The sequence below is a fragment of the Nyctereutes procyonoides genome, unplaced genomic scaffold (assembly GCF_905146905.1).
Source record: "Nyctereutes procyonoides isolate TBG_1078 unplaced genomic scaffold, NYPRO_anot_genome, whole genome shotgun sequence".
NCBI classification, from domain to species: Eukaryota; Metazoa; Chordata; class Mammalia; order Carnivora; family Canidae; genus Nyctereutes; species Nyctereutes procyonoides.
Window position 1 is genome coordinate 8,776,306 of NW_026575122.1, and position 72,089 is coordinate 8,848,394.

Sequence of the window (72,089 nt, forward strand, 5' to 3'; positions counted from 1 at the left end):
GAAGGAGAAGCAGCCTTCATGGCACTTGTGCTTACAATCGGAAGCCTTGAAAGATTTAAAGATTACTGCCAATGAAAACGAAGACTTATCACTTGACTGCAAGAAGGTGTTAATTTGCTTCTGGAGCGAGCCATTTTTTAAAAAAAGATTTTAGAGTTTTATTTGAGACAGGAGCACATGGGGGCTGAGGAGCAGAGGGAGAGGGAGAAACAGACCACCCCCACCACCCTTATCCCCCCTCCACTGCCCTCCCACAGGGACCCCAATGTGGGACTCCATCCCAGGACCCTGGGGTCATGATTAAGCCGGAGGCAGATGCTTAACCTACTGAGCTACCCAGGCACCCCGAAACTAGCCATTTAACTTCTAGAAGAGTGAATTATAACCCCGCACATTGGAAGTTTTTCAAAGCATGGATTGCTGGGCTCGACCTCAGACCAATTAAGTTAGAATCTCTGGGGAGGCGGATGAGGCCTAGGTATCTACATATTTTAAAAATTTTCAATGATTTTAGCTTTCTTTAACTTTTTAAAGTTACTTTTAAAGGATGAAAGCATCACAAACTGTTCATCGTAAATAAAATTACGTAAAAAAATTCTGACTTCTACTCCCTCTCTATATAGAGTGAATATGAAGAGATATAAGAGAATATTGTATAAAGAATATAAAGAGAATATTTGTTTACTTACCATCTTTTTCATAAATCATAATGTATAGCCAATAAATTGTCCCCAGATAAGCATCCTTTCATAAATACCATATAGGTCAAGAGAACGAACACTATCAGAGGCTCCAGCCCCTGCTCATGTTGCTTCCCACCCTTACCCTCTCTTGCTTCCATAAAAGTATAAAAAGTTTTCCAGGTAATTTTAATGAGCCATATCATTGTCTAATTGCCCAGGTAATTTTAATGAGCCATATCATTGTCTAATTGCCCACCTTTCCACTTTGTTTTCTTCATGTTTTTTTTTTAATGATGAGAAAATATTTTAGGTATGAGGATTTGATCTCTCTGATCAAATGATATTAATACCAATAACAAATAACTGGAGTGTTCTATGTGTGCTCACATGTTACCTGTGAATGTCCTATCGTGACAGCAAACTTTCAAGCCATTACTCATTCAAGGAATGTAGGCTTCTTTTCTTTTCCTTTCTTTTCTTTCCTTTCCTTTTCTTTTTTTTTAAGATTTTATTTATTCATTCATGAGACACACACACACACACACACACACACACACACACACACAGAGGCAGAGGGAGAAGCAGGCTTCCTGGGAGGGGAGAGGTCCAATATGGGACTCGACCCCAGGACCCCAGGATCACGCCCTGAGATGAAGGCAGGCCCTCAACCACTGAGCCACCCAGGTGGTTTATTTTTCTAAAACGAAATTAAACTTCTTTCTTGAGCTCCATAGCACCAGATGGTAGAAAATACCTTTCTGTTCAGTTTCGACAGTGACCATGAGCGATAGATGGCAGCTGCTCCCCATTGCAAAATGAGGGTCCACCACGTCAAGGGAATACGTGGCCACACTGTGAAGCCTGAGCTTGCTGAGGCAAAGGACGGTGATTGTGCATATGGGACCACTTGTGGGGACATAGGCCCAAATGAGAGAGCCACCCTGTTGGCCATTTTAAATGCTGCCCAAGGAACAGCCTGAAGAGAGAAGGTGACCTCAAGAGAACAGAGGGCTGCTAGATCCCAAGGGGCCGAGGGGACATCAACAGGCAGCCAGAGAGACAACAGTGGTGATTTGAAATGACTGCAAAATGCCCACCAGATGGTTAGCTTTAATACCTGTGCTGAGCCCGGAGAGCTTATAGACCAATTCATGACGATACAGTGGAGGGGCAAGAACATTTGCGCTGCCACTACTTTTCCGTCCCCACTACCCCTCAACTCTGGAATAGCCAGAGACAGACTCAGAGTGGGGGCAGTGGGTATGCAGGTGAGAGACAGACGGTCTATTCAGGAAAACAAAACAAAACAAAAAACCAATCTGGGATGGATTTCCTCTCCTCCTTACAGTAAGCTTTGGCCATGCTTTTTGAGGGACGGCTAATTTCTGGAAAGGGAAAATACTTTAAACTTAAAAAGCATTTGAAAATTTTGACTATGTTTGGATCAAACATTTTGGTTAGTTTATGTGCAAATTATGTGTGTGTATGTGGAGACATTTAAAAAAAAATCTAAGTATGACTAGAAAAATCACGTCTCTGTGTTTATCCAAAGGAGTTGAGAAGTGCTCCTAGGCCACAAAGCAGGCTTGAATCGGCAGTGGGAGAATGATGAAAATTATTTTCTTTTCCTTTTTTTCTTTCTTTTTCTTTTATTTTTTTGTTAGAGAAGGGGAGAGAGAGAAAGTGAGTGAGTGGGGGGCAGGCATGGGGAAGGGGCAGAGGGAGAGAGCGAGAGAGAATCTCAAGCAGACTCCCCACTGAGTGTGGAGCCAGATGTGGGGCTCGATCTCATGGTCCTGAGATCATGACCTGGGCCGAAATCGAGAGGCTGACATTTAACCGACTGAACCATCTAAGGACCCCGATGAAAACTGTTTTCTGATTATATCTGATGAGCATTCTCATCTACTGTGTTGGTTTTATCAATATACTGATTGATTATCCCAATAATTCAACGCGTGTGTTCCTAATTTTACCATGACAGCCTCGCCCTGTCAAGCTGCCTGGGCTGGGAGAGGGCCTCTGAGAAGTTCAGGAAGGTGCTGGGGGAATAGAAAACATTGACTAATCTTTCGAATTGTCATTCAGGTCACCGTTATCTCATTGAGCCACCAAAAGAAACTGATGGGAGTAAATGCTAGTCTTAGGGAAACTGAGGCTAGAAAGGGAAGGCTGCTGGTCACAAGGACCACAGCTAGAATACGGGGGAGGACTGGGAGCCAGGCCTCTGCAAATAGCCCACCCTTTAGCCTCTGCCAGTCCCTCCCACGGCTGCAGGGGGGGCAATGTGCTGCTCTTCCAATAAAGAGACCTTTGTCGCAATGAGGGGCAATCAAGCAAATTTACCAACTCACTCAACTCTCATCTATCTCTGAAACATTTCTTCACTAAAAGTTGCTTTAGAGGGACTCTGGGGGGCTCAGTGGTTGAGCACCTGCCTTTGGCCCAGGGTGTGATCCTGGGGTCCAGGGATCGAGTCCCACATCGGGCTCCCTGCATGGGGCCTGCTTCTCCCTCTGCCTGTGTCTCTGCCTCTCTCTCTCTGTATCTCTCATGAATAAATAAATAAAATCTTAAAAAAAAAAAAGATTCCTTCAGAAACAGCCAGTTCTATCTGCTTGTTATAACCTGGCTTCTGCTTTTAAATTTAAGATGCACTTTTAATGTTTAGAACCAGTTCAGTTATTTTTCTGGATATGTGAAAACTATACTGTTACAATAAAACAACTCTGTCACGGTTTCCTTTCAAGAAGTTCACATTTACTACCTAGAAAATAATTCTGTGCTTATGGAAGTGAGCGTTTAGAATTTTTGGAACACAAAGAGAAATGCTTGTAGAAGAATGCTTGAAGTCTCAAGAAGTTTTAGCCGAAATCCACAGGTACTTGTGCACCATGGTCGGAATTGGAATTGTTCTTCGCCTTCTTCCATGTGGCAGGATTTTGAAAAAAGAGAGGTCTGAGTTCCAGTGCTAAAGTAACAGTTAATTTTTTTTTTTGGCATTTTACCACTTGGAAGCTTATTCTTTCCTTCTCTCTCTGTTTCAATTCCTTGATCTTTTTTTTTTTGCATTGTTAAATGTAGTATTTTAGGATTATACACCATACGCTCATCTCTTACCGCCCCCTGATAGCACAGACGTCTTTTCCAGTGGGGCAAACAATCCCTGTCACCTTGCCACCTTCTGATTCTGTTTGCCCTGGAAGCAATAAGAATGAGCTTAAATGAGATCCAGAGGTCATCAACCCTGCCTTTGTGCCAGGACATGCAAACTCCCCAAGCCAATTACTAACCTGTTTTTAAAACACCCTCCAATCAGGAAGAATCCATGACTTCTTTTTGTGAGCTGTTGCACTGTGCAAGAGCACACTGTAAACGTGCTCTTTATCTGTGTGTCCTCTTATCTCACCGTTCTATTTTTTCCTCATTTGAGTTAACCCTTTCTTACCTTTTTATGAACCTCTAGGCCTTCTCAGAAGAGGTGGGAGACAAATGTCACCCTGTACACAGGCAAGACGGTAAGGTGAGTCGTAGTCCCTGGGAACCTTGGTGCCCGAATCTCCAGCTACGCTGGATGCACAGGAAGGTTCTAGCATTCCTCATTTTATAAGGTATTTATCTGGCTGCTGCTAAGCAAACATCCTCAATCCTTTTGAACTCCCGGAGACTGCCGTTTCAGAGTCTGTTTCCAAACAGGACGCTAGAGGGCTCCCAGGGGTTAAAAATGAGTGGAAAGTGCTCAGAATGAAAACTGCTTCTGTAAGGCGTTGGCTTTTTTTTTTTTCTTCCAGAATTTAAAAATTAGAGTTTATATTGCAAACTATTAAAAAAAAAAACAAACCTGAGGCGTCTTAAAACTGGGTGACCAGCAGCCAGTTTACAAGGAACCGTTTTGCTTTGCAATCAGTAGTTTTCAAGGGAGCTTTTAAAGCTGAGCTGAAATATTTGAAATGTGGAACACTCTTGACCATGAAATATGTTCTACTTACATGCCTCAGCCTCTAAAAGTTCTTTGCATTACAGTCAGGGATTACATTCTTCCTGGAGCCAAGCGTGGGGCCAGCTGTGCAAGTAAGGTTGCTTCTGAGCTCTTCTCCTTTTTTAATAATTAAGTGAAAAAAATAGAGCTAGAGATCCCTTTATTTTCTTTCAGCTGACTTTTGTGGGAAGAGGAGGAATGAAAAGCAGTTAGATTTGTGTTTTGTGTTTATGTGTGTGTGTGTGTGTGACTGCATAAACGTAACTTCTAAGATATACGGACACTTACAGCTTTCTATTAGAATGATTCTTACTGTAGGATGATGAAATACGATGAAGGAAAAAAAAAAAAAAACAACTGTGCTATCAGATTAAGAGAATAGGTTTCTGGATTTGAATGCTAATACTTGGTGCTTCTGCCCAATGCGTAATGCAGGACTTTCACGAATACGCATGGGATGGCCACAGATTATCTTTTTTTTTTTTAAAGCATCTATTAGTTCTCTTAAATCATCCCCAAACTTCAGAAAGTTTGCCAGATTGCCAGATTTTAATTCTTTTCTCTCCGCATCAAATTCAACGAGTGGCCACAAGTCATCAAACATCCTTGGCTTTTCATGGTTCGTCCTCACTAAATCTAAACTGCAAGTGGAATCTGGACATCTGTGTCGTTTCGCTTTTTCCGAACTTCGTTCTTTTTACAACAAACCGTTTCATGATGGGGAGATCTGCGAGGAAAGGGTTACTTTTTCCTCTAGAAGAGGAACCGAACCAGTTTGAGACCGTGACTCAGGTCTGTTCCCATTCATTTGCAGAAGCCGGCGTCGCGTGCGCCCGGGGAGGCGGCCGGAGCGGACGAGGCTGCGCCCTGCGCCCTGCGCGCTGCACCCTGCGCCCTGCGCGCTGCACGCGCTGCACCCCGCGCCCTGCACCCCGCGCCCTGCACCCGGCGGCGGGGCCCCGGGGCGCAGGCCACGCTCCGCGCAGCATGCGGGCGCCGCGCAGCGATGACCGGCCCGCGCTCGCCGGGGCGGCTCCTGACCCGGCTGCTGGGCGCGCGCTGCGGCCCGCGGCTCCCTAAGCTGTGCGGCGGCCGGCGGCCCGGGGCGCGCAGGACCCTGCTGCTGGGCACGGCCTGCGCCCTCTACCTGGGCTTCCTGGTGAGCCAGGTGGGGCGCGCGGCCCCGCGGCCCCGGGACGCGGCGGGGAGGGCGCAGCCCCGGGGCGGCCGCGCGGCCGGAGCGCCCTTGGCCGAGGGCCCCTGGGCCGGCCCCGTCGGCGCCCCCGAGCCCCGGGGCGCGGGCTCCGCGCTGCCGCTCAACGTGGTGTACATCACCCTGCGCTCCCGGCGCAGCAAGCCCGCGCACATCCGCGGCACCGTGAGGCCCAAGCGCAGGAAGAAGCCCGCGCTGGCGTCGCCGGGCCCGGGCCGCGACGTCTCGGCCGCCCCGTCCCCCGGGCCGCGGCGCGCGGCCGCCCACGCGCCCCCCGGGGGTCGGACGCGGGGCTCGGGGGCGCCGGCCGGGGGCCGGGAGAGCGGCATCCGGATCTACAGCGAGAGCGCCCCCTCGTGGCTGAGCAGAGACGACATCCTGAGGATGCGCGCGCTGGCGGACGGCGCGCTGGCCCGGGCCCCGGGGGGCCGCGCGCACCTGCTGCTGCTGGGAGCCGGCGCCCCGGGCTCCGCGCGCCGCTGCGGCCCCCGCGCCTGCGGGCTGCTCCGGCGGCCCCTGGACCTCAGCGAGGTCTTCGCCTTCCACCTGGACAGGATCCTGGGCCTCAACAGGACCCTGCCGGCCGTGGGCAGGAAATCCGAGCTCATCCAAGGTACCAGCCTCCCGGGGCCCGGGGCGGGCGGGCCCGACGTGCAGCGGTTGGGGATTCGGGTGGCCCTCGCTCCCTCTCCGGAGCTGCTTCCTCCAACTCCCCCCCCCAACCCCCACGCCTCGCACCCGCACGGCAGCCCGTCCCTCCCGACGCGGGGCGCCCCGCATCTTCCCGGCTCGGGGCGGGGGGGGGGTTGCTCCCGGGAGGGGCTGTCCTGGGGTGCAAGGGGGGCCCCCCGCCGCGCGGCCCAGGGGCTTGTCACATCTAATTGAAGCCAGTGGCAATTAGCATGATGAGAGGAAGCGGGGTGGAGGCCAAGGGCTTGCTGACAGGTGTGTTATTAGGTCACTATGCGAGAACGTAGGACTCCATTCCTTAGGAGTTTTTTAAAAGTAAAGGGGAAAGCGGTTATCCTTCTGCAGCAGATGCAATCTTTATTTACCTATCTATCTATCATCTATCAATCAATCAATCAATTTATCTATCATCTATCTATCGACAGAGAGACGCAGGCAGAAGGAGAAGCAGGCTCCATGCAGGGAGCCCCACGCGGGACTCGATCCCGGGCCTACAGGATCAGGCCCTGGGCTGAAGGCGGCGCTGAACCGCTGGGCCACCCGGGCTGCCCCAAGATGGAATCTTTAAAAGGCCCAGAGCCTGGGCACCTGGGCGGCTCAGCGGTTAAGCATCTGCCTTTGGCTCAGGTCATGACCCCGGGGTTCTGGGATGGAGGCCCACGTCGAGCTCCCTGCATGGAGCCTGCTTCTTCCTCTGCCTGTGTCTCTGCCCACCCCCCTCTCTCATGAATAAACGAGTAAATCTTAAAAAAAAAAAAAAAGGCCCAGAGCCAGACCACGTTAGAGTTGGCCCTTTGATTCTCTTAACTTGGATTTAACCCTCTTACTTTACAAAGAAAATGAAGCAAAGATAGGCAATTTGTTCAGTGCGTATAGTAACCAGCTATACGGTCTCCTTGAGCCTGTGAGTCTTATTTATTGAGCCTGATTTCTAAGACACTGTCACGTGACAAACATTTTGGCGGGTTCTGGGCTGTGTGGCCAGTCACTTTAGTTGCAGGCAAGGGGCCTGGTCTATGGCCATGCTCGTGCCACAAAAAGGATGTTTTCTGAACCTTAAGGCTGTTGCAGGCTTTGCAGACAAGTAGGGTGGGCCAGCGACTTGTGTTTGGAAGCACAATAATCCCAGAAGTTGCCAGTGTGTGAATCTGGGCTGGCCCAACAGGCTAAAAAGGACCACGAGGGGATTAAAAGCTCAAAGAGGTTTTGGTTTTTTTTGTTTTTTTTTTTTTTAACTTTTAGTCATCATAAAATTTAGCATTGTACGGAGTCTGGAATGGAATGAATTAAAATTATTGGGCGTGGCCAAGATCTAAACTGCATTTCCAATTGCTTTAGGATTATAATTTAGTCTTAAAATGGATACTTCTTGAAGTACCTGCGATTTACTTAGAAAGGCTTGGCATTCCTTACTCATCCTGGCTCGTGTCTAAGAGCTTCAGATTCACAGGTATGTTCTGATGTCTCAGGTTCATAAAACAGCCCGCTATGATTAGGGAGATGTGCGATAACCTCTCAAATATTTAAAAAAAAGGTTGGTAAAAGCTCATTTTTCTTGGATGCTTAGTATTTGCTAGGCACTATAGTAATCGATTCATATAGTTGATACATGTCCTGACCCTCTGCTTCTCACAATGGTGCCATCAGGTAGGTACCGTTATTATTTCCTTTTGGTACGTGTGAAAACTGAGTCTTATTTAGCTAAACTAATTGACCTCAGTTTCCACAGCTAGTAAATGGCTAAGTTGGGTTCCAAACGTAGACTCAGAAAACTGCAGAACTTGAGGTCTTAATCCCTGGCCTTGGGTGGCCCTATAAGTCCTCATCCAAAGTAGACCACCATGGAGTAAAAGAAGGTATTGGTGAGCATTCAGAGAACAGGCAAAGCAGAGCACAGCATGGGGTCACTCTTGTTGTCCTGTACTGCCATTCACTGTCATGTCAGAAAGGCCCCTCTCATAGTATCTCTGAATGCCTCAGTTTCCCCAGCTGTAAAAGGACAATAATACCTACCTCATGAAGTTGTCGTTAGTTAATATGTGAAAAACGCATGGAGTGAGGGTTTGTCAGATGGTAGGTCTTCAATAAATATTGACTACTCTTGTTACCACATAATGCACAGGAGGGACCAAGTTTATGGAATTACCTATGTGGCCTCTAAGCCTCACGTATCATTTCTTTACGTGACACAACCAGGTCTAAAACCCTGATCTCTTGATTGCTCAGTTAAAGTTTTTAGTATCAGGATTCCGTGTATATATTTAGTCCTGTGCTCTGAATATCCAGAATCTTTGTAAAAATATTTTTGTTTGGTTATTTTAGAGACAATGAGAGAGAGAGAGAGAGAGAGAGAGAGAGAGAAAGGTGGGGTGAGGGGCAGAGGGAGAGAGGGAATCTCAGGCAGAGTCCCTGCTGAGTGTGATGATCCCACAACCCTGAGGTCTTGACCTGAGCTGAAATCAAGAGGCGATGTGGACGCTTATCTGACTGAGCCACCCAGGTGCCCCCAGGATATCCGGCACTTATGGGGATGGAGAGGGCAGTTGCATTCGATATGATGGAGGGGTTGGTTTACAATCCCAGTACATCCTGGTGTTCTCTCATTTCAGATGTAAGTGGTGATGGAAAGAACCCAACAAGGTGCTATCAACATGACTCTCAGTGTGATGACTTAAATGCCCAAGATTACATCTCAAACAATACTAGATCTTTCCTTGTTTTTTCCTTTAACACCTTCTCCTGTGTGCTTATTTAGAGACGTAAAATCAAGCCAATTTCCTTGGAGGTCTATGACCTGATTTGAATGTAGGTATGAGTCCTCTACACAATATAATTCTACTCACGTAGGCTATTACGTGGAAATAAAGTACATAAATAGATCAGTTCTGGTCTTGGTAGGAGATATATAGACAGCCTTAGGTTCTCAGTGTCTATCTCCATCCACCTATTTCTAGGCTTTTCCTGACACGTCTTTCCTCTTTTGATTTCCACAGAAGAGCGTATTTTCCTCTAGGGTCCTCTTCTCTTGGTCTAAGCTTAGATTTATTTCAGGTTCCCTGCTTACCTAAGGAAGTGATAGATCTCATCTAGTTGCCCAGGACCTATTTCTGGTTCGTTTGATGTCATCTCTTTGAATTACAGTGGCTCATTTAATCATCTTTTCATTTCCTCCAGTCTCTAGGTTTGTGAAGGCAGAGGTAGCTCCTGTCTTGTTTATCATTTCTAGATCTGAGTGGTGAGTCTCGGACATAGTAGGTGTTCAAGAAATATTTTTGAATGAATGCAGGAATACATTCGTGGCCCATTCCGCTGACTCTTCACGGTACATCTGTATTTGCTTCCACTTCCAATAGTACTTGTCAGGAGACAAGTGCTACCATCTTTAGTCCTAAAGTTCAGGCTGAGATTTCTCCTGGACGATCTTATAAAGAGCTCACTGTAGAGGTAATGAAAAGTTTTTGGCAGCCCCTGTGTTATGCAAATAACGAGGTTTATAGAACTTATTCTTGTGAGGACCATCAGTATGGTCTGCTGGCCTCACACTGCAATGTAATTTGATAATGAGTTTTCTGTAGGAGGAACTGTTGGATTATTTTAGGTATATATTTCTCTGGCGATTTGGCTTGGTCTAAGGATAGATTTTTTTTTTTTAATATCTGGGAGAGTGCGTAGCCAGAAAATCCTGTAAGTAATCCTGCTGTGTTTCTGTTCTCTGACTTTTGATTAATGTTTGTGAAAATAAATTCATGCCCAGCACCAAGAACACAGCGAGTCTGTATTATGAATCAAATACAGATATTACGCTTATCTCAGTAAATCTTTCCAAAACACCTGTGCAGCAGAAACTTTTTTTTTTTAACCTTAATTTGAAGATGGGAAAAAAGGAATGAGAAAATTGTGCTAGGTCATACAATGAGTTAGTAGTCATCGAGAAAGAGCTTCCTTGTCTTCTGACTTCCTTGGCTTTCCTGTTTCCGTCAACCTACTTCCTTCAACAAATCCTTGAAGGGGCCTTACGGTAGGACTTTTTCCCCCCTTACCACAGTGTATTGGCATATCTGGTTATTTAATGCAGTGGAATAGATGGCTTGTGCAGTGATGCACAAGGACGAGAGCCTCTTTATTGTCAAGGAGGCAGCAACCTTAACCATGGCAAAAGTCATGTTGAGGTTATGATATACTAGGCACCGTTTTAAGTACCGCGCATGAATTATCTCATTAACTCCTCATAAAAATTTTACAAGATGGGTCCTCTGTGAGAGACGGTCTGTAGATGTGGAAGTGGAGGCCCAGAGTAATTACCTACTTAGCTCAAAGTCACGTACATTGCCTGTATGTAAAAAGGGTATGTGAGATGGGGGGGGGAGATGTGAGAGTATTAAGTGCTATCACTAGCTGATCCCCCTGCCTGCCCCCGCCTCTCAGATGGATCTCTCTGTTGATTCAGCCCAAAGACAAAAGGTCTCCGTTACAAAGCTCGTCTTCAGGTTTTGTTTGTTTTTTAATTAGTAAAACTGTTGTGGATGCTCCTATCAGCACGGAGCCGCTAGCTCAGCTTAGCTTGGGACAGGTTCTTGGTTGTGTAACTTGATGAATTCGCTGCGATTCTCTTTGAGTGCAAAAAGTGTGTATGTGAAATCAGTGGACTCACTGACCTGGAGCTGTATACTAGACCTTTCTCCGACAGGTGCTTTTCCAAAGAGAATGGAGAAAATGAGAAGGGCGTCCTTGGGGAAAGGCAAGGGTGTAATTAGGTAGGGAGCGCCAGTGGTATACCATACTACAAAATCTAGCAATTATCACTGGAACACAGCCTCATCCTGTGCATATCCATGTGGGAAATGCAAAAGTGAATGGAAATATAGCATCAAAGGGCTTTTTAGAAAAAAAAATCAGGTTTTGCAACAATGGCATCTTCTTCAGCTGCGACTTTATAGTGGATCTAGTGTTAGACATCACCCAGTTGCGGCACTGCATTTGGTATTATGTGTCTATGCATCACTTCCTCATTCTATAAGGAAGATATTATCTCTACTTCAAATATGAGAGTCAGCAAGATTATGAAATTTGCCCAGGGCCACAGAGCTAGTGAGCAGTGGAGCTCGAGTTTGTAACCATCCTGTCGGATACTAAAGCTTCCTCAAGTTGATTCTCTTAACCTACATCAGCTCTCAGATATAACTTGGTATAAGTATGGGATAGTGGCAAAAATGGCAAAAATGGGCAAATTTTAGCATAGTGATTTCTGATTTGCCACTACTGTTTCTACCTAATTCCTTTTTCAATTCCACAATTTAACATTGATAATGTTTTTATACAAAGGAAGTGTGACATATCATCCTAAACACTGCTGCAAGGTTTCCATTGTCTTTTTTTTTTTTTAATGCAAGCCAGTGCTTACCAGATTTTCTTGTTTTGCTGTAAATGTTCATATATATGCAGACACGACTGAACATATTGGTGTGTTTTCTGCCAAACGATCCTTGCAAAAGTCGTAAGTCATTTCAGAGATCACCAGCTACTACATGGCGCCGATACGTTTGATTTTTTTTTAACAAAATATTTTTAAATGTTTATCTAAGATTGGAAAAGCAGGCTACATTCATGTAAAAGTCAAGAGCATAAGAAAGCTCAGCACCCCTCTGTGATCTTCAATTTAGCAGCTTTGCCAAAGCTTCCCTAGCAGTCTGCACAGTAATGTGAATGAATCCCAAGGGACACCATTTTGGTAGCATTTAAGCATTGTACTATTTTTCATGCCCAGCATGGAAGATGCATTATGTATGCTTTATTTTTAGGATGCTGCTTTATTGCCACAGAGCTGTCATACCGAATTAAGGTAGCCTAGTTCCAGGAATTCTGTATGTCAAGACTACTTAGATGACAAACTGCAGGCACCCCACCAGCTTCCATTTAAATTCATTGTGGATCCCAAGTCGCTCACTGTTTTCCAACTTGCATTGCCTCATCTTATTATAAAGTAGGAGAAATACAGTGTGTATTTTCCACTCTCTTTTTGAGTCCTCGTGGGTAGCACTCTTATTTGTTGGGTGATGAGGCAGCTGCCAGGGCAGGCATTTCAAGTGATTTTAGGCTCTCAGTTCAGGACAGAGCATTTTGTAGAGAGCAATGAGGAGAATGTAGATACCCCCACAGTGTGGAAACACATTGACTCAAAATCCTAAAAGTCTTGGACATACCTGCAAACTTTCTTAAAAGATTTCTTTGGGAGTCTAGGAATCACATTTTGTTGTGAAAAATCAGGATTGAAAGCACATTGTGTTATCAGAAAAGCCCTGAGGATGTTACTTTAGCAATCAGATGGAGCTGGTCTGCTCAATACTTTCTTTCATTGGTGAACAAAAGTTTGCTGAACATCTGCCCCAAGCAGCACTCTGCTTGAGTATCCTCTTGTTTGCTCACTACATACCTTCGTAGACAGGTAGGGGTACCCGGTAACCTTCTCTGCCTTGCCTCTGCAACTTGTCCCTTGACCCCCCATGTGGGGAGGGTAGAAAGCACAATCAGTGTTATCACAGCGTGAAGATGTACGTGCCTCGGTTCCATGCAATCTGCTTCCTTCTCCAGTATCACATTCATCTTTTCTCCTTCTAAGAAATATGTTATTGAGCTTTGCTCTGTGCCAGCTGCTCTTTTAGTCATTGGGGGCCACGTCAGTGAACTAAAAAGTCGAGAATCCCTGCCTCTGTCCAGCTGGCACCAGTGGGCCATGTGAGAGTTTGGTGGCCCAAAGGGAGTCTTCTTCCGCCACTGATTTCAGGATCTGCTCAGAACCTTCTTGGGCTCAAGGTTATGATCTTTCCATTAGGACTGAATATGTTATTGTCTTTGGACTGGCCTAAGGAGCATGCAGGTGCAGAAGGACTGGCTTGGATTTTGGATTTTGGTTAATGGGCAAGTATTGCAGTCCTATTAGGTTGTAATTAACGTTTGCTTTCTAGGCCCTGTTTTAAACATGTGGAAGACGCTGTATACTCTCTAATCCAAACAGCCTTGTAGTTAAGGGCGTGGGTTGCCACATTAGTTTTCTAGGGCTGCCATCACAAAATACCATAGGCCTAAACAGCATGTGTTTATCTTCTCACAGTTCCGGAGGCTGGAAATCTAGGTGTCCACAGGTTTGCTTTCTGCTGAGACCTCTCTCCTTGGCTTGCAAATGGCCACCTTCTCCCTTTGTCCTCACAAGGCCTTTCTTCTGTGCCTGCCTGTTCCTTATGTCCCTCTGTATTCAAATCCCTTCTTAGAACAGCACCAGTCATTTGGGATTAGGGCCCACCATAAGGGCCTCATTTTAACCTAACTACCTCTTTAAAGGCCCTGTCTCCAAATACAATCCCATTCTGAGGTACTGAGGGCTTCAACGCATACATTTGGGAGGAACATTATTCAGTTCACTGCAACTGACGATCTGGACTTCCCGAGTTTGAATCCTGATTCTACCACTTGTGAATCGAGTGGGTTTGTGAGCTCAGAAAAATAAACTTGATAGTCACTGGGCACCTTATTTCTTAATGAGTTTCCTAGCGATGACAACAATAAAAATGATGATGTTAACAGTATTTGCCCCATGAAGTTGTGAAAACTAAGTGAGTGATGTGAAAAAATATTTATAAAAGAGCCTAACACAATGTAACACTCAGTAAATGTTGCCTCTTTTTATCCAATTTTCAAGCTGATTCAGCTCTTTGTGATGTGTTTGCCTCCTTTTTCTGAACGTGTTTATCTAGATTAACATTTACTTGAAGTAAACAGGCACCTAGAGTGGTCACTGGAAGAAAGTCCTTGGAGTTGATAGTGGCTTATGCCATTATCTCTCATCTGTGGAACACTACGCACTCTACATCTATTATCTCACAAAATTTCACAATGGCCCCATACATGAGGTATTGTTAGACAGACTTTCTGTGGAAGCAATGAAGCTCAGAAGATTATACGTGTCCTCCAAAGGGCCACAGGTCTTGTGTAGCGGGGTTGGAAGAAGCCCAGCGCCTTGTTCTTCATCACTGTGCTATCCTGTCCCCCATGAGCTGTTCACCTCATGTGTTAGCCTCCAGGGGTTGTGGCCTGGGGCTTTCCCAGTTAATCATACATCCGGATTGTAACCTGCTTTCTCCACTGCCTTGCAGTCTGATTCCTGACGTTAGCCATGACACCTCCACTATTCTGCTTCTCATGACAGTGATCTGGGGTCAGGAGGAGAGAGGCAGGTGGGTGTTTCCAGCACCCTCATTTTCATTATTATTCCAGTGACTCACAGGATTAGGGAGACCTGGGAATGGACTGTTGTTGAGCGCAAGCTGACTGGAACCAGGTCGTGGAAACCTCTGCATATCCTCACCTTTGTTTCTCAACTTTCTCTCTGATCTTTCTTAGCTCAGTTGAGAGTGAGGACAGTCCAATCACAGCTTACTGTAAGGATGTCCCACTAATCAAACTTTGATTCAGAGCCCATTGACTGACAGTTCTTTGGAACTTCAGGGCTCTAGATGAAAATTGAGGCATTCTGAAAAATTCATTTATTCTCCAACATTTTTTTTTAGATTTGTTTGTTTATTTATTTGACAGAGAGAGAGAGCACAAGCAGAGGGAGCAGCAGAGGGAGAGGGAAAATCTCTGCTGAGCAGGGAGCCTGAAGTGGGGCTTGATCCCAGGACCCCAAGATCATGACCTGAGCTGAAGGCAGATGCTTAGCCGACTGAGCCACCATGGTGCCCCCATTCTCCAACATTTTTGAGTGCTTGCTTTGGTGCAGACATCATGTCAGGACTTAGAGGTCCAAAGATGATTAAGAAATAGTCTCTGTTCTCACAGAACTCTCAGCTTGAAGGGTAGGAGACAGCTAAGCAACTGCACCATATAAAAAAGGTATGAGGAAGACCTCAATGGAGATATTTTGAGGAGGCCTTGCAGGCATAGAGAGGGAAAATTTAGCCCAAAATGGGTGCGTGGTGGGGGGGGGTGTGGGGAGACATTGTAAAAACTTCTCGAAGAGCTAATGTCAGAACTGGATCTGAAGTCACTGTGGGTGGAGTGAGAGATGGAGTGGGTGTCGGAAGGGGAGAGAGAATAGATGTGTGAAAAACTTGTGAAGGCAGAGGTACTTAGGAAATCTCAGAGCTCTGAAGGACATGAGGATTTGGGAGGGTTGTGAGCGAGGATGAAGTGAGATAAAGCTCTGGTGCTCAAGAGTGCCTGGGTTTGATGTCATGTAAGGACATGGATTTTATCTTGCAGATAATGGGGAGTCATTGAAGGGTTTGAAGAAGAGAAACGATAAAATGAGTTTTGCATTGTAGGAGGGTCACCCTGGGCAGGAATTCATGGCTCCTTTATCTACATTAATGAATACTAAATTGCCCAGGACTGTGGTCATCCTGATGTGACCAGGACCTTGTTCACAAAATACGATTGTTCGTGGAGCCTGGCACAGTGACCATATCATCAGCACCCTAGGAAGTCACATTTGATTTCTGTTTTTTTTTTTAATGGAATATCAAGACAGGAATTTTCTGGGAGTTTTCATTTCTAGAGAGGAAGTCCAGGGCAGAGCTAGAAAGCAGAAGTTCCTGTCCATTAGTCAAAGGTTCAGAAAAGAGAAGGACACTTTGTTTTTAAAGTAGAATTGGTGATTTAGATTGTTTAAATAGCTTGTGACGGAGGAAGTCACAAGATACTCTCCTTTCCTGCTTCACACTTAGCTAACTCTTGAGGAAATATGGAGATTATTGTAACCCAGTCCAACCTAGAGAAAACAAGTGAAAAACAATTAAGGAGGTAAAGAAATACTTTCTTTGTGGTTTGAAGAAATGTATAAATCACCCAGCAATCTATTTCTGAGACAGGACTCGATTGGCTGTAGAGAATCTCGACCTATGAAATCTGTAGAATTCTATCTCTCTTTTGCCTCTCCTTTTTTAAATCATAAAGACCTCACATAGGTGTGTGTTTTTTTTTTTCCAGTATTTGACAAGTGCCACATTTTCAGTATTTCACTGCTTTCTGACTCAACCCTGAGATGATTTGGAAGGTACTTTTCTCATACCTCGGGGAACTCAGTGCCTTAGTCAAGGTGCCTGAGGGATTGGCCCATGTTCCTTGGGGACTAGTGATAAGTCAGGGGTAGAGTCAAAACATTTGTGATTTCTTTTTCTACCTCCCGCCCCCAATATTCTTCGCTCCTTTTCAGTGAAGTTTCTTCCCCTTATTGACTGCGACATTTCAGCATATAGCTATTCTAGGGCACGGTATTTCTTCATTTCTTAACTTTGCAGTGAAAGCTCAATCTTTGTGTCAGCCCTTCACTTGTTCCCTTCAAACACTTGTTCAACTGGAAGATATTTTTGTCTGATCATCATTAGGTGGGCAGATTTTTCTATTCCTACTAAGCCTCCAACTCTCTGAGGCTGGGGCCTTGCCTGGGAGGGGGGTCTTGTAAAGCTTCCATCTTTGCTGTGCCTCACTGAGCTCTTTCTGTCCGAAACCCGGGAACTAAGAGGTCCACTGGAAGACAGTTGTAAAAACTTGCATTCTGAATAAGTGAATCAACAGTATTTAGAATCCTCAGCACAAGGTAAATCTCATCACATCCTTCAAATTTTCTCCTCCCTTGAGGCTGTCCTGGAATCTTGCATCCATTCTTGTTTTCCCTTCACCCACCTCCACTGGCTTGTTCATATTTACCAACTCCAAGCCAAGAGATGGTGCTTGCTTTTTCACCTCAATCTAATACTTTTAATGGCCCAAACCCTACTGGGAGAGGCACTTGAGAAAAATAGAGCAGGCAATACTTAAGGGATCATTGGCAACGAGACACCTGCTACACTCTCATTGGAGTCACATCAACACCGACAATTGCCTTTAGCAATTAGAGATCCAAGACACTAAGGTTTTCCTACAACGCGCTGCTGATAGTTGTGGAACCCAACAGAATCCATTTCTTATAACGAAGACGAGTTTCAAGGTTTGATTGGCCTTTTTTTAAAGAGATTTTGTAGAATTGTTTTTAATGAAGGGCTCTGAATGGACACCCCCACCCCCACCCCCCAATCCTTTCCTGTCTGGTTCACAAGGAGTCTCAGAATAGTCCTGGAAGGTGGCCCGTATGATAGAAAGGACTTCGGATTTCAGAACTCAGAACGTTTTTAACTTATTTTTGTTCAGTGACAAACGCAGACAGATGCTCATGGCTCCATCCAGCATTCTTAGCATTCACCTGTAGTTGAACAACACTGGGTAGCCGGTGTTCAAAGTGAAGGACATTTAATAAATCCAGGCAAAGGAGATTGTGTATAGGACTCGTTCTTAGTGAATTTTCATGTTCATCTTCTCAAAAGATGTCTTCTTTGTGCTTTCAAATAAAGAATGGGCTTGGGAGAACATAAAAAATCAGAGGAAATATTCAGATTTTGGGAAAAACAGTTTTACTGGCGACTCTCATTTTTTAAGGCAGCTGTATAACCTTTAATTCACACAAACACCCACATATCTTTTAAAACCTGCTTTCTCACCACTCTGACAGTTAGAATTTTATCTCTTCACTGTTAAGATTTCTCTAGAGAGTACAATACTGCATCATTTTGACAAACTTGAATGCAAAGAGATGAATGCTCCTCATCTCTGAAACACTTCAGGGTAAGTTGCTTTAACCAGTTTCCTGTTTTCAGAGGCTATTTTTCTGTCATCCCTTCAGATCTATCAAAGTTCACTTAATTCTTTTAACAGCCATATTTTATAAAAAGTGGAATTCTCTTCTCACTAGTACTTGTAGCTCTGAGGTCTGGAGCCGTACTGACTACTGCTATTATCTCAAGGGCCAGATGCACTGAGATGAAAGAAGAAGACCAGTGTGTACAAAGGACCCGTCCCAGCCACACTCTACCTGAGAACTTCTACTCACCCCACTTTCTTCTTGCTTTCTGGAAATCCCCCTTGCCTGAGGTGCACAGATTGCCAGCAGGGCGGGATGGAACATCTTTATGTTATAGTCAGCATTGAAGCTATTTTGCTGAGGGGACATGGATAGATGTGGAGAAAAACCCAGAATATTAATTGAAAACCAATTATTCCTAGCAGCTGAAAGCTCCCTTCTTTGGCAGTTTGAGAACAGCTTTTTAAATAATAGTGTAGAAAATGTATCATTCAGAAAATTCAATTCACTAAAGTAGAGAAATGGTAAATGAAATACAGTACCCTCTTAGACTAGATCAGGGGTTGATACACTACAGTCTGCAGGCCAGAGATGGCCCCTTGCCTGTTTTTGAATGGCTTATGAGTTACAAATGCTTTCCCCAATTTTTTAAAAGGTTAAAAAACCTCAGAATAATAACATTTCTATGGCTTGAAAATGAAATAAAATGCAAATTTCAGTGCCTATAATAAAGTTTTATTGGAACACAGTCACATCTACCTGTTGTTTTTGAGTGCTTTTGTGCTATAGCAGAGCTAAATACTTGCTGGGTCAATAGTTGTGATAGACCAGACGGCTCTCAAAGCCTAAAATATTTACTACCCACCTTTGACAAAATGTGCTGACGAGTAGGCTAGATTACTGTATGACAGTTAAACTGATGCCACTTAAATATAAATATTTAATTATAAGAGAAATGTTTGTGGTAAAATATTTAGTAAAACAATCATGACAAATTGTATATATGAGATAGTCTCAAATAGTTTATTTTCCTTTACGCTGGTGGAAATGTAAATGCCAAGAAAATAAATATAAATTGACATTCATTTATTAATTTAGTCAGGTTCAGTTTCTAGAACAATGCTTGGCACATAGTAGATGCTCGATAAACAAATGAAGGCAGTCAAAAACTGATAAATTGTGTGATTGAATAATAATATATAATAATAGTTATAGCAAACGCTTTCTGGAATATGCATACATGTTAGGACTTCAAATGCATGAGCCCATTTAATCCTAAAAGCCAGTTAGGGAAGGTACCTTCTCGCCCCCATTTTACAGAAGCTGAAAGCAAGGCTTAGAGAGGGTGTTTAACTTGTCTAATGTTACAAAGCTACGAAGTAACGTGACCAGAGTTCAAAAGAGCCTAAGCTCTCACCATAAGCTCTACTTCTTAAATTTCTAAAAACAATGGACATTTTTAGGTGAGAAAGAAAGGGATGGGAAATTCCAGAAGTCAGTATATAAGTCACAGAACCAATTACTAGAATAGGAGCTTATAGATGATTTTTGTTTTCTTAGCTTTACACGCTAATGTTTTTCCACATTTCCTAAAATGAGTAGATTTGGTTTTAATTGCCTTAAAAATAAGAAAAGAATGTTTCTAAAGGAGAGGAAAAACAGCCCAAAAGGTTAACTGTTTCAGTTGTTTCTGTAGATCATTTCCCTGCTTCTCTGCAGACCTCATGTCGGTCTGTCTCCTGTACTGATTTGTGTTGTTGAGTTTCAGGATTAGGTTTCAACTCCCTCTGAATTTTCCTACCTATGAGGATCTCAAGTGCTGTCTGCATATAACTTTAGTCCAGAGACACCAATGGGTAGAACTCCTCAGTGTTTGTCTTTACAAGTCTGAAGTACCATGTCTTTGCAAGTTATGTTGGGTCTTCTACCCACTGTATTACATTGGTCTCTACATGTAGTCTCCCACTCAAGATGGACTGCTTTTACCTGGACTTTACTATCATTATTTGTTACACTGGCATTGTATTTGGAGTCCACTCATTAAAAATTATATTTATCTTATTCTAAGAAGACAATTAGATTTCAGCAGCCCCAAAACCGTTTAGAAAAGTCAAAGGAAATTAAAAAGGGAGATAGTGTTAAAAACGAAGTTCTTTAGTTTAGATCTGTGGTCTCTCTCTCTCTCTCTCTCTCTCTCTCTCTCTCTCCCTCTCTCTCTCTCTCTCTTTGCTTAATTGTGTGTTGGTGACTGTGGCATACTTTTCAGAATCTAAAGGACTTTTTACATGCCCAGGCCTAAATTACAAGGCTAAAAGGAGCTGGATTTTTCTTTTGAATAAAACTGGAAAGCAGATGATCCAAAGGATCGAGTGAATGCTACTAATATTATTGAGGTCACTGTAACAGAGAATTCAAGAAGACAACTCTTTCTCATAGTAAAGCCCAGACATAGGTAAGAGCTCTACAAAAGGCAAACCAGCAAGATGGTGAAATAAATGTCTTTGACCAAAGGAATACAGTCATAGATTGAGAACCTCTTAGGTTATTTAAAAGTGCTTTTAAAAATTCCTGTGATGTGTCTTAGACATTCCAGTCATAATTTCAGAGGCTTCTGTTGTCCAGGCCTGTTAAGAATGAGTTAAGTAGGCTTTTCCAGATCGTTGTGACTTTTTTCCCCCCACAAGCATCATTTTGATTTTTAACTTCCAAGTGAAGCCGCCTAACATCATCTCTCAGTGACTTTATTTGGCAGAAATGGGGACTGGAAAAGGATGTCACTAGTTTTAAGCTTGAAGTATCATTTAATGGAACCTTAGTGATCATTCCTGTTTGTAATGACTTCACTTGGACTCATCATTCTTTATCTAATCTAGCAGTGAAATTTCTAAACTATCAGGGGTGAGACAAAAACAATTAGAGTGACAGATTTAAAAAAAATCATCTATGTGCACGCAGTTGTAGAAATGACATTTGTTCAAATGTACTTTGTGTGTGAGATTATGTGTGAATAAATGATCCATCACTAAGAGTGCTCCTGTTTCCATCAGAGAAGAAAAAAAGTTTCCATCTTGCTTCTTTTTTCTTTCTTTGGGGATTACAGTGACTAGTGTAAGCCGTGCAATTTCACTTTTAAATTTGTGACTTCTAAAAGTTCCTTTTCTGTGGCCTCAGAAAATCAGACAGTTGTTATTACAAATAGAGAGCAGCTCCACTTAGTTATTGAATACACAATTATAAATGCCTGGACTCTTTCCCTTTTCGTGGTGGCTGCTTTTAGATGGGGAATAAAACCACATTAACCAGAGGACATTGCTATTGGTGATTAGTGGCTTATTCCTGTGCTACATCAATAAAAGGTCTTGTTTCGAAAATCTTTCACTGTCTAACAGGGACTGTGAAATATCATGTAATCAAACTCTTGCATTTGGTAGGTGACAGGGTGAAGCTGTGAGGGACTGCCTAAAGACTCACACTGACTCATGCTAAACGTGCTAACGCGTGTTTGTTTTTTGGATTCTATAGATGGCCGCCCGTGCCCTCTCATTCTCTGGGACTCATCTTTATCTCCAGCAAGTAACGAGACCCACTCTTCTGTTAAGCTCACCTGGGGAACTTACCAACAGTCGTTGAAACAGAAGTGCTGGCAAAATGGTCGAGTACCCAAACCTGAATGGGGTTGTACTGAAATACATCACCATGAGTGGTCCAAGCTGGCACTCTTCGATTTTTTGTTACAGGTAGGTTTCTGAAATCAGATAAGTGGTTCTCTAAGACTGACACTGAGTTATGTAAGTCTAACACTAAGGAATTTTCTATACTTTGAATTTTGATGAAGCCAGAGTTTAAGTTCTATAATGCTATATTTGGCAAGTATAATACTACGTTGCAAAGTTTTATATTCTTTTGGGAAATATTCAGAAACACCCCTCAGCTCTTTTGTTAGTTTCTGAAGGAGTTCTCCTTCAGTACTTCAGTCTTGCAATTGTCATACTCATTGTAGATCCAATTTATTGAGGAAGCCCATCAACAACTCAAGGTGACTGGTCTTCCCCCATTTGTGGAGTAAACTGATGTTTCCTGAGGTTAAGGACCTCATCCACATTCTGATAACCTCTAAAAGCTGGAGCTGGGGTTCCCTGGGATCTGTTGATGGTAAAAATTTGACTTCCTTTCACACTGTATTTCCATCATTCCACATTGTGTTTCGTTGGTCACTACGCTTACAGCCACCATTTCTCTTGCTTTCTTTATAGTATTTTTTTCAAATATTTCATTAAGATTGGACATTGGAGAATAATAGAATAATAAATATTGACCATCTACATAATTGACACAGAATGTTACAGATTTTTTATAACCCGCTATCTCCTCTTGGCAAGGATCTCACAACTCTCTTCATTCCTTCATTCTGATTACTGCTTTTCTCTTCCTTCATCTTAGAAAAACCAGTTGACTGCTGTTGTTGCGTTGCTAATTAGTATTTTGTGAAAATGTAAGAGTGTCTTAGGACATTTGCAAAACTTCTTTCGGTGACTTGTGTGTGTGTGTGTGTGTGTGTGTGTGTGACATTGTGGGAAGGAACTAGAGACAGGTAAAAATGTAAGAAGGAAAACAGGTTAGTACAACAGCACAGACTTTCAAGGGATTAGGAACTTTCAAGGAGAGGATGATTTATAGTGTCAGTGTTGTAAAGCTACCAGTGAGAACTGAGCTAGAGAGCAGGCCATTTGGCAAAATTGCAGTCAAGAGTCACAAAAAAACTGCGGTAGAGTCCAACTACGAGGCTCAGACTGGTCTTAAGCATTGTATATGTATTAGCTCATTATTCCTTTTATTTAATATACTAACTGTGAGATAGTCATCTTCTCCCCATTTTATAGGTAAGTAAAAGGGAAAGTGAAGCATAAAGAGGTTATTATTGAGAACTGTGGAAAGTCTGAGAGCTTACCTTTCTGTAAACTAACAACTTAACCAGCCACATGTTCATAGATGTTAGCAGAGGACAAAAGACTCCTGGGCCAGAGGCCAACAGATGACTTCAATTCTCATGGTATAGCAAGTGGCATGAGCTTCATGTCCCTTTGCCCCTCAAGTCCCATTGTGATGATACAGAATGGCCCTGGTGACTGCTACCCGTAGTGGTTTGTTTCATTACAGAAGAATTCTAAGCTTAGGAAGCTCCTAATCTTATGAGAGGTTGCTAGCAAACCTGCCCAACATTTCCCCAGAAGCAGACATTATCTTTATCATCTTGGTCAGGAGATAAATCAGATCTGCTTGCCACATCAGTTGGAAACACTCTTTGTATCTTCCAAGGCTGTTTGCTATACTAATATCCTTGGAGAGACAGTGCAGAGCAAAATCTGATGTAAGACGTGTGGAAATGCCATGGAGAATTGTTTCTTAACAGTTACCTAACTTGTTTGATATTACATAACTAGTAAGTTCCTAAACTAGTTTTCAGCAGGTTTGGCTAATACTCGATTCCATATTTTTAATCATTATTGTATGGAAACTACCAGATTATCCTTAAGTGAATGAAGGGTGTTGGTGTAATAAAATGTATTAGCAATAAAGTGAGGAATGAGTGAAGATTTCTAGGGCTAAGTAGGTGAAGGCCGTGTGTTTGGAGTCTCAACAGTATAGAAGTTGAAGTTTCTGAGGGTGATGAGTAGAGGCAGGAGGGTGAAGAGATGATCCATGAACATGGCAGTGAAGTCTCTGAAAAAAGAATGACCCTAAGGCTTATAGCTGAGGAACATAAGAGCTACCCTACACGGAATTGAGGGCAAAACCTTTTACAAGTTATCTCTGGTGACATTTATGTTAATTCTGGAAACGTCAAGTAAATTGCTACCTACCTTCTGTCTTTGTCATTCTCCTCTCTATTGAGGGAAATCACAACTATCATTTAATCAATGGTGATGTGTTTATGCAGCATCTACTGAACATTATACTGTAGAAAACTAACACAGGGGTAGCAAAGTAGTAAAGATGGTTAACCCCCTTGCCCTAACCCAAGTTTAGTTTTATAAAAAATCACTTAGGAAAGTACAGTGTATGAAACAAAGAGAGATACATGTAAGAAGGGCTGGATGAAATAATATAAAAGTTCTTACTGGTATGAGGTTAAGGAGGGGAGAATAGTTTGCCATGAAACAGTAAAGAAGGAAGAGTTTGAGTAAGATCACAGGCTGTAAATGATAAAGAGGGTGAGCACAAATGTGAGGAAGGATATGGGGTTGGCAATTTTCATATGATATTTAGGGCATCCTAAATATACCATTTGTCTGAAACAGAGTCTTTTAGGGGAATAGTGATGGCTCCTGCCTATAAGTGATATGATAGATCATGGAGGAAGAGAGCTTTTTTCACAAGAGGTGTGTTCACATTGCAACTTCTGTTCATTACCTTGGCTAAGAATGAATTCCAGCTGAACCACAGTTCCCTGAGTATATCAGCAGCTTTAATCATTGTACCCATTGTCTATGACTTTGAGGATGAATGTAGACACATCTCTATTATAAGTTTTCAATGAAGATAAATATTTTAAGTCCTTAAACTAATACTATTAATAATCTAACAATCATATAACATTTGCTGTGCGCTTGGCACTGTTCTAAGCACTCTGTACTGAGCCCTAAGATATTAACTTATTTAATCCTCATAATGGTCCTATGAAGAAGTTTTTATTATTATTCATATTTTAGGTATGAGGAAATTAAGGCAAAGAGAAATTAAATAATTTGGCTAGAGTCACAACTGGTATCCAGTAGGATCTGGAGCTCAACTGAGGAGTTCTGGTTTGAGAGACAAACTTCTAAGCAATGCTTCCTCCTAATCATTTGATAAGTAGTGGCACCATCATTTTCCAATTTCCCAAGCCAAAAATATGGGGATCATTTATATGCCCCATGGTATTTACCCTCACATCCATACAATGACCCAGCCCATCTTCTTTCAGGAATGGCTTATGCTCCTGTTTTAGTTCAGGCTTTGTAATTTATTACCTGGATGACTCCTTTGAGTCCACTCAAGCTGTTTAAGCCAAGATCACCTTTGGCTTGAGATATTGAGAATCAGGCTGCTGTTATCTCTGCAGGAACTGATTCTGTTGGCAGGTCAGTTCTATTTGTAATCTGCCTTCTTGCTCTTTGTGCCTGGGGAAGGTTGTGGGGGTGTCTTTCACATTCTTGGTAATCCATGAGGATGTGTGTTGCAGAGATCACATCCTCTTTTTATTGGAGATTGGAGTTCCCAATTTTGGCTCTGGCTAAAGCATTGAATCTAAAACTCAGAAGTTAATTCGATTGTCAAGAGTTAATTTGATTGGCATCTACAAAAGTATTTCAAATTATATATATGAGGATGGCATCTATGAGAATAGAGTTTTTTTATTCATTCAACACTTACTTGCTTCCCACAGTGCAACAGACAAAACGCTAATTTCCTCCAGATGCTGCAGCATTTTACAATTTTACCAGTAAGGTATTATAATGTTTCCCTCTTTCTTGCCGATCTTGGGAAGTGGAGAACTAATTAATATTTTTGCTGATTTTATGGAGGGTAGCAAAGTCTTTTATATTTCCAGTTTTTTCATTATGAATGTGATTGAAGATATCATATTTTCAAATATTATCTATAGTCCATTTTTTTGTGAGTTGCATGTTTATATCATTGTCCTTTTTATTGTATTCCATAGCTTTTCCTTTTTGATTTATAAAAACATTTTGTATATCATGAAAATTAACCATTATCAATCCTATATATCTCAAATAGTTTTTTTACTTTGTTGATTTTCATTTGACTTTGTTCATAGTAGATGTCACTCAGAGAAATTGTATGTTTTTTGTAAGATTATATCTTAATTGATCTTTTTACTTCCTGTATTTAGCATCATACAATGTTTATAGAGAGATGCTTATTAAAAATGTTCGCTGAACAAATAATCGAATAAGTGAAAATGCGTAGGCCATTTTTCAGGAGTGCCATAATAGTTTTCTCTTATACAATAATCCTTCTCATCAGTTACACTGAAATGTTTACTTTAAAGTCAAATATATTCCTTATTTAAATGGTGATTGGGAATGTGTTGGGAGTGTATTGGGTGGGTTTTGTCAACAATCTTAGAAAAGTTCTGCCTGAAGTAAACTAAAATCATTTGTTCTATGATGCTACAGCAAGGCAAGAGAATACAGAACCCAGTTGTTAATTTTCTGTACACAATATTCTTTTTGTTTTACCCAATTAACAAATCTACATTCATAAAGGCTATGCCATTTTACTGTAAAATGTGATAGAGGCACAAGTAACCTTTTATTCTTGAAGCGTGGGGGTATGAACTGTAGAGACAAAAATTCACCTTCCTTAGGATGACAAAGAATAGTATTCTAGAGAGCATTTTAGTTTATAAGATTTGGGAAATTTCTATCAAAAGGTCATATAAAATAACAGGAAAAGATTTAGGATGTAGAAAACTTAGTTTTTGAGCTCAGAGATAATCTGTTAGGAACTGATATCCTGGAGCCAGCCTGCTAAATTTCAATCCTGATTTCCAATACTATTTTTTAACATTGATAAGTTACTTAACCTCTCTCTACCTTGGTTTCCTCAGGAATAATAATATTGTTTATAGAGAGAGCTATTGAGAGAATTCAGTACATTTACACACATGAAGAATTTAGAATAATGCCTGGTACATAATAGGTTCAGGGAATATTATATATTAAGAAATTGACCATCCAGAAATAATAGTAGAGGTTAATATCAATATAAGAATTAAAGTATTTTATCATTTTTATTCATGAAATTGCCAGTCATTCCCAGATCGTTACATTTTTCTACTCTTATGTACTTATATTAGAGATCTTGGCCTATTAAGTTTTAATTATTTTTGACTACTCTGTCTTTTTTAATAAGCTGTGAATTTCTCAAGGGCAAGTCCCTGTCTTATCCAACTCTGTAACCTTTCAATTAGTAGTAGAGTATCTGAGAGTGTCACACTCAGGGTGTTATTTTTTTTTTGATTAAAGAAAACTACCTAGTTATATTAAAATATTAAATCAAAAGTGCCAAATTAAAAATGTTAAAAGTGAAAGAAATAAAATTGTAATCGCACCAAAGAAATTAAGTTTTGTAAAATAAGAGAATTAGAAGTTTAGAAAATGAAAAATCAAATGAATAGAAAATATTTAATATTTTTACTATTTACTGGAGTTCTTATACTTACATTTTCTAAGTATAACTTTATTTCATGGGCAATTAAGGAGTGTTTAGATAGAGGAGGACTAACAGAGATGTGTTTTTGGAGCTGTTTGCTTCCACCTTCAACAAAATAAGTAACATATATTTCTTTCCACGTGGACTGGACAGACTTTTGGGCCCCTTTCTGTCCCAGACACTTGGCAGGTTTAGGGCTGGTGAGAAGATGGATGAGATCCTGTCCCTGACCTCAAGAGTTATGGCAGTCTAAAAACAGAGACAATCATAACAGAATGTATCAAGTGTCATAACTGAGTTAAGATTAATTAACATCCTTTGAAACAAATAAGGTGCTATTAGTTTTTAGAGATGTGTAGAGAATGTGGACAGAGAATGTGACATTTAATGTAGAGACTGAAGACCTTGCAGGAATCAGGTGAGTACAGGAGACAGGGTTTCGGAGAGAGGGATTCTAACAAAGGGCTAAAGATGTAAAAAAAAAGTTCCGAATAGGAAAAACTATGCTTATGGAAACTTCCTGTTCCATTAGGTAGTTTCCTCCTCAGTGACTGTAATAAACTTATTTTCATAAATTCAACAAACAACAATAATATGAATTGGTATGTCTTTTATCAACTCTTTTAGCTCTTATCTGGCTTCTAATGATTAAGTTCTGGAATATAATACATTATATTAATAAGTGTAATCTTTGACCTATTCTCTTTTATTCTTTATCTATGCATCATTTTTTTCAATTAATGATGTGATAATAGTAAAAGTAAACATTCTGATCACCTATCATCTAAACAAGAGAAAATATAACTTTTCACTAAAAGAATATTTGTTTCTGCAGGAATATCCAAATGCTAGGCAAAGAAAGATTCCAACTATGGCCTCCATGATAGATTATGAAGGTCTTACAAGCATTCCCCTCCTTTTATCCCTACTACTCAGTGATCAAGGATTTTGTCTCCAACTTTCTGAGATCACTCACAGACAGACACTCTGACAGCAAAAGGCATAGCAATCCTGGGTCTTGGACCCTGGGATTTCTAATAGTTTGGGTCAGTTTTGCTGTTTTGCAGAAGTAGCACTGTCAATCTAAATAGCTTGTAGCCTAAATAGCTTGTAGCATTAAGTCCAAACAAGAACATAATAGAGTTTTTTTTGGTTTATTTGCTCGCAAACAATGAGAAAAGATATCAGTCTTATATAAGATATAAGACTGTCTTGTCTTCAAGTAGCAAAGAAAGTGATTAGCTTTGGCAATATCGGTTGCTGAGCTGACAGGAATTTGGGGAACAAAGATGGCCAAGGATCACAGGGTTTTGAAAATACTACTGCTTCATAAAAAGAAATCTTCACAATTCCTTTTTATGTTGAGAATCACAGGGGTTCACTTGATGGCTGAGAGTCACTTACTAAGGTAAAGGACATGGGAATGTGATACTCTGGGCATCAAAAATGACCAACTCTAAACTCTGAAGGTACAGATGTGCTAAGAACTGAAATATATTGTGGTTTCTACAGAATTTTAATTGTTTAAAGCTAAGTGTGCCCTTTGTTATAAATGAAATTCAAATGTCTGACTTTGACATAGTTTCTACTATATACATGTCCATACTTTGTCACTAGGAGAAAATATTTTCAGTATTATTGATGCTGTGATGCAGGGGATTATCTTATATTTAAAGAGGCCTCAAAAAGACTTACCAAATTATTTTGTGACTTTATAGTTTTATTCTTCTAAGCACTGCTTACCATACATGAGCAAATTGGCCAGAAAAGCTGGTATTTCCTGGGCACCTATGTTTAGATATATAGGGACAGGGGAGGTGATGTAAAAGAAGCATACAGATTTGCTTCTGTATCAAACAATGTAGAGATTTTTGCAGAGAAAAGGAGATAGATGAAATGGTTAACCTATGCCAAGAAAATTTATTAAGGAAGGATTTGGGCTATCTTACCAGTAGAAGGAAGTTTGACTTACATATTTTTTTAAAAATATTTTATTTATTTTTTCATGAGAGACAGACAGAGAGAGAGAGAGAGAGAGGCAGAGACACAGGCAGAGGGAGAAGCAGGCCCCACGCAGGGAGCCCAACATGGGATTTGATCCTGGGACTTCAGGATCACGCCCTGGGCCAAAGGCAGGTGCTAAACTGCTGAGCCACCCAGGGATCCCCGACTTACATATTTTTATTCAGTTATTTTATTATACAACTTCAATTCATGACTTTATTTTTAAATAAAGCATCACAATTGTAGAGGGCACAAAGAATATTTTTATGCATATATAGCTAAACAATACTTCACTTTAAATAGCCAATGGTCATGTCAGTCTTTCTTTCTTTCTTTCTTTCTTTCTTTCTTTCTTTCTTTCTTTCTTTTTTTTCATGTCAGCCTTTCAAACTTGATATCTAGAAGCAAATTTGTCACCTCATGCCCTGACAGTTTGCTCTCTTGACTTACCTGTTTCTATTCATAATATTACTATTTTTAAAGTCAGTCAGGTCAGAAATTTTTGAGTCAACTTTGAATCTTCCTTTGCTTTGTGCATCATTTTTAAGAAGCACTAAACTTTGACAGTTCCTCAAAATCATTCCAATTACATGTTCCTTTTCATCCCTATTAATGATATCCGAATCAAACTCTTATCACTATAGGTCTGATCTCCTTATCTCTATCTTTCCCACCTGCAATTTATGTGTAATCCATTGCTGAGTTTACTTTTTGTACTTTCCTTTAAATTGTTTTAGTTGCTTCTTACAAAAATAAAAAATAAAACTCTGAAGATTTCCGTATGATTGGAAAATCAATTTTATTTTTTTTTGTTTTTATTTATTTTTAAAAAATTTTACTTATTCACTTGAGAGAGAGAGAGCACCAGTGTAGAAAGAGGTAGAGAGAGAGGGAGAAGTAGACGCCCCGCTGATCAGGGAGCTCAGTGTGGGGCTGGATCCCAGGACCCTGAGACCATGACCTGAGCAGAAGGCAGATGCTTATCCATCTGAGCCACCCAGGCGCCCCTAAAAAATAAATTTTAAATGTCTTATTGAATTAAAAATTTTTATATGAAAAAACTTAAACATATACAAAAGTAAATGAACCCTTGGGTACCTGTCATCCAGTTTCAACAATTGATAATCAACTCATGACCAGGCTTGTTTTATCTCTATCCCAATCTACTCCCCATACTCACATTAATTTGGAGCAAATCCCAGACATCATATTCTTTCATCCGTAAATATTTAAGTATCACTAGAAAATAAAACTTAAGCATAGGACTATTAAAACATTCAAAAGAAAAATTAGCAATAATTCCAGTAACTTATCCAGTAAATTGTCTAATTTTTAATTGACTTATAAATGTTCTATTTGTATGTTTGTTTGCTTATGTATTTATTATTTAGGTTTGTTTACTTGAACCAGGATTCAAATAAATCCTACACTTTATCATCAGTTGATATGTCTTTTAATTTATAGACTCCTCCACCCCCAACTCTTCCTTTTTTTTCCCCCCTTACCAGTTTACTTATTGACGAAAACATTTGCCTATCACATGAAATGCTTATCATGGTACCTGGCTGCCTTGGTCTGAATATTTGTGTCTCACCAAAATTCATACATTGAATCTTAGCTTCCAACGTGATGGTATTGGAAGTGGGGCAGGGGGGCTTTAGGAAGTGAGTAGGTCATGAGGGCAGAGCACTCATGAGTGGGATTAGTGCCCTTGTAAAAGAGGCCCAACAGAGTTCCCTAGTCTCTTCTACCAAGTGAGGACAGAGTGAGATGTTGTAGTTTGCATTAGGAAAGAGGGCTTTTACCAAAACCAGACTGTGTTGGCACCCTGATCTCACATTTCCAGCCTCCAGAAGTGCAAGAAATAAATGTTGTTTATGAATTACCCTGTCTGTGGTATTTTGTTGTAGCAGCACAAGTGGAGTAAGGCACTGGCAGATAGAAAGTACTCAATGGATCAGCACAGAGATTATCTAGAATCGCCCCGTTTATAAGACTTTGAATGTATATCTATACACATAGCTGTGATTTCCTGAATCTCCAAATACTGCAAGTCCTCAGTAGTAGGACTCATGTCTGTTTTTTTCTGTGAATTTTCTGCAGCAAAGAGCTGCTCATTATAGCTTCTGATGCTCTAGGAAACCATGAGATCATATAAGGTTGTTTCCATGGACTTGCCATTCAGGTCAAGTTGGGGTAAAGGACTATCATATTTGCTTAGATGATGGACTTCAGAGAATACATTCTTACATGTTTGTTAGTTGCAGGGTTCTCAGCCTACAGAATCTGGGAAGCTAGTTGGGATTAGATTCTGAAAGTCTGTTTCCTGTTCCTCAATGTCTCTCTATTCTCTTTGTTGAGACATAGAAAAAAAAAAAAAGCAACAATCTAAAGAACAAAGACTAACAACAAATACCATGTTTCCACCTTCTAGGATTATTCTGTCAACTTTTTTTTTGTATATTTGCTTTTATGATTTACTCTAGAAATATAAACATATTAAAAATAAGTTAAAGTCCCATTTGACCATCTCTTCAAGTCCCCTTCCTGTACTTTCTCTAAATAGATGATCACTGTCATGAGATTAGGCTGCATTCTTTCAGTCAATTTAAAAGTAACTTTATATGCATAATAAGTGGATATTTGTGTGTTTTTAAGAATCTTACATACTTTAAGTGCAGTTGACCACATGCTATTCCTGTCCTTTTACCAATTAGAGAGAAGCAGGGTTGAGGCAGGCTGTGGTTTTATGATGCCAGAAAAAGGGATGTTGTGGGAGGTGGATATTAGGGAGATTATATTCCTGAGACCATAGGTCTGCAAGGCAGAAGCCAAGAAATTTTCCTTAGATTGAAACAGCATCGTAATGTAACAAATCCCTTAGGGCACTTATTTACTGCTTCTGGCCACTTTGGCATCATATGAAAGGCTTTGCTTGGCCTCATAGGTGTATTATTTAGATGGTTTATTCTATAACCCTTTGTTCTTTTTCCTGTTGTCATAGCATAGTACTTTTTATTTTACTTTATGAACAAAAATCCAGAATTACAAAGAGTACAGGACATTGCTCATGAGATTCAATCAAATTGAACAAACCTGAATTGAGGAATTTCTATGTTCTGTCTAGACAATTCCTAATCAACCTGTGAGGCTCAGTCATCATTTGAGATTTTGTGACTTGGCTCTGAATCTGACACAATGTCATTTCTATGCCTGGGAACTATTGTGCTCTTCTTTCTCGGTGTGATTCCTTTCCAAATGTCCTCTTGGCTAAGCCACATAGCCAGTTCCCCTTTGACTATTCATGGAATAACATCCCATTCACACATGCTGGCTCCTTCGGAATCCTCTCTTCCAAAGAGACTCTGATGTAGGGAGTCCGTGAAACCTGCAGAAAACCGACCTGCTAGACTGTACCTGCCCCCTCAGCAGTTAAGCATTCTCAAAATCTCAGGCAGATTAGGAAACCAAGAGTAGAATTATATTGGCCAGCACTTCAAAAGGCAAATAGTTTCACTTTTTATGGCCTTTAAGTGGAATGTACGTCTGCTGCTAAAAATTTTCTACAGGAATATGACAGGGTTGAGAAAGTAAACACAAAGGCACTGGCCCATGAGTCCCTGTTTTGGGCTTTGACATCATCGCTCTAGTAGAGGCCTGGCTTTTGGAGACTACATTGTCTCACTTCACAGCATGGAAGCTATTTATTTGGTTTTTCAGGGAGGCAACTTTGAAGAAAAACAGTTGTCTAGCCATACTGACCCCGGTTTATCACAGAGGCATGGCTTATTGGCCTTTACCACAAGAATGTGTTTTGCTGGATCCTGGTGCGCTTCTCGTTAAGACTTCCCTGTGTCTCAAAGCATATCCCTCTTGTTCAGGAGCATATGAACTCCTCAGATGTTGGCTTTCAACGTAAAAGCTTTTAGAATTTTATGTATTCTTTCCATCCACCGTCTAGCATTTATTCTCAGAGATTTCTGGCATTGATTATAGTAAAGCCTAATTTGCATAAAATGTGGACTCAGAAATTGGCTTACATAGTCTTTGCTCTTTTATCAGTCTGAGTCAAAGGGGAAAATGTCTGGTCAAATAAGTTATATTCGTAAAGTTCATATTGCTGAGCGACAAACAACTCAACATTCCTGGGTCAATTTTAATTTAATTATTAGTCAAAAGCATGTTATGTTATTTAACGATATACTGCTTTTGCTTATTTCAACACTTGCCCTGGAATTTATAGACTGTGCTGAAATGGAGTAGTGCATAGTAACTATGTCTCAATCCTAAATCGTGTTGTATACATAGCTGGACTGGAGAGATCAGGGATTTGAGGAAGCCTGTGTGATTCCATAACAACCTTTTGATATTCAAAGATTGTTTAATGCATCGTTTGAGCTAGCTGTGGGATTGGCTTCCCCACTAATCCTATGCCATTGAACCACAGACAATTTAAAACCAAACTTAACTGCTGTGTTCTGGGGAAATAGGAGGTTTAAGCATCATGCCTGGATAAATCCACCAGGAAGCAAATAAAAAACCATGGAAAACTTAATACAATAGTATATTCATGGGAACACCTGAGAGGCCAGACAGATACCCATGGGCCTCAATATAGATATTTTTTGGTATAATTATTTTTAAAAGATGTATTTTTAAAAACTTGCCTGATCCAGTAGACTCAGAGAGGGTTGAGAGCTGGTTCATAAAGATTCTTTTGGTTCCACGCTCTTGCCAGCCGTATTCAAGTTGTTATTTAATGGACATAGATAACTAAGAGATAAATGGAGTTTCAAAAATTTGTTACTGATAGGATTGTTTGGGACAATGGCTTTTTTTGTGGCCATTTCAGGGGGTCCATGAGGTCAATACTATTTCCATAATAATGTTAAGATGGTTTTTGCTTTTTTCACTACATTGATGTTTGCAGTAATGGGTGAACCTGGTGGTGCCTTAGCATGAATCAGAGCTGGCGCTGAATTATACCAACAGCTGTCCTACTCTTCATTGCCACTGTGCTCACAAGAAAAAAATACATGAAAAAAAAATGCCTGATTCACTTAAGAATGTCCTTGACGAGGCAGTGAAACTATTAACTTTCTTAAATCCTCTATGTAAACATGCACCTTTTAAAAATTCTATTTGAGGGGCACCTGGGTGGCATCCAACTCTTTTTTTTTTAAATTTTTATTGATTTATGATAGTCAGAGAGAGAGAGAGAGAGAGAGAGAGAGAGAGGCAGAGACATAGGCAGAGGGAGAAGCAGGCTCCATGCACCGGGAGCCCGATGTGGGATTCGATCCCGGGTCTCCAGGATCGCGCCCTGGGCCAAAGGCAGGCGCCAAACTGCTGCACCACCCAGGGATCCCTAAGCATCCAACTCTTGATTTTGGCTCAGTCATGATCTCAGAGTCATGAGATCAAACTCTTCACTGGGTTCTCAGCTTGGCATGGAGCCTGCTTGAGATTCTCTCTCCCTCTCCTTCTGCCCCTCCAGCTCATGCTCTCTCTCTCTCTCTCAAATAAATACATCTTTAAAAGAAAAATATTTTAAAAAATAAAAATTCTGTGTGATAACCCAGGAAGAATGCCTAGAGCACTTCTAATGCCTCCCACAGAGCAGTGGTTGTCTAGAAAAAAACTTTATGCAGTTGTTTGGATTGTGAGATGAACTAGCTGCTTTTTTCATTAAACATCATTTTTACTTGGAAGAACAATTTCATTTCTCTTATTATTTTGTTAGAAAGTATAGCAATTTCTTTAAAAATATGTTAACATGTAACGGATATGTCTGCTATTTTTAAATAAATTAATACATAAATCATTTTTTCAGGTTTCATTTCTATATGGTAAATAGCCCACATAAAGTAATCCTTTTTGGTGTCTTCAATAACTGTATGTGTCAAAGGTTCTTAAAAAAACTTTGAGAAGCATGGCCTGGAGTAGTTTTTCTGAAAAAAACTTTCCTTTGGATGGTAGCTCATAACTTCAAAGGTATTACATTTCTGTGATTCTAAGATTCTGTGATTTTGATTTTAAGATTTTGAGTTTTTTACAAGAAAATGGGTAGAAGAAAACATGGAGGTCTGGCCTAATGAGAGGTCTTTTCATAGTTAGCTATCTGCATTAGATAGGTTTGAAGAGGTGAGATGAGTGAAGCCAGCGTTCATTCTTTCATTTTTTCAACAATTTTTGAGTATGTGCACTATGCAGAGTATGGTGTTTTTGATCAATGTGAAAGCGACACAGTGAATCACACTTAGAAGTGCCAGATTGTAATCTCCACAAAAGGAAAAAGCTTGTCTTTTCTACCTTGGGAGACAGTGTGGTGAGTGAGGCAGACGTTGGTGGAGATTCATGTCATAACACTAGTTTAGTCTCCTTGGGCAAGTTACTTACCATCTCTGAGCTTTTTTCTTATTTGTAATGTGGGAAAAAAATGTGTGTCCTTTTGGCTTATCTTGATAATTGGAAAGTCTGTGATGTAAAGTGCTTAGCAGTATCCCGGGACTTCTGTATCCAAGCTGAATAAAGGACTTTATAGCTATTTGCTAACCCAGAGAGCATAAAAATAAATCTGTCTTCAAATGGGGATTTCTGTAAGTACGTGTAGCAATAATCTTCGAGAAAGATTTAATTTTGTAAGGCAGATTTTTTTTTTTAGTTGTTTCCCAGTTCTATTGAAGGATACTTGACAAACACAACTGTATATACTTAAGGTGTATAATGTGTTGATTTGATGTTTGTATACAGTGTGAAATTCCATGATCAAGGTAATTTACACATTTATCACCTCACATAGGTACTTTTCGTGTATGCGCGAGAGAATGCTTACCGATCTCAGGAAATTTCAAGTATACAATAGAGCATAATTAATTATAATATGATCCTCAGAACTTACCCATCTTGCAACTGCAAGTTTCTTTCTTTCTGCAAGTTTCTGGCCAGCATCTCTTCATTTCCCCACTTCCCAGCCCCTGGCAATCACCATTCTACTCTCAAGCAGTATTTATTTTCAATAAGCAGAGAGTGAATTGGCTTTTTATAAAGAGGACCAATTTCCATCAAAAGATATGAGTTCAAATAGCTTTTGGATATGTTGTATTAGATTGTGTTCATCATTATTAAAGAAAAAAAATGTTCAGTGACGCTTGTTAAAGACAAAGGAGACCTTATTCAGGATGATCCTTTTAGGTACGGGGACAACTGTAATGGGACTTTTTGGTGAGGAGATTGGGCTCCACCCTGAGTACAGTATGGGCAAGTGTGAATGTACAGCCAAGGAGCAGGAGAGGAGTCAGTGGATGGCAAATTATGAAGAGGAAGCACCAGGGGTAAGAAAAGTTCTGGTTTAACTGGCCTAACCAGATTCTTGCTGAAGATAGACCAGGGCCATCAGACATTGCCCTGGGGGGACTGGTGGAAGATGAGGAGCCCAATTAGATATCGAGAGTGATCAGATATCAATGGTGGGGGACTCCGATTAAACTGATTTACAGGTTCTTACTAAAACTGGATTGTATATGGAAGTGCACAGATAGGTCTAGGAGAAAGGTGCAGGAGCCTGACTAAAGTTACGTCAAGCAAAGAATCATTGTTACTGTAATCAGAATTGTGTTTTCGCATCATCATTTAGATTATCTTGCTTTTGTCAACTTCCTAATCATAAAATACAACATTATAGGAGAAGATAAAATTGATAAAAATTTTATGAGAACGCTAAAAGTTAATACAGTCAAGTCAAACAAAGAAAGTTTTCAGTGACGGTGTTCCCTCAGATGTAAGTATGTGTAATCTTAAGCTTGCTTACAACTTGATTTAATGTTAAATTGTTGAAAATGGTGTTTCATTTCCTCAAAAGAAGGCACTTTTTAAACATTTTACTTACATTACTCTTGTTTTAATTTTCTTTGTTTAACATAAACCCATTCCATAAAGCGAAACTTTATGAAATGTAAAAATCATTGTTTTTCTTAGTCTGAGTGTTCTTTATAAATCTTTAGAGGAAAGTGGGTGTGCCTTTGGCTGAGGCTATTTCCATGCAGCTCTGCTTGTGCAAATTACAGATGTGAATTTTCTTTCTCTAAAAATAGATTATCACTTGCCTGGTGACTCTCTCCAGAGTCTTTATGTGGCGGAATGATGCTTGACTTCTGGTTCTTATCCAGAGGTACAATATGTGGATTCCCAACATTGCATGCATTAGAAATAGATTCAAATGCATTGTCGCATTAAAAATGCTCTTACTAAAAAATAAATAAATAAATAAATATGCTCTTACTTATACATAAAGAAATATTGTTCTATCTTTACTTATGACTCAGTAACATGGAAGAAACTAGAGATTCTACATTGAATTGGTTCATATTGAGAAGGATTTTTAAATGGAATTCTCCAGGTTAGGTAGTGTAGAGCAGTGACTGCTGTTTACAGAGGCAGAGGCAAAAACGAGTCTATGGCATTGTTAGATGCATATATTGTGAACTATTTTTACTTTCTCATCGTTCATCAAATGTTCTGCTGGTCACATTTATATGCATAGGATTTTAACAGGCACCTGTTGCCATGGCAGCACAGAACAAATATGAAATCTATTATCTTTTTTTTTTTTTTTTTAAATCTATTATCTTATGAGGTGAGAGTTCCCGAGTGATGCAGGTGCAGGCTGGTGAGAACACTTTTGCTTTTGCTTGTGTAGCGTTCCCACAGTGAGACACTAAGTCTGTATTAAAAAGTACCGTGGGGACTGCAAGATTCGTTTGAGGTTGGTCTTCTCTACAGTCTGGTCTAGCTTCACAATGTTCAGTAGACTACAGGGATCCACCTAATTTCACTGGTAACGTGGCAGCCATATACTGGTTCATATCAAGACAAATTCACACACAAGGATTTTCCAATGTGAGTCATTAGCTAATAAATGCGTCTATATGTTTTTGTGTTTCTTTGTACCTGGGGTTGGGCTGATAATGGTAATGATACCCACTGTCTTTTTGCCTTTTTGAAATAAGATAATTGTTGAAAATGAGACTTTTTTCCCTCCACACATTTTCTTAAGACAAATGAGATGTCCAATGAGATAAATGAAAGTCAAAGAAATCTTGTAGAAAACTGCTAATTATAGAAAAGGATACCCTATTGCTATTTCTGTCCCATCTGATTGTAATGTCTTTCTCAAGTGCCTATTACCCGTAAGGTATTATGGCAGACTCTCTGTGGGATAGAACAGTTTTTGGTCCATGGTTAGTGGGACTAAACCCAAATAAAGGAGCCAACTGAGAGAAAATGACAAGCACAGGCAGTTCCATTTTTTTTTTTTTGTTCCCTTCCCATTTTTTCCCCTCTATCCAGTAGAGGCTACTTTAAAAAGACCCATGTCTTCCTATGTCACCATTATTGTATTTGATTCTTCCTAACTCTCGAAAGTTCTTTTTATAATACACACTATCGAGTGCCTAGTAGGTACCGGGTATTGGATGAGTTACTATGGTAAATTGTTAAAGTCTACTTTATTACACATTTTATTGCATTATTTAAGTTTTCTCTCTAAAAAAAGACAGTTTTCTTTGTAAAGGTACAATTTTTAAGTGATTAAAAACAAATAACTTGAAAAGAGATGGTGGGATCTTAAATATTGACTCAGCAACCAGAAACACACACGTACATACACACATACACTCACTGAGTCCCTTAAAGAAATGTACAGAAACTGCGGTAGAAAAATTTACAGGGTCACATAATTTAACTAAAAGAGTCGAATGAAAAAAAATATTTGGATTAGGGGAATTTCTTTTTTTTTTAAGATTTTATTTATTTATTTGACAGAGAGAGAGCACAAGAAGGGGAATGGGTGAGGGAGAAGCAGGCTCCCCACTGAGCAGAGAGCCTAAGGTGGGACTCTGAGATCATGACCTGAGGTGAAGGCAGATGTTTAACTTACTGAGTCACCCAGGTGCCCCAGATATTTCTAATCTATGTGAGGAAGAACATCTTTATTTTATTCTGTCTTCAGCTTCCAAGAGAGGTCCTGATTCCCTTTAGTTTTCTTTTCTTTTTTAACATTTTCCCTTGATGTGCTGCTCCCTTGCCTTTACCTTTCTTCCAGCTCAACTTGAGAAAATATAGTGAGACCTGAAGGCACATCAGATTTTTTGGCTTTCCCCTAAAGGCACAATAAAAATACTCTTATCCATCTTTTGCTGTGCTACCTGCCTTCACGTTGCCCTTACCCTCGACAGCTCGGGCCCACACCGTCCTACTCAAAGTGGAACTCAAGGTCTCTGCTGGTTTACTAGTCCATGACAAGTATAAAAATTACAAGCAAGCACTTAGAAACTTTGATAGAAATGTGGTAGAGGAATTTCATCTGTTGATTCTAACAAATGTTTGGTTGGTATTTTGTATTTTTTAAAATTTTATTTCTCCAGTGATAAATTATTATCATTATTATTTAACAAATAACAATCCATATGGATTGTGAGGCTGAGGGAGAGAAACACCAAAACTACCTGGTCTTTCACTACAGACAGTCTAAGAACTACTGGTCTAACGTACTCTCAGTTCTTCTAAAAATGTCTTTTGATTTCCTACCTTCATGCCTTTGCCTATTTTTTTAGCAAATACTCCCTGTCTCTCAAAACACAACCATAATATCCTCTCCTTCATGCGTTTTTATCTGAACTCCTACACTGCATTTTTTTTTTTTTGGTATTTCTGCTGAAACCTTATAACCAGCATTTATTAAATGTAGTGACATTTAATATTCTATACAAATGCACTTGCTTTTTTTTTTTTTTTCTTCACTACCACCTGGGCTACATATGAGATATACAATCAGGATGGGGAAGGACATGAATATTTGGGTTAGAATCCTGAGTTCTGTCATTTATGAAGTGATGGACCTTGGGTCAGTCAACCAGTCTCCTTGTGCCTCACTTGCTTCTCTTATCAAATGGGACTGTTGGTAGCACTGATCTCTTCCGGTTGCTTTGAAGATTAAAAGCAACAATACATATAAAGCATTAAGTTTACAGTTCCTGACACATACTAAATGCTCAGTAAATGATTGCTCTTATGTTTTTCATTAATATTAGCAGCACTTTTAGAATATTTTTTTTGCATTTGTTCAGATATTTCTTGGAATTAGTCATTCAATCCCATTGTTTTGAGGAAAAAGAAGCTATGAAGCCATTGCTTTGATAGACCCACTTTTTTGTTATTTATTTATTATTTTTTTAATAATAAATTTATTTTTTATTAGTGTTCAATTTGCCAGCATACAGAATAACACCCAGTGCTCATCCCGTCAAGTGCCCCCCTCAGTGCCTGTCACCCAGTCACCCCCATCCCCTGCCCTCCTCCCCTTCCGCCACCTCTAGTTCATTTCCCAGAGTTAGGAGTCTTCCATGTTCTGTCTCCCTTTCTGATATTTCCTACCCATTTCTTCTCCCTTCCCCTCTATTACCTTTCACTATTATTTATATTCCCCAAATGAATGAGACCGTATGTTTGCCCTTCGATAGACCCACTTTTTGAAGACACATCTAGAATGGGCGTTGTGTAAGAGTGGAATGTCATTGGGTTTCTATAGATTCCAATGGGGCTTTGGGTAGCTGGTCAGTGCAGCAGAGGCCTACTTGCTTAGGTTCTGTAAACATAACTGAGTCATTCATATGATAATTTTTTCATTCAGGCAAAAGTAACACTCCCAAAAGGAAAATGGAATTAAAAAAAAGGAACTTTAGAAGAAAGCAGTATATCTAAAAATATCTCCACGACACCAACAACAAAAAAATTGACTGGGACACCTGGATTTTTCTGAGTATAATTTTAGTTAGGTAAACATTGAAAAGATATATTTTCCTAAAAGAGGAAAGAGTAATTTTATGGAAAATGATGGTTGGTAGTAATCTTCAGATTCAGAAGATCGATTCTATAAAAGATTTTCCTTGTTTTAAAAAGTGAGAGGTTGTGAATTTGAACAAGTTGCATTAATGATGATCAATACTCACAGTCGCTAGCCTGATAAAATTTACCCCCAATGAGTCTTCTTTGTAGGATAATTTTCTAAGGACATAGACTTGTGGATGTGAATTACAGTGTTTGATTATGCGGTAGTTAAATGGAATGATTATTTTAATGTGTGTGCCAAAAAATATATTAACACCATATTACGGATTCATAGCTATTGAGGATATGCTTTATTAGGCTTTAAAAAAATAGGTAGACTCTCTTGGAAGTAAGCAGAAATGTATTCAACATATAACTAAATTAAATGCCAAGCAACATGGCATTGAATTTAAGGGAGTGGATTATGGTTTTGTGGTCAAATTATTTTTGGTATAGTGAATGTGAATTCAAAAAGAAGACTCTAAAAATTCTGAGAAGAGCTAGGGAACAAGATTTAAGAGCTACTTAGGCCCTTGCTAGACAAGGACAATAATACAAAGACATAATTTACTGTAGTTAGAAGATAAGAAAAATGAAGTGAAACCCAGATTATTTGAGGCCTTAAAATCTAATTCTATATTTGTAGGTGTACACACACACACACACACACACTCAATGTGTGTTAACATACCCACCAACATTATGTGTAGATCTGAATAAAAGGAAGGGTGAACATTTTCTAGAAGAAGAGTTGAGCTGAACACACACACTTTTAATAATAAGGTCTGTTAGACTTGAATGGCACAACAGTCTGTTGGGGAAGTGGTGAAATCATCACAGACTGTTGAGTGATTCAAAATTAGATCAGACAAAGCACTTTAAAAATACACTGTAGGAAACAATCTAGGCTGGGAAGGCAATAAAAAATGACCTAAATCGGTCTTTTTCCACCTCTAACTTTTAATGTTTTCTTGTAGTTTAAAAATAGAAGAGTATAATATTTATAGAAATACTGAAAGTTGTGGTCTAAACTCTAAGGTGCTTATTATTTAACAATATATTTGCTACTGATGGCTTTGCTGTAGAAACAACAGAAATGTAGCTCTATGTCTTCATCGTTTCTTCACTGATATGAAATTAACAATGAAGAAAAAAATTCAGGGTTCTGGGTACCATTATGAGGTAGTTTAAGGGCTAAATTTTATTTTATTTATTTATTTTTAAAGATTTTATTTATTTGAGAGAGATATAGTGAGAGAATGAGAGAGAGAGAGAGAGAGAGAGAGAGAGAGAGAGAGAAAGCACAAGCAGGGGGAGGAGCAGAAGGAGAGGGAGAAGTAAACTCTCTGCTGAGCAGGGAGCCCAGATGTGGGGCTCAATCCCAGAACCCTGGGATTGTGACTTGAGCCCAAGGCAGACCCTTAGCAGACTGAGCCACTCAGCGAACTTAAGGGCTAAGTTTTGGTGCATAAAACTTAAGTTCTAAACCATTTATCCAACATAACAGACCTTAAATGTTGCGGTTAAAATTAAGCAGGATTTAGTTTTTTCCCCATATATAATGTCATTATAACTGGATATAAACATACAATGGTGATGGAGCAATGGTATAGAACGTCTTTGAGAATTATTAGTTAATGTATATAAAAGAGGGAAGATCAACGGAGAAGCAGCTTCTAGAAGGGTTATTTTTCATGTCCTCTTCGACTCTCTGATCTTAACTTAAATGATTGCCAATCAGATGCAATCTCTTTATGTCACTTGATTTCTCCTATATTCAAAGGCAGTCAGGATACTACACAAAATGAATCAAATTGTTTAAAGAGAAAGGGCTCCATAAATTTTTCTAATACTTTCTAATTTGTGCTTTTTTTTTTTTCATTTAACCTATAGTGATTCGCTTGGGGACACTCTTGCTCACCTTTGGGCGACCCCTGTCCTCATATCAGACAGAAACGCTTTAACCTGAAGTGGGAATTTACTGTTCTCTGCAATCAGCCTATGTGACCTTTTGGATAAATCATTGCTTAGACTTATAGCCCCATGGATCAGCTGCCTGGAACCAATCCCAAGAGAGGCCTCCCTTTATCTGTACGTTGCTTGTAGATCAGCAATGTACCCTCTGCATTATCCAAATGTTTCTTGGCTCACTGACCACCCTTGTCTCATGTGACTGGTTTTACATAAATGACATAGAAGATTGGTTTAGGCTGACTTCTTTTACAATCCCTGTTTCTCAAAATATGCTGGTTGATACAAAGTTCACTTTTGTGCAGAAGACAGAGAGGACGGTCATTTGTGCAGTTCATAAGGTTTGCTGTGGTAGTGAGGCAACATTAAATGACCACTTCATTTTCCTCTGGGAGTAGTCTTGGTGGGGAGGTACTGACCATGGGCAACATTTTTGTTTTTGTGCCCAGCTCACTGACAGGTGGTAGACGTTCAATAAACATTTGTTGGGTGAATAAATGAATGAATGGGTGGTCATTTCCAAGGAGGCTAAATTTCGGTACTGCTCTTTCTGCATTCCTTTCTGAGCAATTGGCCTCTTAGAGTGGCCAGCCCCACAGGATCTGCAGAAACAGGGGAAGAGAAAGGATGGGAATTTACTGCCAAAGTGTCGGGTCCAGCCATCTTTTGAATCATGAGTGTATGTGTACTCTTTGATTAGCCTTAAACTATTTTACATGATGTACTGGGTGGAAAATCATGAAATTTTGGAGACAAATATAGCTGTGTCTAAATCTTAACTTTGCTACTTAGTTATATGCTACCTAGAGTGGATTATTTAACCTCCCTGAGGCTCAATATTTCTTCATTAATATGGAGAAATTGCCTTTTGTCTTGGAAGCTTCTTCCTTTCTTTTTCTTTTTTTTTCTACAATGAGATACCTTTTTCTTTCTTTTTAATTTAAATTCAATTTGCCAACATATAGTTTCTAGGTAAATCACTTCATATAGTCTATATGTGTGTGTCTCAATAATAATAGCTATTTTCACTTTTTTTTTTTTTGAGTATCTTCTAGATGCCTGGATCACAGCTGTGGGTGGTGATCCCTCCAGCTAACTAAATTCCCATTAACTGTACAAGGTACAGTGCCATAGTATCATTCCCATTATACAGCCAATTAAATTGAGAGTAGGTGATGTAAAGGACCCTACACAAGGTCATAGAGCTAAGTGAGAGAACAGAGATTTGGCTTGAAATTTATCTAATTCCTAAGCTGAGACTTTAATTTATCCCAATTAATAAATATTTCTTTCCTGCCCAAAAGAAATGGAGATGACACAATTATCCCTTTCTAATTGATCTGTTTACCTCTTCTATAGGATAGAAACCCTATCCCCATAATAAACCCCACTGGACCCAATAATTTTATTCATGGTGCTCACTTGTTTAGAATCTAGCTGTGGGCCCCATATGGGTAGTGCTTTTTGTTATCATTGCTGAATGTCACATCTTTTCAAAAGATTCGTTCTATGTTATTTATTTCAGGTTAGATAGTGTAATTCTAAAGTCCAGAGAGGTCAGAGGATGCAGTAAATTTTTAGAGCCACTGAGATAGCACAGGTTTTCTATAACCCAACTCGAGAAAGAAAACAAGCTATATAGCCTTTAGCCATGTAAAAAGGCAGTGGTTTCTATCTTCTGTCATCAGTAGAGTCAGAGATTCTTCTGGCCATGTGTCTGCATATGATGTCAGTGGGAACTTTGAATATTAAGGGTGGAGATGTCTAACTTGGATGATCTGACTTTGGAGCTGTTAGAAGCTGGAAATGCTTTTAACCATGGCTTAGTCAGAAGGATATGAACCTTGGACTTACTCTGACAGTTGCCTTTAATTAAATGAGCCTGGATTCATTGGATTCTGGCAAGGCAGCTATTTAGAAAGCACTAATTCTTCAGAAATCTAATTTTCCCAAGTTTTGTTTTTACTCAGCATCTTGGATTTTGTTTTCGTTTTCCATTTTCAGATTTATAATCGCTTAGATACAAATTGCTGTGGATTCCGACCTCGAAAGGAAGATGCCTGTGTACAGAATGGACTGAGGCCAAAATGTGACGACCAAGATTCTGTGGCTCTGGCACACATTATCCAGCGAAAGCATGACCCAAGGCATTTGGTCTTCATAGACAACAAGGGTTTTTTTGACAGGAGTGAGGATAACTTAAACTTCAAATTGTTAGAAGGCATTAAAGAGTAAGTTTTATGATGTTGTAACATCTGTGGGACATCACTTTTCGATTAAATAAGTAGTAAGGTTTTAAGAAAACCCAAATGCTATGTGTGACTGATCTAACCCTTGAATGGAACTGTGGATGTGGAATCGGGGACTGGAGGCCCAGAAATGAGAAACAGACCTAAACAGAACAGAACAAGACTGCGGCCTCAGTGTCACTATCACTAACCCATGCAACCTACAAAACTCCCACTACATTTCACATCTGTCGTGTTGGTTGGGCCTCATTGTGAACATCCGTGTGGGTAAGGTTGGAAGCATGCAGGGACCTCTGGGATAGGAACCGACAAAGCAGGGGTGAGTGGGTAGCAGAAACTCCGTTATCAGGGCATGGGGCAGAGGGAAGAACAGGCATGCAGATGTTGACTGGGGGGATGTCCAAAGGCATAATACACTCAAGAGACATCTGAATGCAGTGGGAAATTAGAGCTAATCTGCTGGAGACAGTGGCTTTTTGAATTCAGGTAGGAGGGTTTTTGAACATTTGGAAATCTTTCCAGTAGACATAGACTATGGGGGAAAGCATCTTGAGCTTATCTATTTGGAAATAAAGGAAACAGACTCTTTTAATAATGGCAGGAACCCACTGTAGAGTCTGGGCCATTCAACTTTAGCTACAGGGATTGAGTGCGGATTTCAGGCCCCCCAGCTCATAGCCGCCCTACATAGCCTTCCTACCTTGTCAGAAATCAGTGACCAAGACATTAGGGTATGTCTGAGACTTGCAAATAGAGGGGAGCATTAGTGAAAGAGTTAACCAGCTTGGTGAAGCTAAGTGACTGCTGGAGAGCACGTGAATGAGTCTAAAATTGAGAGTAGAACCCCAGTCTTCCAAATCCAGGTCCAGTCATTTCTTCTGCAGGGATTTGTTTGTTTATGCTGTTGCTCTTATCAACAACACTCTGAAGCATGTTTCATTAGTTCTTCCTAGTTCTCCGAATCAGGTAATGTGGATTTTATATACTTTCAGGACTAGAAATAATACTGCTCCCATGAAAGTTTCATGAGCCCCAATTTCATGAGCCCCAATTTCATGAGTTCTTGCCGCATCTTGCCCTGTTATAATACTCATTCTCACATCTCTTTGTGGATTAAAGGTAGACTATATGACAGATTCTTTAAAGTGACTAAACTACAGGAATTCTATGTGTAGAAAAATTTGCCAAAGGCATCTCTTACTGATATTATGGGGCCTTCTTAAATCTCTAAATTTTCTTTTGGAATTAGGAGTACCTGAGAATATGGTCCAGCCATTCTATACATTCATATTAATATGAATACGGTCTTATTTCCAAAGAAGTTAACTTCCAATGAAATATGAGGAGTAATGAGTTTGAAGTTAATTTTTTTTTGAATAAGTAAGTTATGCATTGAAAAGCAAAAATGAGGGGATTTCTGGGTGGCTCAGCAGTTTAGTGCCTGCCTTCGGCCCAGGGCGTGATCCTGAAGACCCAGGATCGAGTCCCTGCTTCTCCCTCTGCCTGTGTCTCTGCCTCTCTCTCTCTTTCTCTCTCTCTGTGTCTCTCATGAATAAATAAAGTCTTTTTAAAATTTTTTTATTTTTATTTTTTAAAATTTTATTTATTTATTCATGAGAGACACAGAGAGAGAGGGGCAGAGACACAGGCAGAGGAAGAAGCAGGCTCCATGCAGGGAGCCTGACGTGGGATTCGATCCCGGGACTCCAGGATCATGCCCTGGGCTGAAGGCAGGTGCCAAACCACTGAGCCACCCAGGGATCCCAAAATCTTTTTTTTTTTAAAGTAAAAATGATGACTTTGCTAGCCCAGATTTATGCATAGAATATTCCTGTTAATGTAATGCACATACAGGTAATTTTTTTGATTTTCCTTATGAAAAGGATTAGTCGGTAAAGAGATCCATGATTTTCACCATCTCATCTCATCTCATACATTTTGCCACAGTGAAATTAGTTGAAGGGTCATAGAATTTATAAATCATGGATTATTAATATTTCATAGAGCAAAAATGCTTACTTAATTAATACTATGGCCACTAAATTATATAGTACATGTCTTCAGGGAGCTCAGGGCATCTTATCAGTATTATTTAATTCCACACTTAATCAGACTCATTAAGCACGTCCAGCTCTGTGGCCTTTGGTCTTTCTGCAGCATCAGAAGTGCTGGAACACTTGGATGCCCAGCATTTATGCCCCCTGAATGCCATCCTTAGTTCACTCCATTGGAATTTGGAAAAGGAACTTAGGAGGCTTGAAACTTTGGGCAAATTGTATTCCTTAAACAAGGATATGTTCTTTTTTTTTTTTTTAAGGTGTTATTTATTTATTCATGAGACACACACACACACACACACACAGAGAGGCAGGGACACAGGCAGAGGGAGAAGCAGGTTCCCTGTGGGGAGCCCGATGTGGGACTCGATCCCAGGACCCCAGGATCACGACCTGAGCTGAAGGGAGGCGCCCAACTGCTGAGCCACCCAGGTGTCCCCAGGATATGTTCTTGTTTTAGTTTTTAAGGAGCAATTACGTTTACATGAAATATACCACGTAACCCCAGTAGCTGTACTGTGCTTCCGTCAGTATTTCAATGAAAGCTGGATGGGGCCAGTTGGAGATTCAGCAAGACATTCCTTAAGACTTTGAACCTGAAACTTGACAGAGGTCTTCAGATAGTGTATGTGCTTGGTTTTCACTTTCTAAATGAAGAACAGGCAGCCCAAAGCACTCTCTTAAGGTCGTTCAGCAAGGACCTTTCCAAATTGGCCTCAGGTTTTCCAAAGAAGGTTCACTGTGGAATGCTGGCTCTAAAACTTGAGTTTTGGTAAATTGATTTAAAAACAATTTAGTATTCCAGTTCAGTAAAATGCTCCCAGATTCTCAGAATTCCTGAAGTGTAGTCTGAGTCAGGAGCAATTCCTTATTTAATTGGGCATCATGGAATGATTCCTTTCTCTTTTTACTACCTACATTTTGGATTATTTCACATTAAATTCAGTCATGCATTTGTCAGCAATTTGCTTCTCATACTTTTTTGCATAAAACCCCACATTGACACTTATGAGGATACTATTCTAACTTGACAGATTGAAGTGGTTTCTATGGGTGAAATGGAGCTGAAGATTGAGGAAAGTATTTTTGCCAGGCTAACAGAACTCTTTTTAATTCTATGCCTCTCTTTGCCTACAGTAATGACTTTAAATAAGATGTTAGCATGTCAAGTTCTCAATGGAAAATTCAACGTAGAAAATTCAGGTCCCTTGAGACATATTCTTCTAGTATATTATTGTTAAGAGAAGTGTCAGCTTGACAGGCTTGACAGTGACAAAAATGTTTTCATTCTCCAGGTACTATTTGATAGTGTGATTTGTGCCAGATTAATGAAGGGCAGAGCAATTGGGTAAGGCATAATATTTCTAAGCAATTACTAAGAATGAAATATCATTTTATCTTCTCAGGTTTCCCGAATCTGCAGTTTCTGTTTTGAAGAGCCAGCACTTACGGCAGAAACTCCTTCAGTCCCTGTTTCTTGATAAAGTTTATTGGGAGAGTCAAGGCGGTAGACAAGGAATTGAAAAGCTCATCGATGTAATAGAACAGAGAGCCAAAATCCTTCTCACCTACATCAATGCACATGGGGCCAAAGTATTACCTATGAATGAATAACAAAAGCATCTTCTGGGTATAATACTAGGCATATTTATGCATTTTTTTTGTTTTTGTTTTCAAATCACATACACAAACCTCAAGCCTTTTTAGGAATGAGGCAGTGTAGATGAATACATAAAACGAATGAATTTAACCAAGTGTATATGATCGGTCTGAGCACTATAAGCAGACTTAAAACCTTTTAAAAAACATACTGCTCCAAAGATTTTTGTCCATATTTTCCTCTAACATCATGTCATGCGAGTCTCAACATCTGATTACAGAATGGTTGTAATCATTATTTAGCTTTGTTAAAACATTTGTGCCTTTTAACAGAACAGTGTAAACCAGAGGTACTGACTCCTTTAACAAAGCGTATTTTATGCCATATTGACTGGTCTGATCAAGTACTGATGGGAATGGTTCTTGACATTCTTCAGTTGCTGATTGTTAAAACAGGGCCGTCCCAATATGACCCAGAGGAGGCAGTTCCATATTGGAAAACTGAGGCATGTGATCTACAAAAACACCAGCACACACAATAATTCTACACGAGAAATGGTGGGTTATTTGCAAAAACGCCGATATATTCTATCTGCATATGATCGGCTATCTCTGTGAGTCTGAGAAACAAAAATCACAGTGTCACTTTTTTTTTTTTTAGAAATTTGTTTTGTTTTCTGTTTTGAAACCATCCAAGTATGACGATTTATACAGTAGGTAGTTTTGCTTCCTCAGTTTTGGTCCAATTTATGTCTGGTGGCTTAGACATTAAACAATTTTAAGGTATAAATTAGCTTATTTGAAACTATACTTCTAGTGTGCCTTTTTTTAATGGATGCTCTTTGAAAAAATGTCATTTTTACAAAGGATATACTATAGTTTTGTATATTTTCTTAATAATAGGGGATTTCTTTAGATTTGTTCTAATTATATTTAAACTGACTTAAATGATGTTGCTGAGATATTGACAATAGAACCAGATACCGAGTGCATTTAGATATGTTGTTTGGCTTATCCTAATATGAAAAATATGAACAAAATAAATTGAAACCTGACTCTTTTCAGTTCTCCTCATTGAAAGCACATGACTAGAACTAAAACAGTGAATTTGGACAATATTAAGCTTCAAATAATTCCTCCCAAACTCCCTCTACCAACTTTTTAATTAGGCACAGGGACATGGAAGTACAGTATTCATGTGTTGGATCTTTGTGTCCTGGAAAGATACCCATGTCATCACATATGATAGATGTTCTTACAGAGGTTTCAAATCTTGAACAAGTCATCATTCTACCTCCCTCACACCTACTCCTTATTTAAAAGCTGATATGCTGACTTCTTTTTCCCCTGAAAGTTTAAAAATATGATTTAAGAATGTTGTACTGCATTCTATTCTGTTTTCTCGAGTCTGTGTGTTATTGCTAAGTCCCATATCTTCTGTGTTCTAATCAAGGGTTGCTTAATATCACTGTAAATTAGAACTGTTAAAGGCATTACAACAATGAAGACTAAAATTTAAAAATATATATACCTGTAGATTCTAATTTATTCAAAGGTATAGGGACAAAAATGTCAAAACAATGCCTGCTAACTCTAAGAGAAGACAGGCAAGGAGAGAGGGATCATTTGATCACCTAATTAGAACTTTTCTAGGCTCACATTCAAGTACTACTTTTTAACATCCTTATTTGCTGGGCTAACCCTTAGAGAAGTGGCCTTCAGACCATTCTTTCCCATTATCCCTCTACCAGTCTGATTTCCCTTCTTCGGTTCCACATGTCCCGTGCACTCTTTGGCTCTCCCGAGTCTCTACTTTTACCTGCTGTGCTCTGGCTTTTAAAAATCCCCTTTTCTCTCACTAATCAGTATTTTAATAAAAAAAATTGTCCTAACAGAAGCTTGGAGACCCAGGTTCTATTTTGAGCCACTGACTTAAAATAACTCATTGTCAAGTTGCCTTGTACCTTGTCTCATCAAGGTGGCATATTTTCATTTTAATATGCTTTTTATGGAGTAGAGCATCTTTATCCAAATTTGTGATATTAGTGGTGGGAATTCCAGTCTCCTTAGAAATGAGCTATAATGTTGCGTCTCCAGCTGCACTGCTTTGGGGCAGCTTGGTTCTCCCTTATGTGGGTCTGGTTTTGCTTATTTGCCTCCAGTTATTCTGACATGCTTAATATTAAATGAAAGGTCCAGGAACACATGTTTATTTTAGTCACCTTTGCTTTTTAACAATGTATTTTGCTTTATAATCAGTGAATAATTCATGCCGTATTATTTTTGAATAATGGATAGCTACAGGGCCAGGCTTTTAATTCCAAGTAATGCTCCTCTTTTCTCTCACTGAAACAATGAGAGTACTCTGCGCCTTTCAGATGCACTCAGATTATGCTGTGGTTTGGTTCACATAAGCATATTATGTGGTTTATTTATAACTTGATAAATTTAAAATAGAACAATTTACCTTGGCAGGCGTACAAAAGCTTGTTCTTGTGTGACTTATTTTCTTTAAGCTGATAATACGAAAATAAATACATATCTTAAAAATCTATAATAAAAATATTAGAAAATAAAGATGCGTGCTTTTTATTTTGTAAGTGGGTTTTCTTTTGTACATGGGTGACTTTTCAGAAGTGAGGTACGGAAGACGGTTTGCTACCACTGTCCATGATAAAAGAAACAACTGAACAATTAAGAGTTTTGTTGGATTGTGTTCGTGTATGCATATATTTGACATTGTTACCAGTGATTTTATGCTTTTTCTTGGTGTACATAAAGCATTGTCTTCCGCGGTATGCAAATTAGTTAATAGCTATCTCAAACCCTAAGAGACTGATTTTTGTTTTTCTTTGCTGGGGGTGAGTCTTAGAACTATAGTTAAGGTTTTCTTTATAGCATTCAATCTTATTAAGTTTATTAGGTATCCTGGGGGACTTATCAAAATATAAAATGTCTTAGACTTATGCTCAAAAAATTTAGAATCTCTAAGCCTGTATTATAGCCTGTTTATTCCATCGTACCTTTAAATATATGTGATATAGCTAATGAATGAAATAACCTAGATGTAGATTTATCTACCCGGTACCTTATGAAATTCTTATGTTTATCTCAGCACAGAATGAAGGAAGGCTCAGTTAGGGCACTAGTCTGAAAATATGGTATGGAAATTGTATGTGGGTCAAATAAAGATGATAAAAGACCTTTCTTCAAAAACTAGTAGCATCAAGAATTAAGAACTTCCATTCTTGAAACAGAATTTGACTTGTGGGAAAAGTTACTGGACACTTGGAAATAGCCAGAAGAGATTTTTGGGTGTTCTTTCAGTACAATGCTGGGCTTGCTTTTGTATTGAATGGTCTACTTAACAATGTTGTGGGGCAGAGGTTAACTTGTAGATTTTTATCCCATTGAGATGCAAATAATTTCTGCCTGGTGGAAAAGACAACCCTAATGGTTTTACAGTTTATTACCCTGTTGGACATTAGCCAGTTTTATATCTAGTCCAGCAATCTTACCCTAACATCGCCTGTAAATACTGAGCTTTTGAAATACTCTTCGAAATGGTTTTACCATCTTAGCAGTTCCCTTGGTTATTAATTAGATAAAGTCTTTGACATATGTTCGTTTTACATTTGCATAGGAATTGCGATTTCAATTATTTCAAATATTTTGCCCTAATAAACTTTTGACTACAGAGTCATATCTTGCTTGAGAATCATGATTTTAAATTTTTGAAAAATTACTTTAGCAACCTTTCAGAACACAGTTCTATCATTGAAGAACTGAATGACACCATGTGATTAGCCTTTGGAGCTTATTTTCATTTAATCTTTTAATTTTTTAGTGGTTATCATGTTGATTATCTAGTTCAGAGGTCTGACTCAGAAGGGCTTGCGGACAGACTTTGTTTTGCAACCTAAGAGGGCACATGGTAAGGGAATGAAGTGGCAGAGATCTTTTCTTGCAAGAGCACTGCATATTACTAAATTAGTTCAACTTTTTTTTTTTTATCTTAGGAAGTTACCTTTTTACCATCATGACTCCAAAATGCATTTAGTTTTCTCGATAAAAATATGCACAATCATGTGCACATTAAGAAATCTCTATGCATCTTCTTTCTAAAAAAGTAATCTGTATTTCTTAGCAGCACTTGTCAAGATTTCTAAAGCTTTTGAGACAAAGAACTAAAAAATAAAACCTCCCTTGTCAGTGGCTTTAATCACATGCTGCAGAATTAGCTAGCTGTGCTATATTTCAAAAGGCAAACTGGGCTGCAGAGAGTGGGACCAGTCACTAAATGAGACTGAAACAGCTGTGATTTTGCAGGATGTGCCAACATTTTCTTTAGCCCCAGGACACCAGACATTATTTGGCTCATAAAGTACCCTATGTTATTGGCTCAACTTCTGTTTAGGAGAACAAGAGATCTTGTTCTGTATCCCTGTTTCAGGCCCTCAGGGGCATTAAAAGGGAGGTCAACATTTATTTTATTTATTTTTTACCACATAGTAACTTAAAAAAATCAACTATGATTCAGATAGCCTCTAACTTTGTGAGAGTACATTATCGTTAAGCTTGCAAGATTCAAGTCTTTCTTAAGAGAATGGTGAAATAATTTACAGCCTCTCTTAAGAGTCCATCCTCCACATCAGGTAACAGGTGACAGTTACAATGTAGGACTTGAGTTTTGGTGATTCATGTGACAGTGCTATTTGCTGCCCGCATTGTGTCATTTCCTTTGTCTTCCTTACGGTCCGTTGCAAGTAGACACAGCATGTTGTGCTGAAGGAGGAGTGACATGACAGCCTCTGGAGAAGCAAAGTCCTAATTAGAGACACAAATTCCTAATTAAGTCTTGACTTTATCCTGGGCTACCTACTAGATGTCAGTAGTAACACGCCTTTAAGTTGTGACAACCAAAAATGTCTCCTGATACTGCAAAATGTCCTCTTAGGAGGCAAAGTCATTCCCTGGTTGAGAATCATTAGTTCTTCGTGCTTTAGCACCTTCACTGATAGAAAGTCTTCCATAAAAGACAAACCTTTTAATTTTCTGCCTGTCCTTTTGCATTCAGCTTATGAAGATTTTTTCTCTAAGTCCTTGTATTAGACTGTATTGCCACATTGTATGGCATCACTCAGGGCCCTGAGACAGTCTGATGGTTTGGAGAAAGAGATCAATAAAAGCAGCCACTTGAGAGGAGAAAAGAGACATACTGGGCTTTGAAATAAACATTTTAGGTGGAGCATAAATTTAGGAGCATATGACAAATTAAATATCAGCGTAAAAATTTGGGAATGGTTGGTGGTTGAAGTAAAAGCGCTTGAAAATCTGTGCTCTACCTTCCTCTGTCCTGGGCCTCGGGATCTGTAGTCTTTGAGAAGATGCCTGGACTACAAAGAAGCCCTGCTCACACCAGGGACCCAACCGCCCTGTGGGATCCTCCTCCAACAGAGGGTCAAAAGAAGTGGAGGGTGTTTCCTTAGCAGCAGGAGGGGAAAACGAGTAGCAAAGTGTGTTAGAGCGGAATTGCTCTACTGTGATACAGTTAGCAGCCAATGGGCAGTGAGGAATCGCAGTGGGAAATGGAAGAAAAGAATGGAATATCAACAGGGTAGGCTAAGTAATGCTGTAGTAACAAAACACCATCAAATCTCAGTGGCTTAAAACAGTAAAGCTAGATTTCTCCCAGCACATGTCTGCCACAGCTTGGCAGGAGAGCTTTGCTTCAGATAAACACCTAGGGAGTCACCGTGGTGAGGCAGCCTGGATGCTTCTATTTCTGTATCTGAGGGAGAGAAAGTTCTGAAGGGCTTTGCACTTCGTCACAACTAACTGGACAAAAGCGAGAAATCTGAACTGTCTGGCAAGGGACACCGGTAACTATAGCAGATAGTGAGAACTGCAGGGGTGGCTCTGCTTATGTTTGAGGCAATCATATCCCAAATCTATTATTTTTTTCCCCCAAATCTATTATTGTTTGTCAACCCTCTTCTTCGAGATTACCCCTGTCCCCCCGGCCCCACCTCACTGACCTCTGTTGACCATGGTTGATGGGGTCAGTGATGTACATGTGCCTTAATGCCGGGCCAGTCGCAGTCTCTCTATTCAGCTCTGTTTCCTGTCATAATTGATTGGTTCGAAACTGAACACCTGATCTAAGTAGGTCACCCAGAAAACTTGCCTCAGAGTTTTAGAACAGATAAAGGGAAAAAAAAAAACCAAGACCCAAGCCTAAAGCAATAATGGGGCAATGTTCTGGAGATCTTACTTAGACTTTTTTTTTTTTTTTTTTTTTTTTTTTTTTGCTGTGAGTGGAGAAAATTTAATGTAGATTGAGGGAAAGCCTCAAGCCTCAGAGGTGCTGGTGGGTGAGATGGGGAGGTCTCATGCCTTCCGACTCCTTCACATTAGTTGCTTGAGGTGACTTCCAATTTTTAGTTTCCTCAGAGTCCTTAATGTGCCCTTTTGCTTTAACTTAATCTAGGCAGATAGCTTTTCTGATAATTGCAACAAATGGCAAATCTATAATTAATTTCTAAGGTAATTAGGTCTTTCTCTAATTTGTCAGTTTTAGAACATATATCATGAGTTTTTCTTATGACAGATAAAGATGTTCATGTTCTTAAATTTCCCCTCCCTCCACTTCTCTCCTTCATAAACCAATATCTAAAATATTTATCATCACGCTTACATGTCAATCTTCCTAATATTTACCTTCTGGTTTCCACTTTGTCACAGGTGCATTAATTCCATATTTGAATAGATTTCCTGCTCACCATCAATTACAACTTCTTCCTTCCTGAGGTTTTTGTTTGTTTTACTCGTTCATCTCTTTGCTGATTGGCTTCATGGAAATGATTTTTACAGACTTACCCATGAGTTCCATATTCAGTGAGCCTTGCTGATTTGCAAATGGCATTGTTTTGTTTATGTATGTAAACAACAGCCTTGTGATATAAAATTTGGATTCTGCACTTTTTAAAAATTTTTTCAAAACGAAATATCCTTGGAAGTCTGTAGCCACTATAACACTGTCATACAGCATTGAACATTGCAGATAAGATTTCAGAGGTCAGGCTGTGCTTTTTTTTTTTTTCCCTCTAACTTGTAGGTGATTCGCTTTTCTGGTTTCCATGCACGTTGAATTCTTTTTTTTTTAATCAATCTTTCTTTCTTTCTTTCTTTCTTTCTTTCTTTCTCTCTTTCTTTATTTCTTTTTTCTTTTTCTGATTTTATTTATTTGAGAGAGGGAGAGAGAGATCACAAGCAGGGCGGAGGAGTAGAGGGAGAAGCAGACTCCCTGCTGAGCAGGGAGTCAGATGTAGGACTCGATCCCAGGACCCTGAGATCATGACCAGAGCTGAAGGCAAGAGTCTTAACCCACTGAGTCACCTCGTGGTGCTCCTACCCTTTAATTTTAATAAATTCTCAGGATGTGTCTTAAAGCTGGTCATTCTGCATCAGATTTTCCTGGAACACAACATTTTCCTGGAATCAACATATTTATATTTTCTTTCACTTCAGGAAGATATTTACAATGTATATTTGAATAGTTTTTGGTTCTATTTGTTCTGTCTTCAGGTAAAGACATATTTATTAGGTGTGTATGGAATCTGCTCAGAATCAATTGGTTTTTCCTTATTTGCTTACTTTCTTGTATTTTTTTTCACAAAATGTACTGTTTCCCCACGTGTTTCCTTTATATCTCTGATTTCATTTCCGCCCCATTTATTTGGCTTCTCCCTGCTTTCCATTAGTCTTAATTTCTTGTAATGATTTTATTATCTTCAAGTTTCTTTTTAGAGAGCTCAGCTTTCTTTGGCGGCGTTGTTAACTCTTGGTTGACCTTCATTTCTCATTCTTTTTATTTGAACTAGTTTTTCAAAGAGTTTTTCAAAATATTCTTTGAGACTGCAGGGAATAGCTTTTGGAACTATTAAAATTAAAATTAAATTAAAAATTCATTTCCTCAGTCACACTTGCAGCATTTCAGATGCTCAGGAACCTCATATGCTTCATGGACACTGTGTTACCACATCAGATAGCACCAATATAGAACATTTCTATCATTGTAGAAAAATCTGTTGGCCGATGTTGCTGTAGAGCACAGGTGTCTGCTTTTCTTGTGAGGTGGGGTTTATATTTTCTGTCCTCAGCAGTAGTTCCATCCTTGGGGTTATATTTTTTGTCCCTCCATCACTCCCCCTTACCTTATCGCCAGGCAGTATTATCTAGGTTAGATTTTTGGTCTCTCTCTTAGGTTTTTGGGCTGCTACAACAAATGCCACAGACTAGGTGGCTTTAATAACAGGTATTTATTTTTCACAGTATCAGAGAATGGAAGTTCAAGATCCAGATGCCAGCAGGACCAGTGTCTGGAAAGGGTTCTCTCTTCAGGTTGTAGATGGTCACCTTTTCATTGTGTCTTCACATACAACGGTGGGACAACTGTGGGAGAAACTTTCCCATTCCAAAAGGAACAAATAGGAAAGGGGGAAAAGGGTGATGGGTCCCAAGTCAGTCCAAACATAGGCAAATTTCATTGGCTTTTAAGTGTCTGGAATAATCCTCTTTGGCTTGAGTGCCCTGTCCCAGGCTCACTGGGGTGACAGTATCACCCTCACAGCTGCAAGACTTGGTCTTGCTCTTTTAGTTTGCCATCACTCCATGGCTCTCTGCAAGGGACCTGCCCACAGGACTCGGAGGACAGCCTTATCCCTGAGGCACTAGTGGCAGCATCCTGGCCAATGAAACCAGCAGGAACCAGTTCTGTCCTTGGGGCCTGTGGTGAAAATAGCAGCTCTGATGATCTCTGAATCATCTTCAGCATCATTCATTCCTCTTCTTACTCTTTTTAGTCTAAACTGGCAGTGTGTTTGCAGGTATAATTCCCATTTTCTTTTAATTAGGTCTTTTAGAACCCTATTGTTTATTTTCAAAGAAATCTACACAGTGCTTTCTAGTTTGGGTGATAGTTGTTTTATAGCTTTATACTAGATACATCATTCTTTCCTAAGAATAATGGCTTTCTAAGAATAATCTTAAATTGTTTATCCCATGCCGTGTTTTACTGAGAAGCCATTATAAGTTCTTAAGCTAGGGAGCCATGTGTTAGAGTGGATTGGAGTGTGTGTTGGGGGAGACAGTGGGGAAGACATAGAGAAGTAATTTAGGAAGTTCTGGAAATTACTTAGGCCTAAGATTATCAAGAGGTGAGGTAGGATGGGTCTAATTTTGAGATATTTTTCATGCATAATTGTGGACTGTTACATATTTTAAGATTCAAAGGGAATTAATTAACAATTCTGAGAAAAATATCCTTGCTATTGGAGACAACTTGAAAAGATATTCTAGAAACACTATGTATAACAGTCTCCTTAGGGCTTTAGATATATTTTCTTCAGCTATAGTCACCACAGCAGGTATGCCTGGGTGGCTCAGCAGTTGAGTGTCTGCCTTTGGCTCAGGGCATGATCCCGGGGTCCCGGGATTGAGTCCCACATTGGGCTCCTGGCGTGGAGCCTGTTTCTCCTCCCTCTGCCTGTGTCTCTGCCTCTCATGAATAAATATATGCAATCTTTAAAAAAATATAGTCACCACACCAGTATTAACTAAAGAGGCCTATCTAAACCAGACAAGGTGACTGAGTTTGTATCATTGAAAGATTCAGAAGAATGGATGGATACACCACACACACACACACACACACCAACCACCACCACCACCATCACTACCAACCAGTGGGCATATACATGAAACAGTAAATCTAGACAAGGAGCTAGATTGTTTCCTTTTCTTTTTTCATAATGAACAAGTTGCTTGCTCTTCTCAGTTGATTTAAAACCAAGCTACTTACTATTAATCAGGATTGAGGTTCTGCACTTAGGTTGGGGTGCCCCAAACCATGAGATTACATTTATATCTCAAGATGTTCTGGCCCCATTACCTCTCAGCCAGTGACGATTACAGAGTTTGTTTGCTAATTTGATTTCTCTGAAGCTTTATTTATTCACTCATATAACAAATATTTGTGGAGTGCAGGCTAGGTGCCAGGCCCTGTTTTAGGTCTTGAGATACAGCAGAGAAAAATAGGTGAGCACATGCATCTTTAGCAGCTTTCTGTCTTCAAGTCTTTGAAAATTAAACTGTGAAGCTAATACAACAAAAATCAGAGGCACTGGCCAAAATTTTTCATACACAAGAAGAACTAATTTTATAGTGTTGCCTTAACACTTTAACCTTTCTGTTCTTCAAATGTTCATATTAAAAACAGAAACAGTATTTTTCAGATATATTTGTGGACATAATCAGAATCTCTGAGTAATATTTCAAATATCCTTTATGATGACTCTAGCCAATGCATTTTACTGTCAGGAATTGCATATATTGTGCAGTTTACATTTTGTTCCTTTTCCATCTTGTCTTGGTAGGAAAAACTACCCGTATTAAGTCATAACAAAGACTACAGAAAGAAATAGTTTGGATTTTTGCCAATGTTGGTAGTATACTTTCAAATCAAGGAAATGTGCTAAAATCAATATTTAAATAGCATATTTTGCAAAAATGTTCTGCCCTGAATGGATGACATTTTTTGAAGAGTAAAAGTAATGGGAACCAGACAGAAAGTTCAAGAAGCCATCCTCAGTAAGCCTGCTTTCCTCTGTGACAACATAATCCCCCTGAAGGGCCTTCTGCATCTCAGATCTCTTTCTCTATTATGAGCGGCCTTTCTTTTTCTTTTCTTAACATTTTGTTTTTAAGTGTATTGCAGAGTTGCTGCTTCTATTTTATCTTTTCTAGAAGTCTCTTCAGTGTAATTTCTGACCATTGGAATGACTTTTCTGCAAGGCAGCCATGTCATTGTTTTGCAAAATCTTCAGTGATTCTCTTTTTCTTTAGTGCTGATTTCTCCCTCTTTCTCTAGGACCCAGAGATACAGACTTCAGAATTCTTTCCTGTTCTCATGCTTTCCTCACTTTTCCTAAGGCCCTCTCTACTTCTCCTGCCCTCTATATTTTTGCTCTCAAAAAATTCATAGCTTTGTTTCTGCTGCTTAGACAAATGGCAGCTAATTAACCTGAATACCATACAAACCTCTTGCTTTTCTTGTCTTTTAAGACCTTGACATTTCTTATATAAGTACTGGACACCATTTAAACCAACGGAAAGAGTATGAAATAAAGTGGGAGGTAAATAATAGTTTAGACACCGTTCGAGATCCGGTTGTTATTCAGGCTCATTTGGTACAAATGTTTCATTTGTATTTTGAAAATGATTACATATGAGTTCCAGAGCACTGTGGCATGAAACAATATGGTAGTTCTCCTAATTTAATAACAGCCACCTGTATCAGGTTTCTATTATGAGGTTGGCATGGTGTGATGTATTTCAAGAATATTATCCATCCAGTTTAGTCCTCATGAGTCTATCTGACAAATAAGAAAATAGAAGAATAGAGAAGTTAATAATATGTCCAGGAACAAAGAGCCAGGAAGTGACCAAACAGATTCATTTCCAAATGTGTTTGACTTCACAACCTATGCTTATGACGATTAGGCCACAATCCCTTCCAAATTCCATCCGGTGCTCTCTCCTTTCTGTCACAGTGACTTACCTCCAGGTAGAACTTGTATTTCTTACGCACACTGAGATAAATTGCAGGAACTATGGCCAATGTTTAAGTGGAAAATTAACAAGTAGACGCCTGATAGAGATAAGAAGCAGAAGCCATTCAAGCTTGCAATATCTCTCACATGTCTGGTTCTACTTGTGTATGTGAGATGGTAATCTTTAATTTCCCACTATCAGTAACTAATATTTGAAAGTGTTATGTCGAGCCATGTGTTTCAGCTTTATGATTCACAGGAGACAGAGAATTTCAACTCTCAGTTGCAATCTCAACTCATTTGTCGTGACGTTGAGTTACACAGAACTAGGGCACATGTAAAATAAATACCTCTTTCTGTTCCAAGCCTTGATGAGCATTTTTCTTGATGCATTTGGATTCCTCGGGTAAGAAAATCACAATGTAAAGCCATTCTTTACATTCGATGTTGAGTTTGAACAAAGAGCTGTGAGACTGCTGTGGTGTGAAAGCCAGTAAAGTTCACAGAACAAAGGAGGGCAAAGCCCCCTTAAAATCACAGCATTCCACTTCATTTTACTTTGTGTTGTTATGTTGAAAATTGAATTTGCTAGTTTGCAAGTAGATATAATAGCCAGTGGAGCTTTGGTCAACTGATTAGTTAGTGTGATTTAAAGTAAGAGATTGAAAAAATAAAGAACACATTTAAACTCATAAAAAAATCAGCTCTGTGCTGGGAAAGAATTCTTACTTTAGAGTCATATAAAGAAGAGTCAGATGAAGAAGCTGATTTTCATGACCAAACAGTAATACTTTATATAATTTTATACCATTGCTGTGATTGAAACACTGTTTTGCATCCTTGCTTCCGGTTGGGTGAGTGACAGCACTCTTAGAAGTGGTAATAAGTCTCCAGTATATGCTCAACGATTAAATATCTATCTGGTTGGCTTAGGTAAACCTTTGGATCTTTATGTTGAGGATCGTGGAAGATTGAGAGGCAGAAATGTACACATCTTTTTTTTACATATAGACGTGTACAGATTTTCAAGGACACTGGGACTCTATGCAGTTTTCTCATCATGAGCATGAAGCAGTGTCAAAATTTACAGCTGATGGGGTATCTGAGACTGTGATACACAAAATAACGTGAAATTCATGGCTTCAGTCTAGTTTTGGGGGGTTATGAGGTGCTTTTTAAGAATGCCATATTCTTTCTTACAGAGCTAAGATAGTCTCTCAAATCCCTTTTGCTACCATAATGTGGAAATGAGAAAGAGAAGCCATTCCCAAAGATCTAGTTAGTAAATCCATTTTATGAAGTGCTATTGTTGGAAAACAAAGTTCTATAAAATTTATCTATCAAGACATGCAGTTTATGGTAATTGATTTATTTTTGTTAATGTATTTCTCTATGTCATTCTTAAAAGAACTTGGAGCACCCAGTTTCCAGGTAGGAAAAGCTATACACATGCAAATGATGAACACTGAAAACTTCTGAATTTTGGAAAATAGAAAAAAAGTGGGAAATAAAGTGATTATTTTGAAGATGTCAGTATTGGATATAAGACTTCATGAAACAGGGAAAAAATGAGCCAGTCCCTTAGGGACCAGGACAGAGTGTAAGACATTTCTGAATATGTGGGAAAGAAATATCTCTGATGTCAAAACCATATACAAGTTTATTAATTCCATCACTAGGCTTAAGATTAGAACCAAGTAATAATATATAAAACATTTTACATTATATATTACATATAAATATGAATTTAATGCATTATATTAGAAATATTATATACATATATACTATATTATATACATATATGCATATGTTTAATACACACATATACCCATGAGATATATACATCTTGTATACATATATGTGCATATGTATAAGTATGTGTATAATATATAGACATACATTTTAATATATGTGCAGTTTGTGTACATGAATGTATCTGTATTATATAACACATTAACCATTTTGCAGCTGTATATAGCTTATTTCATAGTTTGTATTCCGTCTACACCTAAAACTCTAAGTCCTTATACATTCGAGATTCACAGAACCCCTTCAACTGATGTTAGCCTAGTGATGATTTCTGTTCAATTTCTGATACACATAACTAATTCCTTCAACAAATATTTCTTGAATGCGTGTCATATTCCAGGCCCACTAAAAAGTAGTGAACTCAGGAGACATGGTCTTGATTATTTGAAGCTTACATTAAGGGGAGAATATGCACAGTAATATTAAAAATTGCATAAATATTGTGAGAAATAACAGGGAAGATGTGTTACAGACTGGGGAATGAGTTAAGGCCTTCTGGAGGAGGGGTATTTAAGTTGACATCTGAAGATTGAGCAGCAGTTACCCTGAGAATTGAAGGAAGAGCATTCCAGGCAAAGGAAGAGCATAAAGAGTCGTGGAGGTGGAAAATGGTTCATCTTCCAGGAAATAAGAGAAAGCTAAGGTTTCTAAAGCGTGATGAATGAGAAAGCAGCACAAAAGGTGGTTAATGAGATCAGCAAGGCCCTGATCATGCAGACCTGACTTGAGGGCCCTGCTAAGGATTTTGGGTTGTGCCAGAAGTGCAATGAGATTTCGCTGGAATCAGTGTAGAAAAGAACTAGGCAGGAAAGTTTGCAAGGGAGATGGTTTAGAAGATCATTTTGTAGCTCTTGTGAGAGCTGGTAGGCTGCAATGAGAAGAGTGTGGAGATGGAAATCTGGTGATGCCAGATATATTTAGAGGGCAAAATCAACCAGATTGGCAATAAAAGCTTTAAGAATGACTCTCAGGTTTCTAACTGGAGCAATTATACTCATTATCGTGCCCTTAACTGAAATGGAGAAGATCGGTGAGAAACAAATTTGTGAATAAAAACAAAAAGAATATTCTATTTGACACATCAATGTGCATTCAAGAGGAGTTGTCAAAAACAGATGAGGCATATGGGCTAGGCAGGGGTCTCTCAACACTGGCACTAACGACATTTGGGGTTGAGAGAAGGACCTGGCGGTTACAAGATATTTAGCAACATTTCTGGCCTCTTCCCACTAGATGCCATAGCACTGCCTTTTTGTTATGGCAATCACGAATGTTTCCAGACATTGTCAAATGACTTTTGGGGCAAAACCACCACTGATTGAGAATGACTAGTTTAGAAATATGCTTTGGGAATTGACGGCATATAGATGAAAATTTAAATCCATAAAAGTAGAAGAAATCACTCAGGGAGTATAGGTTCCAGCAAAATGGTATATCAAATAAATACAGAAACTCTCCCACTATGTTTGGAATGCTTGATAAAGTATAACAATATCACAAATTTAACAGTGAGAACATAAAAAAAGAAGAAAATACCCAAGCAATATAATAATAATAATTTAAAAAAAATGAAACTTTAAGTAAACGTGGAGGTGATGCTACTGTAGCCCTGACACTGGAGTTGGAGGGGTTTCCTTACTACTGATGAAAATAGCACAGGACTGGATTTTCAGTTACTATAAATGGACTGTACAAGGCAAAGAGTCCGAGTTCTTTACAAAAAAATGCTCTTTCATAATGTCTGGAATATAGAAATGAAAGGTGGACATAAATATCTCCCCATGACCCAGCATTCGATGAGGAAACTCTTGTTTGCTTAGTGTCTGGGAAAAAGGCTACTCCAAGCAATCAGAAGCCTGAAGCTATGTCCCATTTTGGTTTAGAGTCTAACTTTGCAGTATCTGAGAAGGCCAGTTTCACTCAGCTAAGAAATTAATATAAAAGTTGGTCCTCACAATACCATTGAGATAAATAGAAGTGACGCAAAACTTTCTCCGAGGATCATTCCCACAACCAGTCAGCAACCAGACTCCAGCAAAAACCCAGCCCCTCTCGAAGTACAGAATTAAACATTAAAATAGAAAGAACTCATTTATCATAAAACAAAGTTTACAGACACAGCACATAGGGGAATTATTGCTCTAATCATTTGAACCAATAAATAACCTGAAGCTGACTATAAATCAGTAATGTGGAAAATAATTAAAAATATTAAAACAAATACAGAAGAAGAATGAGAGACCAGGACAAAAAAAGGACAAGATGGAATTCTTGAAATGACAACTATAAAAAGTGAAATTTCAAATGCAATGGAAGCTAAACAGTAGGTTCTAGTTTTGCAGAAGCTTAAGATATGAAAGAGCTGTGGAAATAAGACAGATTATAGATAATGGGTGGTAACAACTGAAGAGCTTAAAGATAACTTCTTTGTGGAAGATAGCATGAATTGGGCCAACGCATATCTATCACGAGTTCCAAAAAGCTAGGATAGGAAAAAAGAGAAAAGTGGCAATAATGGAAAAGACATTGCTTATGAATTGCCAAAATTGATCCAAGACATAAATTCTCAAATTGAAAGAAAAAACATAAAAAAATAATAAATTCAGCATAGGTATATGTAAGGAAACTGCAGATCACTGAAGTTGAATACAAAGTATTTTAAAAAGAGTGATCATCAGGGACACCTGGGTGGCCCAGTGGTTGAGCGTCTGCCTTTAGCCCAGGGCTTGATCCTGGAGACCCAGGATCAAGTCCCATGTTGGGCTCCCTGCATGGAGCCTGCCTCCCTCTGCCTGTGTCTCTGCCCACCCCCCCCTCCTTTTTCTCTGTCTCTCATGAATAAATGAATCTTTAAAAATAAAAAAATAAATAAAATTAAAAGTAAAAGGGTCAGAGACAGAAAAGAAACCAAGACCAGTTCCTGAGGAAACTCAAAACTTAGAAAAGGCAAATTAAGTTGAGAATGTTTTGGAGGTTAAAATAAGTTTGAATAGGTTTGTTGCTATGTCATATTGCTACTCACTACATACAAGTGAAGAGAGAACAAAAATTAGCCTACCTGTATTTCACTTTTTTCCTCCTGGACACATGGACCTTCTAACCCAAGGATTAGATTCCCAATATATCAGTTTAGCTTCTTTATGTGTCAGTTTGGTCTTGGGACCTCTGCCTGTTTCAATATACATCAATCAAAGATCCTTAGTCTCAACCCCAAACTTTCACTTGGTGTTAAGAAATTTAAATAGTCTTTAAATTTTAATTCCCCTTTTCTTTTATTAAGGTGATGAGGAATCAACTTTGTTGCATGAATAAAATAATTTTCTGGCTTTATTGAATTATGATAATCAAAGATAGCCTTTACATTTATTACTATTTTTTATTTGAGATGTTCTTTATATCTTACTACATTTGGTAAATATATTGCATGGGTAGTTGCAATGGATATATTCTCTGAATCACAGAAAATTTTGTACATATGTTACTGTTATCTTTAAAATAAAAAATCCCAAACGACTTAAAAATTTTGTTTTGTTTTCCACCATAAGCTGACAATGCTTAGGTAGAAATTTTTTCTTTCATATTACCATTAATTTTTCCTTTAGTCTCACATAGACTTTATTCTATGTGCTTTTATCTGTGCTCTATATTTGACACATAAATATGTTATTTTTATTCACCATATTCTTATTTTTCGTTTGCGTATTATTTGACTTTATATGTATTTCTATAAGTAACAATTCATTAAATTTGGTTTTACATTTCAACTTGAGAGACTTTGCTTTTAAGCAAATCAATTTTAATCATTTTATCTTATTGTCAAGATCATTATTCTTGGTATAACTTTAATCTTGTAACTGCTGTATTTTTTTTAGGTTACGCATTTCTGTTTTGTCATGTGTCAAGTAAACTTGCTTTCTTTACCCACATTAATAATTAGTATTCCTAGTTGCCAGATGTTTTTATGTGATACAAACAGTAGCTCTTTCTATGTGACACTTTCTATGCGACAAATGCTTTGTGAAGATTTTTTTCTTTTAAGTCTCCTAACAATCTGTGAGGGAGGTACTCTCATTATTTCTGCTATACAGGTGAGAAACCTGAGCCTGAGAGAAATTGGCAGCTCACCCAAAATCACAACACATAAGGAGCAGAGCTGAATTTAAACCCAGAGTGTTGGACTCTAAGGCTAGTGCTCTTAACTGCTAGGCTGGTCTTCTTCCCACATATTAAATCGGGTAATTTTCATGTTATTATCCCATTTTACAGGTGAAGTAAATAGCACCCAGAGCATGGAAGTATGTCACACCCAGCTAGTGAGCCATAAACTGGGATTTCCAATCCCCAAGGTCTGACTGGGAAGATTACAGGATCTTTGTTTCCTTGAGAAATTCTGTTTTAGTCGTTTAGTAATTTTGCAAGACACAGCAAGTATAGTAGATAAGAATCCAAAACTGGGGCTAGAGATAAAGCCTGACATTGAATTCCCCACTGGGCCACTTTCCTGCCCTGGGTCTTTGGACAAATTGCCAAACTCTACTGAAGCCCGGGTTCTTTCTCTGTAAGGTGAGAATGGAAATTGTAGTCCCTGCCTAAGCAAGATGTTGTGAAAATTAAGTAAGATACTGCATTTGATATGCCTGTAGAGTAAGTGCGATAAGTTGCTCCACAATAAATATTATGTTCTAAAATTTTAAGTCATTTAACTAAAAGGAAGAATGGATGCTATTTTGCAAAAGATATGAGGACTTTGGAAACAAATGGAAAACGCTTTTATATTCAAACGCCTGAAGAGATTTCACATGGAAGAGGAAAAATACTTATGCAGGGCTTTCCTCAAAGACAAAAACTGAAGCTGTGGTTGGAAGAGATAGAGAGCCTGATTTCATTCCAACTGAAGACATTTTCTCACAATCACAGCTATTCATAAATTCTCTGAATCTAAGGAAGTTTGAGTAGAGGCTGGTGAATCCCTTCTTGGGTGGGGTGGGTCTGACTCAAGATTTTTAGGACAGAGGTCTGCAAACTACAGATGCATGCCTTGTCATGCATGAGAAAACAGTGTGTTGTCGTTGCAAATTAATCATTTATTAATTAATAGTACTTATTGAGAGTCTAATTTATAAAAAACAATTTATGAACCCCTGCCCTCCTAGAGCTTACATTCTAGAGGGAGAAGGCAGATGATAAAAGAATTAATGATGTAGAATGTTGAAGGGTTGTAAGCAGGATGGAAAGAAAAGACTAGAGTAAGTTGAAGGAGATCAGGAGGGCCAAGGTGAGGGTTGAGGAGTGCCAAGGTGAGCATTGTAATTTAAAACTGAGTGATTTAGAAGACCTCCAAAAGACTGTGACATTTAGGAAATGCTTGAAAGCAGGGAGGGACTGAGATGAGTCACACGTGTTTTGGGAGAAAAGCTTTCCAAACTGAGGGAACATTCCTTCAAAGGTACTGAGGTACCAACTATCTCGTGTTCTGAGAAGAACAAGAAGGCCTACATGACTGGAGCAAGGGGAGCCATAGGAAGACTTGTGAGGGATAGTAACAGAGAAGCAACCAAAGGTTGGGAAATGTAAGGATTTGAATGCCATTGTAAGTACTTTGGTGTTTATTCAGATTGAAGGATTTCAGGGGTAATAACTTTCCTTTAAATAGGCTCTGTTGACATGTGAAGGATATACTACAGGGGCAGGAGTAGAAGCAGAGAGGCCATTTAGGAGGCCATTGCTGTAATCCAGCTAAGCCATGATGATGGTTTGGACCATGGTGGATGCTGTGGCCGTGAAGGGAGGTGAGCAGATGCTGAATGCATTTTGAAGGTGGAACTAGCAGATTGCATGTGGGTATGAGACACATAGAAGAATCGGTGAAGACCAAGGTGAGGAAGACTGCAGATTGGACAGGTATTAAGGTGGAAAGAGGTTCGCTTTTGGAAATTCTAAGACTGAGGTGTTTATTAGGCATGGAGATGCCTGAGAGGGAGTGACCAGCAAGAGAGATGGAAAACCAAGTCTTTTAGTGTCCTGGAGCCAAGAAAAATAAAAACAAAACATAGCAAGGGAAGAATGAGAAACTGAGTCTGAAGACTGAGAATTGACAATTCATTAGGACCTGAGAACAGTTTCATTGGAATAGTGATGGTAAAAGTAAAGTGATTCAAAAAAAAATAGGAAGAGAATTAAATTGGAGGTAGCGAGTATATACTGAACTACACTCTAAGACAGTAAGAGATTAACTTGAAATTCACATTACTGGAGAAATCTTATTTTCTTATATTATTCTTTGGATTTTTCAATATTCCATGACTTTTTTTCTCTCTCTTTTTCAACTCAGCCCTAGAGGATGATCAATACATGATAAGAAAGAGTAATTAATAAGCCCAAAACTTATTTGTACATAATATGTCTGAACCAATAGGATATTAAATCAAGTGTAGCTTGAATTCAGCTCTTAACATACTTTATGGAATGATCCATTAGATAAATTATACATTTTCAGATACCTCTCATCATGGTATAGACTTTTAATATTATGAACGATTATATTTAACAACTCAAATATAAACAAATTGATTTGTAATTTTCCTAATGAGACTTCCTATGCTAATATTTGACTTTAAAGTTGTTTTGATCTCTCAAAAAGCCTAACATGCTGATCTTTCAGTTTGTTCTACGGAAGAATATCCTTATTTGGCAAAGAGAAGAGTCAAATTTGAAAAATATTCTTTTTTATTTCCGGCCTTAAAAACAAGCTCCTGGGACTTTAATGAGGAAGCTACTCCAATGTCAGTAAGGATATTTTAGTGAACATCCCAACAGAGAGCCTCAGGCTGCTCTTTTCTCACTAACTAGCGTCTGTAAATAACACAAATGATGGCAGGTTCTGACTCTCAGGACATAAAGACCAAATTGTACAGTAAATTTCAGGTTATTGTGTTTCATATCAGAAATTCTTGTTCTATGTTTAGTGGATGATCAAACATCCCTGAAGCACCACTTTGGTTTATGTTTTATGTACCTCTTTCTTCCTGCCATACCTTTCTCGACTTTTCTCATTCTGCCTCTCCTGATGGCTTTTAGTCAATCCAATGACTTCTATTTATTGATGACCTTCCATGCCTGTGTCTTTTGGTACCTGCTTAATTAATTACTACATGGGAGTAGCATTGACATAGAGCCAACAAAAGACAAAAAACAAAACAAAACCCTCCAAATAGGTCTGGAGCAAATGAATGGATGTGGGGGCTAAAAGAAAGGAAGTACATCTTGGACATGGAAACTATGGAATAAACTCTGTACACTTGATAACTGTAGATCTGCTTTTCATATCCTAAGAGGTAAGAAAATATTAGTGAAATATGGTGCTGATCCCTGATTATGGTAGCAAGCGTTTGTGTATGGCCCTGAGCTGGACAAATATTGCAGAGATTACATAGATAAATGCAACGAAGTCTCCAGTTTTGAAAGTCTAAGATCTAGTACTTTATGGCATCTCCAGAAGAAAAAAAAACAGAAATAAAATATCGAGTGCCTCCCTAATAAAAGTAATCAGCGACAAGGTATTACATGAGCTAAATAATCCATATGAGCCAAAATATTAGTTAAATTTAGGTCAATATTTTTCTTTATGAAATGCCTTCTTATTAAAGATTTTATTTTCTTTAGTATTTTAGGAATACTCATAATCATTTCTCAGCCACACTAGAGAAAATAAGCTTCGCCTTCAGCCCGAGTGGGTATTGTTTCAAGAGCCACCTCCCATCTCTGCCCCTGGGCTCATGTGTTTCTAGCACCCTCCAACTCTCCCATCTCCCTGGAGGAGAAATAAAGGAACAAGGCCAGCTGTGAAAACCGGGACTTCTTGCTTAGGGACCAATGTTAACAACCACTTCCTGGAACTCTTAAATTGGGTCAAGATATGCCTGCTTGAACTTATTAGCAGGAAATAAAAATTGTGCTTCTCTTCTGACTAATCACAATGTTCAACTTGATCCCAATGTTCGCTTTTTTCTACCCCATCTCCAAACACAGAGATGGGGTCTGAAACCTGGAAATTCACCTGGAAACTCATAACCAAGCTGACATAAGCAATATCAGACAAGCATAAGGGACCCTTAGCAAGTCCTGAAATCACAGTTAAATCACAGGCAACAGTCAGAGAGCATTTATTTACCATTTTTACAGACCATTGGATTTCCAAATGCTTCTGCAGAATTACTTTTAATTAGAGCAAATTAATCACTTGGTAGATTTTAGTTTTGATTCTCAATAACCTTAAGATTAAATAATTTTTTTTCTTTTGCTGAGCATTCACCCATTCCCTAAATTTAGAAATATCTAAACAAACTAGAAAAGAGTGGCATTTGTGTAGCATTTCCTCTGATTTGTGTGGCTGTGAAACAATTTTCACAGTTCCTTTCAAAGATACCTGCCATAATGGCAGAGGTATCCCATTAAATTCCTGCAACTTGGTATTAGATAAATTTCTGTCATTGCTTATTCCTTAGGATCCATAGTCTGTTTTGCAGATTGGAGTTGATATTTAACAGTATTTTTAAAAAATGATTTTATCTCAACGAATAGTAGGGAAAGCTACAGCATTTCATGAAGCTGGAATTGTGATAACTTGAACCTGATTACAAAGCTCTTAGCTAATATTTTTTTTTAATTCCAGGCGAGGAACTCATAATAAGAACAAATCATAATAATGCTACCAGGCTGTCTGCTATCCTGCTGCGGTGGACATGTACTCCTGAATTCAGTGTGATTCAAGTAATGGGATCACTGGTTTCTGACATTCTTGTTTATTCCTCATTTTCTGTTATTTTATTCACCTCTCATTTACTGGATTTTGTCAGACAGCTCTGACCTTGGGTTTTCTTTTTATTATTATTACTTCTGGATAACAATGTGGACAAACATCTGCTTCTGCAGTTGGCCAAGGTTATTTGCCAAGAACAAAACGCAGATTTCTTAGCATATTTCAAGAGAAAATCCTTAAAAAAAAAGATTTCATGGGAATGAGAATATTTTGCAGTTAAAAAATAATGGAAAATATGTCCCCTATTTTTGGAGATGAAAAATATTTATGAGTTATACATTTGCTTGTTGGATGAGAACAAAATCTCTGTCTCACCTTACCTATTTAGACATGTCTGCATTTGATCCTGTACAGATATCAAAATGTTCTCCTAAACAATAATATTTCAGAATGCTTTCTTGCTTAGGTTTGTATTCACAAACCTCTGTAGGACGTAAATAGCACTTTATTTGTTCATACTTTTTCATTTTATTTTTATTTATTTATTTATTTATTTATTTATTTATTTATTTTTAAAGATTTTATTTATTTATTCATAGAGAGAGGCAGAGACACAGGCAGAGGGAGAAGCAGGCTCCATGCAGGGAGCCTGACGTGGGACTTGATCCCAGGTCTCCAGGATCACACCCTGA

At 39.1% G+C, this 72,089-nt stretch overlaps 1 protein-coding gene across 2 annotated transcripts; it reads left to right on the plus strand.

Annotated features, from left to right (window-relative positions):
- Positions 1-4,041: 4,041 nt before the first annotated feature.
- Positions 4,042-50,278, plus strand: GASK1B (golgi associated kinase 1B). Of its 2 annotated transcripts, none has more exons than XM_055336662.1 (5): positions 4,042-4,206; positions 5,477-6,488; positions 21,756-21,970; positions 45,318-45,544; positions 49,026-50,278. In XM_055336662.1, the coding sequence occupies exons 2-5, from the start codon at positions 5,669-5,671 to the stop codon at positions 49,231-49,233; spliced, it is 1,470 nt and encodes a 489-aa protein (XP_055192637.1). In that variant the 5' UTR covers positions 4,042-4,206; positions 5,477-5,668; the 3' UTR covers positions 49,234-50,278. The 2 variants fall into 2 exon arrangements, with proteins under 2 accessions (XP_055192637.1, XP_055192636.1); XM_055336661.1 differs by lacking the exon at positions 4,042-4,206 and adding an exon at positions 4,587-4,754.
- The last annotated feature ends 21,811 nt before the right edge of the window (positions 50,279-72,089 follow it).

Coding starts and splice junctions, on each gene's coding strand:
- GASK1B (XM_055336662.1), top strand. CDS start 5,669: ATGACCGGCCCGCGCTCGCCGGGGCGGCTCCTGACCCGGCTGCTGGGC. Junction 6,489..21,755: donor GAAATCCGAGCTCATCCAAG/GTACCAGCCTCC, acceptor TGGATTCTATAG/ATGGCCGCCCGTGCCCTCTC. Junction 21,971..45,317: donor TCTTCGATTTTTTGTTACAG/GTAGGTTTCTGA, acceptor TTCCATTTTCAG/ATTTATAATCGCTTAGATAC.